This window comes from Diadema antillarum, unplaced genomic scaffold, assembly GCF_040938485.1.
Source record: "Diadema antillarum isolate AM-2024a unplaced genomic scaffold, OU_Dant_1.0 seq00001089_RagTag, whole genome shotgun sequence".
Lineage (NCBI taxonomy): Eukaryota > Metazoa > Echinodermata > Echinoidea > Diadematoida > Diadematidae > Diadema > Diadema antillarum.
This window is the reverse complement of record NW_027271908.1, coordinates 282,086-354,174: the sequence shown is the minus strand read 5'-3', so window position 1 is coordinate 354,174 and position 72,089 is coordinate 282,086. Positions and strand designations below refer to the sequence as shown.

Below are 72,089 nucleotides of genomic sequence, written 5' to 3'. Positions count from 1 at the left end.
ATGAATAGTAAACACTGTATAGAATACAAGTAGATACGATAAAATCAGTGCTGCCAGAGCTAGGGGTGCGAATTGTTTTTGCCTACGAATTTGTTGTCCCTGGTGCAAAATAAAAATAAATGAATAAATAAAAAAGTATAATTATTTAGCGTCCGGCGTTGAGGTCGCTCGCAGACTGTTTTTTTTTTTTTTTTTTTTAAGGGGCTGAAGGGGGGTGCGTTCGCACCCAACGCACCCCCCCTGGTGACGCCCATGATATGGCTAGTGTTTGAATAGAATTTACTATTTTAAGTTAATATAATAGACTGTCAGTATTGCAACTGATTGACAAATTGCCCTACATCGACGTAAATATTTTGTTCATAGATATGAATAAGACTCTCAGTAGTTCCATAATCGTTTGTGTGTCGATCGGCAGGTTAGGGTTTAATACGGAAAAAATAATCGCGGCCTGGCCTCTGCTCTGCCATGCCTCGTCTTCTGTATACACGTGTATGTACGCCTGTACTGTATGTACAACGCGGTACACATCACGCACGTGGTTTTGCAGCCGGCAGATTTCACGGTCGCGTCGACGGTCGGTCGATGCTACACTACAACAGTGAATGCGATTGAAGGATAGCGAGCTTCGCGATGCCGCGGGTTGTACATGTGATGATTTTAATCACAAATCGTGTTTGGTAGTGTGGTTTTTTGAGCAAATTTGTGCTCAAACCTTCTGAAAACACCTTTAGTCTGACATCAGATAGAAAAAGAAGACATACGAGAATGAAGTGAGTATCAGTATGTTATAATAAAACTGAATGAAAATTGTGTCATTTTCGCGTTTTCAGGAGCCGCTGAATTCGGCCGGCTCGCGATCGTGAGTTTGTTTTATTCTGTTACGGAGGGATACCATGCAAGAAGCCTCGCAAAATTACATGACGGTCCCATTAACGAACCTTTTGACACACTCTGGTTAAATGACCGACTATGACGCACATAATGGGTCAGTATTGTGACGGACATTTTGCTCCCGTGACGGTACCACGCGTCATCAAATTGGTGGTACTTGACGCGACCATGACGCACTTTTCCCGGGGGTCAAGAGGTGCGTCATACAAATGACAGCTGCATAACTGTTTTTATCATCCAGTACATCAGAAGCTTTTGCAGCGCAGAAGAACACATGTCTTTATGTTTTGCGCCTTATAAGTTGATATTATGATAATTATCCATATTTTTATTATTGTTATTATCATTATTATTATTATTAATATCATTATTATTATTATTTTCATTATTATTATGGTATTGGTTGAGGTTAGGATTCATCTTCAAGTTTTTTTTGCTGGATGTTATAAACCCCCAATGTTAAAGACCATGCAATTCTAAGAGGAATTCAAAGTTTATTTCATAGAAATCAGTTTGGAAATGGCCAAGATGCCCAAAAACAATGGCAAAAAAGCGATCCTCATAAAACGTGGTCCCCACCTTTTATTAGGATCGCTTTGTTTTGGATATCTCAGCAATTTCAATTTCAATCAAATAAACTTTAAAATCCCCTAATAATGAAGGACATACTCTTTAATGGTTCATAAGTGCTTTCGGATTATATCAAATAGTTTGTCAAAAAAAGTTTGAAACCTAAAGCCACATTTCTTCCAAAACTGAACATCCCTTTAAATGTACCAAGTCGTGTCCAATGATAGTTGAATCACCACCACAGAACAAACAGAGATCAAGATTGCGTTTTTATGCTACAGATATTTTTCTCATCTTTTTTAGAAAACTTGAACATCCTAAACCAAATTCCTTGTTATCCCAAAGATATTTATATTCAGATCGAGAAAGCAAAGCTTTTGTTGTGTAAATGTTCATTTGGTCGATAGGAAATCTTGCAAGATACACCAGAGTAACGGATGCTTACTGCGAGTGGGTTTGTATTTGTGGGTAATATTTATGCAGTGTCATTCGAAAACGCAGAAGAATCGGTATTTTCTGAGATATTGTTTGTTTGTTGTCGTTTTTTTATTGCTTGCTGCACGGAATTTTCAAAATAAGACGCGTCAAGGTTAGAGTGATAAGACTTCGTTTATTTGAATAAGAAACACAAAGCAGAGGGATATTGTAAGGGTGTTTTAGAAATATAATGATATAATGCTTGAATTTGATTGTCATTTTAACACAAGTCCGAGTCTGTGAAAAATCTCTGTTGGTGTTGAATAATGTTGTTCTTGTAAAGGGCGCTTATTCCTAATTACAGTCTTTATACAAGGAGTGGAAAGAACATTAAGTTGGCTGTGTATATAGTGCCCCTCTCAACTTTATAATCGGCAGTTATCTCACATACAATCACTTTGATCGATCGTGACATCTGAGGGGCTGTGTTGGTAAATGTGATCACCGCCATTTTGCTAGCTCAATTTTTCACGGAGTGCACGCTCAAGCAGGTCGGACGTATGGCAAGCCATATTACTTTTAAAAAAGATTTTCTGATATCACGAATTCCCTTTCGTGATATCAAAAATTCGAATTTCTGATATCACAAATTCAATTTTTGATATCACAAATACCCATTGGTTTATCACGTAAAACCAATTTTTGATATCACGAAATCGAATTAGTGATATCACAAATTCAATTCGTGATATCACGAATTCACATTCTTGATATCAAGAAATACATTTTGTGATATCACTAATTCCAATTTGTGATATCATTAATTTACATGGAATTTCAGCACATATCTTTTGCAAAGAAATAATCTGATTTCGAGCATTAGTTTTGCGCTGAAATTCAACCGTAAATTCTAGCGTTAGTTGAGGGCAGAAATTCACAGGGAATTCGAGCTTTAGTTCAGTGCAGAAAACCAACTTGAATTTGAGCGTTAGTTGAGCGCAGAAATACAAAGTGAATTCGAGCATTAGTTTTGCGCTGAAATTCAACTGTGAATTCGAGCGTTAGTTGAGCGCAGAAATACACAGGGAATTCGAGCATTAGTTTTGCGCTGAAATTCAGCTGTGAATTCGAGCGTTAGTTGAGCGCAGAAACACACAGCGAATTCGAGCATTAGTTTTGCGCTGAAATGCAACTGTGAATTCGAGCGTTAGTTGAGCGCAGAAATACACAGCGAATTCGAGCATTAGTTTTGCGCTGAAATCCAACTGTGAAGTCGAGCGTTAGTTGAGCGCAGAAATACACAAGGAATTCGAGCATTAGTTTTGCGCTGAAATTCAACTGTGAATTCGAGCGTTAGTTGAGCGCAGAAATACACTGTGAATTCGAGCATTAGTTTAGCGCAGATATTCCTATGGAATTTCAGGTGTTATCTTTACATAGTATATAACGATAGTTACAAAAAACCCTAAATGAAGAGTTTTGGCACCTCGTCTTCATCTAAAGTGATTAGGAATTGGTTTTAAAAGAATCGATGAAAATAAATCGTTTAGCAACATATCTAAAATGCCATTATTGATATGTTGTCAATTACTTCAAAGTCATTATTATATTCTTATTTTTCTCCATTTCTCGCAACTGATTTGGCAGAGACTGGTTGATTTACAACTTTTGTTTGCGTTTCTCTTTACTCTGTCATGTGAAAGATACTCTCTCCCGACCTCCCCCTGTTACTCCTCCGAGTTAATAAGAGAGATTTCTCATTGCGCAGATTTACAAAATTGAAGTCCTTCGTACCACTGCTTTTTTCTTACTACAAATTCTAACTGTTTGTTTGCCATGCATACTGCTGCATAAAATCCTCATAAGATTTGGATATCTTCACTCTTCTTGATCTGATCTGAAGACTTTTGGGCTTGTGCATTCCAGTTTTGTTCTCCCCGGTTTTGGTTCTTGAATAAACTTGCCTGTATAATTACACTTTAAATTATTTTACAAAATCATAAACATATTGGGGCAGGCAAACTGTACACCCAACACTATTGGTCTTAATGGATACACCCCTTTGTTCTGGAGGACTGATTTTGAGGAGTGAGAAAATGTCTTTAGGAGAAACACGTTGCTTTATGTGACCACCAGCCGACACCAGTGGTGGACATTTGACAAGTTTACGACTCCCTCTCGCACCCTGCATGACTCACCAGTCTCTCTATCTTATTCTCCGCTGCTGACATACACAGACCAGAGGGGTGATTGCCCTCGGTCGGTCCTCCGCAATACAAACACATGGTATGCTTTTATAACACACATAGGCCTACACATACAACCACACATAATTATCATCGATTTGGTGGAAGAGTCTTACTGTATATAAAGGGGATTACCACATGAAAAATGGGGGGGGGGGGATGTATAATGATTAACAATAATGTAGTAATAGATGACAATTTGAGGACCAAAACGATGAATTAAATGTAGGCCCTAAGTGAACATAGTATCATTGAATTCATGATAACATGTTGCAAAACAATAATTGATTTGTATCAATAATTCAGCGAATATACCTTGATGATCATTTAGGGAATGATGGATGTGTAAATCTCTCATATATAGTTTGTATTTTGAACATTGTTCTAAACAAAAAGTTAGCAGTATAATATACCTTCCGTCTGAATATCACCTCAAAAGTAATGTTCCAATTCCCTGTGTATTCTGCGCTAAAAAAGAAAAAAAAAACGCTCGAATTCACAGTTGAATTCCAGGGCAAAACTAACTATCGAATTCCCTTTGTATTTCTGCGCTAAACGAATGCTCGAATTCACAGCGATTTTCTGCACTGAACTGACGCTCGAACTCCCTGTGTATTTCAGCGCTCAACTAACGCTCGAATTAACAGGTGAATTTCAGCGCAAAACTAACGCTCGAATTCACTTTGTATTTCTGCGCTAAACTAATGCTCGAATTCACAGCGATTTTCTGCACTGAACTAACGCTCGAAATCCCTGTGTATTTCTGCGCTCAACGAACGCTCGAATTCACAGTTGAATTTCAGCGCAAAACTAACGCTCGAATTCACTTTGTATTTCTGCGCTCAACTAACGCTCGAATTCACAGGGATTTACTGCACTGAACTAACGCTCGAAATCCCTGTGTATTTCTGCGCTCAACTAACGCTCGAATTCACAGTTGAATTTCAACGCAAAACTGACGCTCGAATTCACTTTGTGTTTCTGCGCTCAACTAACGCTCGAATTCACAGTTGATTTTCAGCGCAAAACTAACGCTCGAATTCACTTTGTATTTCTGCGCTCAACTAACGCTCGAATTCACAGGGATTTACTGCACTGAACTAACGCTCGAATTCCCCGTGTATTTCTGCGCTCAACTAACGCTCGAATTCACAGTTGAATTTCAGCGCAAAACTAACGCTCGAATTCCCTGTGAATTACTGATATCACAAATTCGATTTTGTGATATCAATAATTCAATTCGTGATATCACAAAATAGAATTTGTGATATCAGAAATTCGCATTTGTGATATCACAAATAAGAATTGTTGATATCACAAATTCAAATTAGTAATATCACAAATTTATTTCGTGATATCACAAATTCGAATTTGTGATATCAAAAAATAATTTTGTGATATCACGAATCACCATTGGTTTTTCACGTGAAACCTATTTTTGATATCAAGAATTCGAATTTCTGATATCACAAATTCATTTAGTGATATCTCAAATTGAATTTTAGATATCACTAATTCGAATTTCTGATATCACAAATTGAATTTGTGATATCAAGAATGGATTTTGTGATATCACAAATTCGATTTCTTGATATCACAAATTAAGTTCATGTGCTACATTTACGGGAATTTGTGATATCACAAATTTGATTCTTGATATCACAAATTGAATTCTTGATATCAAAAATTTGATTTTATGATATCACAAAATGGAATTTGTGATATCAGAAATTAACTTTAAATGTAAAAAAGGCTTGCCATACGGACGCTGCGTTGCAAAATTTGTGGATCCAACTACTCTCTCATTTTTTTAGCAATTGACCCCAAATTTGGCATATGTGACCGCTATCAAAGATGGATATGCAAGATGGCTTTTTTTGTAATATCGCATAATGTGTTGCCATGGCAACGGCAATTTTCCGCAAAAACTTGTAGATCGACCTATACTTTCTATTTTTTTTTTGATTAATTAACTCCAAATATGGCATGTGTGACCGCTATCACAAGCACATTTATGACTTTTTAATTAAGTTTTGATTACCGCAATCATTCCAACGGATTGGACGATTGGTATGACACGCTCTATTTACAAAAAAAAAAAGGTTCTGTTAATGATAATGATGATTATCGTGGAATATCTTTATAAGGTTGCATTGGTAAATTATTTATTTAAATATTTTTTTTTTTACCCAGACAGGGTATTTATTGCCTCCATAATTCAAAATCTTACATCACATTACAAAGAGAGGAAAAAGAAAATACATTGAATTTCAAAAGACATTCTTGTGAAAAAAAAAACTCCAAACTATTAATTTTACACATTATACATCATTTGCTTTGGTAAATTACAATTTGTGTTTGTTTTTTTTTTACTATTCAAATCTTCCTCACTTCTTTTACAAATTTTCTTTCAAACAAATACTGCAAATTAGTTTTACGAAATTCTGTCCAAGTTTTATTTCTCAACATTATATATTGTAAATACACCATCTAATTTAGTCTCTTTATGGGCTTTTAACAAATGCATTTCTGTTTATCTCGAAATCAACATTATATATAAGTTTGACCATAAATGTCAGATATGAAAAGAAAACTTTATTTAATTTACACTCAATAAACGTATGAAGATTATCTTCTACACAGCCATGCTCACATTTTCCATCACTTTTGATATACCATCTATACATATTTATCTTTTTTGCGGGTAATAAGTGATACAAAACCTTAAAACTAAATTCTTTCAATTCGTTTTCTTTACAATAACATGTTTCTTTTGAATATATTCAGCCAATCAAATGATGAGTGGAATATCTTTTCCCAATATACATGATATATACAACACCCGTTACTATCAGGACAATGTGTACACAAAAATTATGAAAACTGTTTTGTTGAAACATCTTGCATACTTCTTTTCTCCTTTCTTATTCCTTTTCTTATCTTAGGAATTTCTAATGATCGTATATGAAACTTTATACATGATTCCGGTTAATTGTTTATCCATGACTTTGGGATGGTCTGGTGTAATCAAATAATATTAAAAAGTCAACGTTTGCTTACTTTTCTTTCGTATAAGTTGAGCCGAAATTTCTCCAGGAAATATCCAATTAGCATTCTTAAAAAAATATTGAAAAATACAATTCCACTTTGATACTTTGATAGTGCTAAGCCACACTTTTCAAGATGGCGACCACCATGGCAGCAGACAGAAGTGTGTCTGAAAAAGACCTAAAAAAGAACAGAGAGCAGACTTTTCCCTCTGGAAAAATGAGTGATTGTGATTCATAATGTAATCCGTACTCTTCTGGAAGTTATGAAAGTGGAGATGAGATAAACAATATTGAAGCATTAATGCGTAACTTTTGTTATCTTTTGTACTGTTGGGGTTAGCACTATTTTCATGCTGATTCTACTGATCGTGACATTTTTGCCAGCTTCTTCATTTTTGTTGAACTTAAGAGAAAAATACTACAATCATTGGTTTTAGGAGCATTGTAGCATTGTGAATTATGGCCAATAAGAAAATCAAACAACGTTCATAGTCTGCACGAGCACCTTAAATTTTTATTAGTGGGTTAGCACTTTATTCATGCTGACATTTCGCTTCAAAAGGAAATCTTCTTTAAAATTGATCGGTAGTTCAAAGATTGATGAATCATATTGAAATTATAGATCTTCATTTGTTATGTGTAATTTCATCGTCAAAATGGCTTATTGTAAGAAGAGTATTGTTTCTATATTACTTTTTTTTCCCCGAGCACTAAAGGTGTGATCTAAAAACGTTCATATGGGTAAAAAAAAAAAGATGTACGGATAGCTGAATATTTGGATATGTGCCATTTCTCTCAGTGAATCTTACACAGGGTGAGATAAGTAGTGGACAAAATTTGAAATTGCCATAAATCTATTTGCAACTGTGTCTTGTTAAATAAATGCAATTTTTCTATGCTTTCCCAACCATATTTTGGGTGATTAGCTATTAACAATAGAAAATCGATCCCCAAAAATACATTTCTAAAATCGCTTCATTCACCTCAAATTTCTAAAGCAATCCTAGCCACTGTTAATGCAGCAATGCTTCCGTGTAGTTTCTTATATGACAGAGACACAATACTTATATGTCAGACATCCTGGAAGGATATTACCTTTTCAACATAAATTCAAATGCGATTTTTGCAAATCTGAGTGAAATATAATGCTGTCGTATACATGTCATAGTTCCACAATGTGGATAACTCTGCGGGTTCCCAATGTAAAGCAATAAACGTTGAAAGCAGTCAAAGCACAATTTTAAGCATGAATTCTTAGAGTAATCAATTTTGCTTAAATTCGTAATTTCATTCTTAATCAAAAATTCCCTTTTTTCCGCTATTGAATTTGCCCATTAAACTCAGCTTTTAGAATGCATTTTTATGAAGAAATTTCCATTATGGAGAGAAAAAATGTCTTTGCTGTATTCTGTTTTCACAAATTTCTTAATTGTTCATCACATGCTTGTTTTCCATATTACTCATGCTTGTTTGCCATATTACTTACAAAAAGAAAGCTTCCTTGAAATCAATTTGGAATATTGTGATTAATGAAACTATTGAAAGCAGAGATTTTTTTTTTTAGTTTTTCACGTATGATTTTGTCATCGTAGCCACTTTGACATAAGAAGTTTATTGTTCTTAAACTATCCTTATGATCAAAATGCGTTCTATAATAGTGCATTTGGGTAAAATGTCATATACATACAAACTTACATTGTCAGTTACCATCTACTCTTTTTGTATAAGAAATTCATAAGTCTAATAATACTAATAAGACTAATAAAGAGATCTTTACCACTTTTTTTTTGTAATTAAGAGTTATTCATTCATTTTGTGATAAGAGCTTTTCCTGCATAGTTTCACACTGCTGCAGTCAACAATGAATGGAGGGGGGGGGGGTGGGAGAGAGTCATTAAGGCCTATACATCATCTGTCCTCATCCAACACTGTTTTTTTTTTTGTAAATTCGCGTCCTAATACAAAGGATTATACTGGTGATTTTGATACCCTAACAAGAAAACCAATCTACTCTATAACAAGCCAATTGTATGGTATTTTACTTTCTTCATCAAACGACATAATAATCTCTGGAATAATTTTAAGACCATTTCACTTTATTTCTTTTTTCTGATTTAGATACTATCAATGCTAAAATGCATTACATGCGTGATGCTGAAAGGGACCCTTTCCCTACTTCCGGATACGCGGAAGATACCGTCCTCAATGAGACGTAACCCCCCCCCCCCCCCCCCGACAAATGATATTTCTCCTATTACATATTCTAAGGTGTCTTTAAGCTTACATGATTCACCCTGTGCTGGTCTGAAATACATGCAAAGTATATCTTCATATAAGTTCACACAGATTATGGAATACAGACTGGTAGAAAAAAAAGTATATCTGGTCTTATTTTCGCGTCACAAAGGAGGGAAACTGAATATTCCATTTTTTCCCCATTTTGAGTGAAGAGGTACTGATGTTTTGTGAGTTTTCACCAAATAAAGAATATTTCTATACATGATGGATTTGGCTGCAATACGGTGCTAAGCCACATATTCGAAGTGTGATTTGAAATATCCTCTTTAATCCACCAAAATATTCATGTAATAAATTTCTTCAAGGAAATATTCAACCTTGAGTATGTAAAGGGTCATATAGCAAAAAGAAAATGGTCTTCTCGAGTCATCAACCTGGTTTATGGATTTTCTTTTTCAAACTTTCGAAAGCGATTATCTCAAAATGACTGTCGTGTGGGTTTATAGCACTATAATTATTGCACCGACCCCCTCAATCCAATCTTTTCAAAATTTTCTTTTTCTCCAATTGTCTAAAAGTCTTTGCAATTTCGTAAAATTCTTTTCCCAATTCAAAGGTCGTGCTTTATCCATATCATATGAAACATAAAATCCTACGTATCTTTTGTGGGTGTGTCTGTCCACATAAAATCAAGCTCATCGAGTGACCATTTTGACTTGGCAGTTCCCAGCCACATACAGATGTTTTGCTCTTCTTCAACTTTGGTCCTGCTACGTTACCAAATAATTCCAACTCTTCACTTACTCTTGCTAATGATCGTTTGTCTGAAACAAAAAACAATGTGTCATCTGCATATTGTAGTAATTTTACTTCAAAGTTTTTCTCCATTTTTAAAAGAAAAAAAGTTATACACTTATTATTTCTTATTCCGGTCGACATAGATTTTGCAACAAGTACAAAAAGTAAAGATGAGAGTGGGCAACCTTGTCTAATACCTCTAATACCTCTATCCAGCCATTTGCTAACACTGAACTGTAAATATCTGTATACATTCTTTTTTTATCCATGTCTGAAAAATATTACCAATTTTTTTTTTTTTAGCACAACAACACAAAATCAAACTCAATTACATCAAAAGCTTTTGAGAAATTAGTCATCATTATTGCACCATGATATATCTTTCCCTTTTCTTTTCATGTATTTAATATCAACTGTCATTCGTATAGTAAAAGCTGATAATCTGTTTTTGATATAAACAGTTTGATCTCCGTCTAAAATTTCACTAATCATTAATTGCAAGCGTGTGGCTAAAACTGCGGCAATTATCTTATAGTCGCAGTTCAACAGTGTAATTGGCCCCCAATGTTCTAAATATCACTACTTCATTTTTTTATAAATCAATGTTATGAGGCCATTACCTTTTTTATTTCAGACATTTCTTTGTTTATGTAACATTTATTAAGAAATTTAGCAATACAAATTGAATTTCATCCTAAAAAGTTTGATAACATTCTACAGTTATAACATCATGATTTCGTTTTATTCATGGAGAAAACCGCACGCTTGCATTCAACAATCGTTAGCAAACGAACGCATTTGTTTTTCCCCTCACGACTCAATGTTGGATTTTGAACTGATTCGACATACTGATTTTGCTTATTTTCATCAACATCAGATTTCCCATATAGAATTGAATAAAATTCATTATTTCTTGCAGTATTTATGTTTGCTCAGTTAAATATTTTTTTTTTCTGCTGACAGCAACTGGTTTATCTCTTTTCTTTCTGGTTTATATTTTTCTAAACCTAGAAAATGTGTCGTACACCTTTCCTTAAGAAGAAAGGGTTTCATGATCAGCTTTATAACATGGTCTTATGTCGTTTGACAAAAATTTTGCTTGCGTACTTTTACTGACTAAATAGTAGTCAAGTCTTGATGCTACCTATGACAAATTTCGCCAAGTGAATTGTTTGATATCGGCATGAGTATTTCTCCACACGTTCAGTTCAGTTCATTTCAAATGTATTTTATATTTCCATTTTCTCAATGATGAGATTACAAAATTATTGACAACAAAACAAATATACAAAATATATACAATCATGTCTTTTGAATATAGAAGAAAAATAAAAAATATACTTGACTCAAATGTACATGGTCATATCGTGTGAAAATGTCACTAGTATGTACAAGAAATATGATGGGGCCTACATAAAAGCTTTAAAGCTTGTAAAACAGTAGGTTCCCGAGTTCATAGGCATATAATTTTACACGGAGAACGGATATGTTTGTCTTGACCAACTAAAATTACACCAGTACAAAAAAATCGATAAGTAATAAACTAATGAACCACATAGATATCGCACAAACCAGACTGCATACAAATCTCGCAGTGTTTGAAAAAAAATGTTATATTATTAAAAGATGTATCGGTACCATGAAATAACTTGAATAACTTGGTGCTGCGGACAAGGACAAAAGACTGGGAGCATAAAAAAGTTGCTAAAAGCTTGGTAGTGTGTATCCACTAAGTAATAACTGTTTTAATTTGCGTTTGAAGGTGAATAAAGATATATATAAAGGAAAAAGTGATATCTAGAGGGAGATCATTCCAATATCTGGGTCCAATAAATGTGTGAGTACGGGGAAGGTGATAGGCGTCACTCTGGCGAGTGGGATACCAGTGGATAGAGCGATTCCTTTTGAACATGTGAATAAAAACAGATGGTAATTCATTAGTTGTTAGTTTAACACGTCAATAAGTTGGTTTTTTGTGCAAACTTTGTGGTGTCTTATAATATGAGCTTTGACTACCACGTACAGCTTTCTCAATATCTAGTACGCAATTCAAATAGCCACCTACAACAAGATGGGCTTCATATTCTGAAGTATAATAGCTCAACCTTTTATTCATTTTCATTTGTTTTCGTCTTTTAGCAGGTGAATAGACATTTACTAGGATAATTTCATAACCGTCTATCTTAGCATCTAAAAGAAGAGTTCTTCCATCATTTTGTGACTGTATCTTATTTATATCTATGTCAAATCTATTATCTATAAGAATTGCCACACCACAAGAGTGATTGGTACCATGCAAAAAGAAACTTTTGCTTCTCCATTCACTTTACTTCAATAATAGTATAATGATAGATTAACACATTTTCTTGATGATGTGAAAAGAAACTTTTGCTTCTCCATTCACTTTACTTCAATAATAGTATAATGATAGATTAACCTATTTTCTTGATAATCATTATGCTATCGGGGAAAAACAGGCAGGGTTTAGAGAGACTTATTTAACTGTTGATCACATATCTGTATTGACTTGTATTTATAACAGAACAAAAAAGTTTATTGTGCGTTTACAGATTATGAGAAAGCATATTTTGACTCCGCCGATAGAACATTGCTATACAATATATATAGTTGCCAGATGTAACAAACATGGAAAAGTTTTCGACGTAATCCCAAATATGTATCAAAATCTGAAGTCGTGTGTCCTCCACAATTCAGAGCGTTCTGAGTTTTTTATTGTAATATTGGAGTGAAACAAGGTGAGAATCGATCTCCTTTGCTATTTGCATTGTTCATAAATGATTTTCAAGATTATGTAAGTTCCGCATATAATGGTGTTGATTTTGGCCTTATAAATTGTCGGTTGTATCACACGATAAAGGAATAGATATACAGAGCGTATAAAAAAAAGGTAATTCAATTTTGGAGGGATGTCATTTCTTAATTGTCAGTTATGAAGAGCACAATGTTGGTTGTAAGAAAAGAAGAACTCTTCTTCTTTCCATTGATACCTTATTATGTTGACAATTGTCATACATTACTGAGAACATGGACTTTAAAGACAGCAATGACAAATTCCACTTTTTCCAAGTTTGCGTGCTATTGTGAAGGAACAATTATGCATACCTCACTGCATGGATGAGATCTGTCAGTTAAAGTTGCCAAATAGGCCAGCCTATAGGAATGCAGTTTCATGTTTAGGGTTTGTGTTTAGGTTTTCTCCTAACATTTTATGGTCCATAATCTTTAACATGGCCTTTTGTCCGAAAACTTGGTCGCTCCCACAGAGGGCAACCTGCACAATCCATTTTCTCCGTTCATATTCAGCACCTAGCTCCCAGTGGCAAACCATGTCTTGAATATGAAGAGAGTAAAATGGATAATGATGTCGCCTTGATTGGAAGGACCAAATATTGACAACGTGGCCATGTTGAAGGTTATGAACCATAAAACATTAGAAGAAACCCTAAAACACGAATCTGCAGTCGTGCAGGCTGGCCTGATGATTTGACCACTTTCATTGACAGATCTCATTCATGCAGTGAGACATGCATTGTTCCTTCGCAATAACACGCAAACTTGGAAAAAGAGCAATTTGTCATTTTTGTCTTTGAAGTCCATGTGCTCGGTCATGCATGACAATTGTCAACATAATTAGGTATCAATGAAAAGAAGAAGAGTTTCTCTTTCCTTACAACCAAGATTGTATTCTTCATAACTGACAATTAAGAAATGGCAGCCCTCCAAATTTGGATTACCTTTTTTATACGCTCTGTATTTCTAAGACGCTTCTCAATGATGTATGCTGATGATACTTTAATCCTAGCAACTAGTGAGAACGAATTACAATCTGCACTTAATGCTGTGAGTGATTACTGCAAATTGTGGTTACTACATGTACAAGTTAATGTCATAAAAACAAAAGTAATGACTCTTCAAAGAGGAAAAGTTATAGAATTTAAGCCATTTAAGTTTAATGAGAATATTTCAGAGGTTGTAGACAAGTATACTTACCCTGGAGTTGTGTTTAATAATAAACATGATTTTAGAAAGGCTGAAGTTAAAAAAAATTGATGAAGCGAAACAAGCAATGTATAGTGTAATGGTTAAGTCTCGAGAAATGCGGCTTCCAATAGATATCCAGCTGAATTTTTTTTTGACCGGCTTGTTGTACCCAATCTTATTTTTGGAAGTGAAGTTTGGGGATATGAAAATATAGTACCTATAGAAAGTGTGCATACTCAATACTCTAAACATTTACTGAGATTAGCAAACAATACTATGAATATCATTGCTCTGCGAGAATTGAGTAGGTTTGAAAAAGCCTGTACTGTTAAGGAAAGAATACTTAATTATTGGTTGAAGTCTATCACTGGAAAAGAGAGCAAATATTCAACAAGTGTATGTAAAAACTATATCAAATTTGCATAACTACAAGATGATATTCATCGTCATGGTTGTTGAAAGTTCATAATACACTTAATGCGTTAGGAATTTATTTGTTAAGAATAGCTTTTATAACGTAAATTCTTCGTGGTTTAAGCGTTTGATGAAATTTAGACAACGTGACGCATCTGTACAGAAATGGCACAATAAGAAACGGTACGTGTTTTACCAATTACAGGATCTTCAAAACGAATTTGTGCTTAGATTCATACTTGTTAAAATTCCTAGCGTGCTCTGACGAACTCTTGCAAAATTTCGTTGTGCCAACAACAGATTGCCAATTGTGACTGGTAGGTATGTGGAAATTGAACATTGTGATTGAGTTTGTAATTTATGTAATTCTTATAGACTGGGTGATGAATTCCACTATTCATTACAGTGCCATACATTGACTTATGCCAGAAATAAGTTCATTAAGTCATATTATAGAATAAGACCGCCCACCTTATAGAATGTCCGAATTATTCAATTCCAAAAATTGTAGTGAATTGATACATTTACCTAAATTATTTTTGTAATGAATGAAGATCAATAAGAAATAATTATTTCCTATATTATAATTTCTTTTATTTTTTTACAATACTTTGCTTTTCATTATTGTGATTGTTTTTATCTGTGTTATTGTTGCCCTGCTATTCTAACTTTGTTTTGTTTGTCCTGCTTCTCTCTCTCTCTCTCTCTTTCACTCTTTCTGTCTTGGAACCTGCACCATTCTGTATGTTTTGTAAATAACATGCAATTTTCTGATATATACATGTATATATGAAGGGCTTGTTTGCAAAAACCAATAAGTCCATTTTTGAAGATTTGGAAGTACGGTCTCTGTCATAAAGTATAAAATAATACCTTTTAAATGATATATTAATCACTATATTCAAAGGTACATTTTTGAAGTTATGGTCAAAAAGCAAAAATTTTCTTATCATTCTCTTTATTTTTCTTGACCTTTAATCGCAAATATCTCCATTTGGCAAATATGGACTTATCGGTTTTTGCGAACAAACTATTCATATATATATATATATATATATATATCGATTCAACTAATTTAATCCGTTCAGTACGATGTTGGTCCATACTTTCTCCAATACCCACAATTTGGGTGACATAAGAAAATAAGGAACATTGTCATTGTCTTTGTCATCAGCCGAATCATGAGCCGAAAGCTCTGTGATCGGACCACTCACCACAGAGGATCGATTTCTAAAGTCGGACTTATGGAAATTGGTTAAAGAGTAAGCGCTAAACAAGAGTCGATAGCATTTAGGTGTCTGTACGAAACTTGTGCCGTCTGCCGCGTACGCATTCGACTAATTCACCGGGTATAATGTGCCTTTAAATGTTCACAAGAACCGGAATCTGATAATAAAACAAAAAGACAGCCATAACACTATTACGAATCGGACTTCTATTTCTTTGGCATGCTGTGGTGGCTTAATTTGGAAGTAACACAACTAGGATTTGGAAAGAACACCATTTTAGCTGCTTATCTAACGATTCGTCAAAAAAAAAAAAAAAAAATGTTCACACCAACTTGAGATGGAAGGTTCTGTCACCCCAACAACCATATGTGACCGTGCACCACAAAACGAACAAAAAGTCGCACACACTGATTTTGTGTGGAGACTGAAAATAGGTGAAATGGGTCAACCTAACCCATCTTGACTTTTTCATATTTTCTGAAGGAGTAAGTCTTCTACTACAGTATGGTACAATATGGGATCATAAAATGGGCAGGAAAGTGTGTTTTTTAGCAGTTTATCTTGAACTTTTTTTTGGTAGAATAGTGTGATTAGGTGTGTAGAGTCCCCTTTTCATTTCTTAAAACCTCCAACACACTCTTCACTTTAAACTCAAATAACTTTTGAAAAGATGATGTTACTGCTTTGGAAGTTGGCATGAATTATGAACAGAATGTGTTGATACAGCTCTCTTAATTTCAGTTTAATCTGATAATCCCTTCATTGTTGTTACTCTGGTGATTTACATCCTGTTTTTTGTCCCATTCGTTGCACAGCCAGCACGGCTCGGTACAGATTTAGTGCTTGAGTAGACACTGCACTTCAGAGCCTCTTTTCTCAGTTCACACTTTTTCTGAGTATGTGTTTTCTTTCCAATATTAAGATAGGTTAGGAGAGTCCGTTTGATTTGAGTTATACATCATTTTAAAGCTTAAAGTCTGCTCTTTTAGAATACGGTCTTAACTAAAATTTCATGTCTGGCGACTTTCTGTGCGTTTTGTGATGCAGGGTCACATATGCTCTTTTGAAATGTAATCCATATCTCATCAAAGCAAATACTTTTGTGAAGAGAGAACTTCCTGATCACGCAAAGAGTGAATAATTGTTTCTATAGCATATCTCTTCGCTCGAGGTATTGGGTTACTGTATCACGTTATGGTACTCGGCTAGGACAAACGGAATTTCCTTGTTCTTCAAGGTATTATTTTACTATTGGGAGCATGTATGGTTTTATGCATAGTGTATGTGTACTTCAGTTGTATCACAAAACATCCTACATAAAAATTTCGCAGTACAACCCAAAACATAAGGAGATATGACTATTTTTCTCAATAAACCATAACTGTAGATGGTGTATTCTACAAACATTTTACCGTAATGATTGTTTACATTTTGTATATTTAACAATTTGGGACAAACTATTAGTTGTATCAGGGCCCCTTTTTTTCTCCTTTTTTTCCCTTTAAAACACATTGATTATAAGTATTAACGTTCCTACACTCGTTGTATCTATACCTAACTCAAATTATTCTGAAGCGCTAAAGCTTTTTTTTTTTCATCTGCAAATGGTAAAATGCCTTTATCAATATCTAGCATGTCTAGCGTGCATTTTAATAGGTAAGATATCTTCCTGTTTAGAATATCGTGGGGAAAGTCCTCAACGTACGCACACTGTAGATCACACGATTCTAAGCTAGGACAAACGAAATTTCCTTGTTCTTCAAGGTATTGTTTTACTTTAGGGAGCATGTATGATTTTATGCATATGTGTAGTTCAGTTGTTAGTCCATGGGCCAGGGCAGATATTGGTACCATCTGAGGTGGCAAAACCTTTTTGGTGTCATTTTGTTTGTCGGGCATAGATATGCTTATCAAGCTATGATAGCATTTCCAAATGAGTAGCTTAGTCATAGTAAATGAATTTTTAACCAATTTGGTCTCGTTGTTATATCCCTATACTTCTGAATCGAAACTAACCGCCATACAAAGAAGAGCACTGTCTTCTGTATGTTCCATATAGAGCTGTAAAATGCAGCTCTATGGTATGTTCACAGGTGTTCTGTTGTAAACGCGGTGCGCTTAGTCTTTATTTAAGGCAGCGAAGGGAATATCCAAAGGTTATGATGTCCACAGTGCTTAGTCTTTATTCTAGACGGGGAGGGGAATATCCAAAGCGTATGATACAGTGTATATCCTTTTATCTAAAAACAACAACAACAACAAAAGCAATTCCTAGTGAATTTTACCGTATTTTTCAATCATTTATCATTTTCCGGTGAAAACGCTGATACCACGCCAATGTCGCTTTATTTCCCTCCAACAATATAAGATATTAATGCAAAAACAATGTACCGGTACACTACGATACATTATAATGAATGATATTGTAAATGAACAGAGTGATTTTTGTTTAAAACTGATGTATTTGTTGATAGGGTAGTATAAAAACAGTATAGATAATCCCTTTTATGAGGAACTTTAGATATGATAACGGTACATTGGTCTAGATAAAGAACTAAGCGCACCGCGTGACAGCTGTGGACATCATAACCCTTTGGATATTCCCTTCGCTGCCTTGAATAAAGACTAAGCGCACCGCGTTTACAACAGAACACCTGTGGACATACAGTAGGCAGTGCTCTTCTTTGTATAGCGGTTTAGTTTCGATTCAGAAGTATAGGGATATAAATACGAGACCAAATTGGTTAAAAATTCATTTATTATGACTAAGCTACTCATTTGGAAATGCTATCATAGCTTGATAAGCATATCTATGCCCGACAAACAAACTGACAATCACAATACATCCTCCTACATAAAAATTTCGCAGTACAACCCAAAATATAAGGAGATATGACAATTTTCCCCAATAAACCAAAACTGTCAATGGTTTATTCTACAAACAATTTATCGTAATGATTGTTCACATGTTGTATATTTGATAATTCCGGGCACATTTTTTTTTTTTTTTTTATAGGGCCCCACTTTTTCTCTTTCTTTTTTTCTTTGAAACAAAACAACATATCTAACAATTCTTAACATTGATTATACGGATTAACGTTTTTGCACTGGCTATATTGCTTAATAGGCATGGATGAACTATGAAGACTGATGAGAGATAGGTAAAAGAGATAATTGTCATTATCAAGGTCTGCCCTACCAATTTTGTTCAGACGCTTACCCCCGACTGTGATGATTCTCCATAAAGCACATGCTCCTACATGCTATACAATATGATTTGTTAAAAAAAGATTTTCGCATCATTGTAGACGATATCGTCGTCTTATTCTCACTACAATGGTGTGACACTATTCATTCATTCATTCATTCATTCATTCATTCATTCATTCATTTATTTTTCATTTCCAACAAAAACATATAAATATATTACAAAAATTGAATACAGTGCATAAATTTCATCATATAAAGTAAAGGATAAATTTACAGAAAACTTGTAGAAATAGGAAATGAAATCTATATCTGATTGTGCTATATAAGGATTTTACCCGTGTATATTGCAATAATAATAATAATACCAAAAAAAAAAATAGAAATGCTGACCCTTGCAAAAAAAAAAAATGTATATAACCCTACAGCACAAAACCAACAAAAAGTCGTGAGATATTGATTTTCAGTTAAGAAGAGATTAGATCTGACAATGCAGGCTTTATTATAGTGAAGAGTGTGTGACGGCTTTTTAAAGAAATATTAAACAGACTGTAAGACACAACTATTCCCACTATAGACATTGATGAAATCGCAATTAATCTGGTAAATATACCACGCAAGAAACAAACGCACGCTGTAATGCCAACCAACTCGACAATGTACATTGTATGTGTAAATGCATCTTGTAGACGAAATGAGAGTAGCACTGGTAGAAATTAGACCAGATGAAATTTGGACTTAAAGGTAGTCAGCCTAAAAGGTGTTTATATATATATATATATATATATAAGATACGGAACGCTGATTAGACGAATTGGCTTGTCGTCTATTTAACTAGAAATAGACTAATCGAAATGACATGAAATGGGTATGCCAATTGCCTATTACACCTGGTGAAATGTAGACCGATCGGACCGTGAGCCAAGCAGTCATTAGGTAAAACTGTCATTAAGCATGATAGACAGACTAAACAGATTGTAAAAGAACTGATATAAGACCAAGCGATATTAGACGAAATGAGAAAAAAAAAAACCCACGAAATGACGAAAAGTGGACGAAATGACAAAGAGAACATCTGGTGATTTACAGGCAACATTACAAGCAGCTAAACTAGGCATTTGATCGAGTGAGTCTTAGACCGAACATGCATCAGACGAAATGGCTAATATAATAGACCATATGAGTTTAGACACGTTGATGTTACATGAACTGGGAAGTATAGACCAGCTGGTAATTGTACCAAGTGACAAATGATAACCCCATAAAACAATTGGAAATGGTGGTTTGCAGTTTGTTGAAGAATACTGTAGTTAGGTATGTCTCAGAGGCCCCTTACTGTCATCATTTTGTTAAAACAAGTATAGCATCGATTTAACCACTGATTACATACGACGTATTTATATTTTAAATCATCTATATCAAAGAGTCTCGTTCCTCGATTAGATTTTATCATATCATATCAATATTTAATTCAATATAACTACGATCTTACTCTTTATTACAATTTTTTCAAAATTTAAATAAAAAAATGAGGAAGAAGTCTGGACATCGATATAAGCCGAATATATTCTGTTTTAAAGCTTCAAACACACCAATCGTTGATATCTCCACAAGGCAGACAAACGAATTTGAAAAGGTTACGATAGATGCATGATTGCTGTATTAGCTGTTTAATCATTATTAATGTTTCGTTACATAATAGACCAATCAAACCGATGGACTTTACTTTTTTACTATGGTATCTATCTCTCAGTTTCACTGACCAACCTGAGCTGTTTGGGTTCTCTCTGAGGATCATGTTCTGTAACCAACATCGTTAATCACTTGAACATGTATACTTGTACATTCAAAGTCCGAATTTTCGGGCGCGCCCCCCTTCGTCAGGGATGACAGTCCTATTGATGCATTCCTCTATTGTGACATTATTATTCCTATTTCTAGTACTACCAATACGCGGAGCAATTTCAATATATATATATACATTTACATATATATATATATATATATATATATATATATATGTATATATATAAATATTGAAGAGGAAATCAGATATTCGTTAAACCTTGACACCACCACCAGCCCATTGGCCCTGACCCAGCAAAATGTCAGAAAAAAAGGATTCTTTCTATATGATACGAAGTGGCTTTCTGCAGTTTTCTGCGGTTTATATTGGCTTCATATGATTTTTTTTTCTTAAGATGAAAAGCCATGCTTTGAAGAGGCAATATCGTATGTTTATATAAATTCACTAAATACTTAATACTAAAAAATTGTATTGCTAGACATGTCTCTTGATCCCATGACGAAAAAAGCCCGAGAGAATCACTGTCAGGCAGTACATGCAGAGAATGTACTAAGATTCATGATGATACCTTGAGCCATCTCTGGGATATGGAGAAAAAGTGAAATTTCAGCAGTTTTACTTTATCTTTGATCCTTTACCTACAACATAATGACCCAAAAGTTTCCAAGAGAATCTTAACCTGGTAGTACATGTATACACTAAGTTTGAGGAAATATCTTCTGACATATTGCATAGATTGCATAGATATGGGGAAATAGTGAAATTTTGAGAATTTGATCTACACTATATTGACCCTTGAGCTTTGACCCACGATCTAAAAATTATGTATGCATAAAGTTCCATGAAAATACCTTGAGCCATTTTCGAGTTATCGAGAAAAAAAGTGAAATTTTAGCATTTTCACTTGTCCTTTGACCTTTGACCTCTGACCTTACTACACGTAAAGCAACTAGGGAATCTTTATTGGGTAATGAATTAATTTTATACGCTAAGTTTAAAGAAAATACCTTCAGGCATTGCCTAGATATAAATTATGAGAGACATAGTAACATTTTGAGAATTTGACTTTGACCTTTGTCCGCGGAACTATATCATGGGTGCTATGATAGGCATAACTTCCTCCACTCATACATACATACATACATAAGAATACCCCAAGCACTTTTTAAAGTTACCCTGTCCATAAAATTGATTACAGACGGACGGACGGACAACCCCGTAAAAAGTGTGTATTCTACTAATCCTAGTTATTATTTCCTTGAAATTTATGAGGAATCATGGCATTTATAGTGTTCAAGTAGATTTCCTATCTTTACTTCACTTGGGTTAATTTGATCCAAAGTTTGCTCGACTCCAGCTTTGCACAAATACATTTTCCTACTGATGGGGTAGGAACCAGCGCCATATCCTCACGAAAGCTATACTAAAGATGACCCACTCACCCTGTTCTGAGGTGAAGGCAACCACACTTTGACCCCTGGAACTCTCTGAATCCTGGTTCCGTGCCACCACATTGATGGTGTACTGTGAGGATGGTTCAAGGAAGGTGAGGGTGTGGTTGGGTGGAGACTCAAATGGTACGTCCTCGTACATCTCAGGCATATCTGCTGCCCGCTTCCGTACAGACGAAAACCCTCCAGTCAGGTTGCCAGTGATGGCATAGTAGATTCTTATTCCAGTGAATCCACTTCGACAGTTGGCTCCATTTGTTGGATTCTAGACCACAGCCGAGTTTTCAGAAGAAGATTCCAAGTTGATGTTATCTAAAAAATGTATTACTTTTGGAGTGATAAACAAGTTTTGCATTTACAAAATACAGTATGTATGGCCTTGGTCTGCACTTACTTTTGGCTTTACACGTTCAAAAGATGACGGGTATTTAACTTAACATGCTAATGACAGGTATTACATGATAAACTGAATGACATTACATTTGTATTTTCTGTTCTTTGATGATACTTAACACTAAACAAAAAGTAAGTTCCCCCTAAAACAAACCTCTGTAATTTATGAATCGGGAACTTTTGAGGAAATCTGAATACAGGATCATGTAGCTGTATTTCTTGGCTATCTGTCATGTGAAATTCAGTGGATATCAATTGGTCACGCTTGAGTGAGCATGACTTAATCAAAATGTGACCGTGCATCACAAAACGAACAAAAAGTCGCACCCCTTGATTTTACATGAGGACTCAATAAAGGTGAAACGGGTCAACTAAGTCAATATTGAGTTTTTCATATTTTCTGAAAGAACTACCCTTCTTCTACATTATTCTTAAGTTTGTTATCATAAAATGAATGGAAAAGTGCATTTTCAGCACTTTTTCTACAACTCTTTTTTTGTAGAGTAGTGAGATCAGGCGTGTCTTAGAGTCCCCTTTTCATTTCTTGATAACCCTTTGCACACTCTACACTTTCAAGTCTGATAACTTTTGAAGGGATAAGGCTACTGCTTTGAAAGTTGGCATTAATCATTGTTAGAATGTGTTAATATAGCATGTTTGATTTCAGCTTAATTTGATAATCCCTTCATTGTTGTTGCCCCAGTTGTTTACATCCTATTTTTTGTCTCATTCTTCTCACAGCTAGCACGGTTTGTTAAAGATTGAACGCTTGAATAGACAGATAGACCCAACACTTTAGAGCCTCTTTTCTCGGTTCACACTTTTCCAGAGTGGCCTGCTTTCTTTCCAAAATTTAGATAGGTTAGGAGAGTCCATTTCAATTGAGCTATACATCATTTTAAAGCTTAGAGTCTGGTCTTTCAGAATCTGCCCTTAACTAAAAATCCACGTCTGGCGACGTTTTGTTTGTTTTGTGATGCAGGGTCACAAATGGTCACTTTTTGGAGTTCACAAGCCCCATTTTGCAACTTTGATTTGGTGATATCTGAACAAATTTCAATTTTCCGGGATAAAAAGGCATGCAACGTGTAATATATGTGCTTCTTATTGTACAATGTGACTTGTGCACCAAATTTGAGTGACCACGGAGTGAAAATTGCCAAAATGGCCGATTTAACATGTTTCTCGTGGTAATTTCTATCAATTGAGATTGAATTCGTGTGTTGAACAGTAATTTCACGGTTGAATGAGCACATTAAAAGCAAACAAAAATAACAATTTAGATTGGGCAGTAAGAATCGTGATAATTTTGCGCATTGAAATAAATTGTTTAATGCTTTTTGTATTGTGTTTAATACCACTGTGCATACAGTGATTACCTGACATTTCAGTCACACTTCAATGAGCATGTGGGGCTGGAAAACCCCTTTTTTACCCTGTGTAATGAAAAAAAAAAATTCATTTTTTAATGTATTTTATAGTTGAAATGTTGGGAAATTACTCTGATTTCAATGAAAAAAATAAAATTTCAATAAAAAATGACATTGTGACATGCTTCAGTGAGAACATGAGAAGAGCAAAGTGTGCAGGTCCAAATCATTATTCGTGGCTGAAATTCCCATAAGATTTACATTTGTTTTGTATATGAAGACGTGTTAGTGGATAGAGCCTAAAAAGTGAGTGCAGCTGCTACCTAATCTGTGTTATATTGAACTAACGATCGCATAATAGTCAACCAACATTTTAAGCACCTATCATCACCATCAAAATCATCAACACCACATGAACAACAAAGGCCACTATCTCACCACAATCAATATCTGTCTCAAGACTCTCGGTGCATATTTGCAGCACGGGAGGATATTGATGTTTAACAAAAGTGAAATTTGGTACCATGTCAATGATTAATTGCATTTATTTTCCCTTGAGTTAATGCATGACTTCATGGCGTCACTAAGGCATCAAGAACTTAATGCCAAAATTAGTATTCAGTAGCGAGAACAAATGCCCAGAGATTTAATTTGCATAATTTCTCATCTCTGCTCCAACAAGGGGATTTCATCAAACTAAAGGCAGATCAATTTCCCACGAATACTTCCATGTTTAATCAAAAGTAGCCATGAATTCTAAGAGGGGTTTCCGGCCCGATGTACCCTTTGACGTGTACAATTTTGAAGGAATGCCAAGGATCACTGAGACATTTATATCGGTCCTAAAACGCAATAATGAAATGTTTTTCCGTTGACTTTAAACGCAGAATATCAATGCCACACCTGCTGGATGATTTCAATAAGATAAATCATTGTTTCATAATGTGGTCACTCAACCGTAAAATAAACCACCTTGCATGCAAAGGCCATTGTTAGCTTTCAAAAACATAAATTCCTCCTCTTCACACGAACTTAGCATGGGGATTACGGCCAACCTGCCAATTTTTCATTATATATGGTAAAAAAAGAAAAAAAAAAAGGTTTCGAGCCTCACGTGCTTATTGAAGCGTGACTGAAATGTCAGGTGGTCACTGATATGCGTGTGGGTATTAGCACGATATAAAAAAGGCATCATACAGTTGATTTCAATGCGCAAAGTTATCGCAATTCTTACTGCACCATTTAAATTGTTAGTTTTCTTTGTTTTAAATGTGCTCATTCAACCGTGAAATTACGTGAATTGTGTGTAAAAACTGTTCAACACACGAATTCAATCTCGATTGATAGAAATTACCACAAGAAACATGTCAAATCGGCCATTTTGGTAATTTTCACCCAGTGCTCACTCAACCGTGAAATTTTGTGTACAAGTCACATGGTACGATAAGAAGCACATAAATTAACACGTTGCATGCCTTTTTATCCTGAAAAATGGAAATTTGTTCAGATATCACCAAATCAAAGTTGCAAGATTGGACTGAACTTCAAAAATGACCATTTGGATTTTAAGTCATGCTCACTCAAGCGTGACCAAGTGATATCTACTGAATTTCACATGAAAGGTAGCTGAGAAATACAGCTACATGATCCTGTATTCAGATTTCCTCAAAAGTTCCAGATTCAAATTACAGAGGTTTGTTTTGGGGGCACTTACTTTTTGTTTAGTGTTTATATGCTTGATCACAATTTGAGAAATGCCACTGAATGGAATATTGCACAAAGTTGGAAGAGGTAAATGTGTTCATATCTGAAAAGGAGCAAAGAAAACTCTTGCGTCCCTCATTACATTTTTTCCTTTTTTTATGGGGGGGGGGGGTAGGCAAACACAAACTTGGCAGCTTTCTAAGTTTTTACACTCTATTAAATTTCGCTAGAATAACATGGCAGTGCACCATACTATGGGACTGTGCATCACAAAACCAACAAGAAGACCCACGACCAGATTTTATGTGAGTACTCAAAGTGGATGAAAATTAAACTTTTTGCATTTTCTGAAATATTCTACTTCTAAACTTTTAATATTTGGAATCATAAAACGAATGGAACATCGTCTTTCTATTGAAGTATTTCATAAATACTCTCTAGTCTGACGTAAGCTTTCCCAGATTAACGGACACTGAGTACATAAAACTCTGTACATACTCATCGCTTTCAACCCTGGTGATTTTAGAAAGGATGTATGTTGCGGCACGAATTGTCGCCCCGGCACAGGACGACAATTTGTGCAGGGAGTGACGGCATCTGCACAATTCGTCGCCTGGCGACAAATTTTGCTGCTCTTGCAGTTCCCAATTTTTGACCTTAATGGCGACAACTTGTGCATTTAAAAATGAAACGTAGCTGCACAAATTATCGCCGGTCGTTGTCTTCAAGGTGCAAAAGATAATGCTGAGATGCCCTACGAATTATATGGTTGGGGAGGGTGTACTTGTGTTATGCTTTGGTTGGGCCTGTATGACTGGTAAATGTTAAGTTTATATGTGTGTGTGTGGGGGGGGGGGGTGCATGGTATGTGCTGTGTATGGTGTGTACGTGCGTATAATCGTATGTGACGTGCTTATGCGTGTGCGCATAGTTGTGTGTGTGTGTGTTTGGAGTTTCATATGTGGAATCTGTGTGTGTATATGTGATGGTTGTATAGTGGCAGTGGTTTATTTGTCTGTGTGCATACGTGTGCGTGTGTGCGTACATGTGTGTGTGCTTGTGTTTGGATATTTGTGTGTTTGTATGTGTTTAGTGCGTATGTGTTTACTGTGTGTGTTTGTGTGTGTGTTCGTGTTATGAGTATCGTGGTCTTTTTTGTACGGGTTTATGAGTGGTGTGTAAGTGTAGGGGTACACATAGCCTGTGGTTAGTGTGTGCGTGTTACTGTTTGGTGGAGTCTCTGTGTTGGTGGTGGTGGTTCTCTCTCTCTCTCTCTGCATGCGCGTGTATATACGTATGTATGGATGTGTATGTAAGTGTGTATGTATGTATGCATGTATTTGCGTATGTATGCGTGTATGTGTGTGTGTATACATGTGTGTGCGGGTTTTTTTTTTTTGTCTGTCCGTATTTAGCGTAACGTTACAAAAAAAACTTGAATAACTCTGTACCCAGGGCTTCAATTTCAATCAAACTTGGAGGCAAGGGCGGTTATACAAAGTTCACAATATACCAAACAGGAAGGTCGCCTCAAGGTCAAAGGTCACAGGCAGGGGTCAATGATAATTTTTCATGGCGCGTTTTTATCATGATTCATAACACCATACACACACGGACTCACACACAAACAGACATCCCTCACGCGCACACACACACACACACACACACACGCGAGCCCACACACACACACACATTTCCCTTACACTCTCCCACCATCCACCCACCAACCCACATCCACCCACTCCAGACAAACGGACACTCAAATTACACACTTCCTCGAATTACTTTTTACATGACTTCTTTGCATGGAAGTAGCCATGTAATTTATGTCTTGGTATTCCAATGCCTATAGATGTCAAGAATGATATTACCCCCTAAATATGCCTTGAGGACAGGCGACAATTTCTGCTGTCAGCTCTCTACATAATTTGTCGCCGGTTTCAGGGGGCGACAATTTGTGCAGGGCGACAATTTGTGCCGCAACAGGATGTACTACTGTATGGCATTGAAAGTGTGCTAACCTAACCTGTTCCATGGTGAATTCTGAAACCATCATAGACGGATTGATATACAGGCTATTAGAACCAAACATCCTGTTCTTTGTTCCATTCGTTGCGCAGAGCAATGCTGAGTGAAATCATAAAGCACTTGAATAACCCAAAACTTCAAAGACTACATACTTCCGAAAGAAATTTCGTCAGAGAGTGTACTTTCTGTCCATAGTTAAGATGGGTTAGAATAGTCTATCTGTATTGAGTTATGTCTTTTCAAGGCTTTTAATCTCCTTTTTTAGTATCAATTCTTAACTACATATTCATAGAAAGATGTCGACTTTTCTGAACGTTTTGCCATATATGGACAAACAATAACCTTACCTGCCACGTGACAGTTATCTGCCCAGCCGTACATTTATTCACGGCTTCTACTGAAGAAGGGCCTTCTGGAGCTGAAGGAAGTTAAAAAAATATGAGATACAATGTGTATTTCTTTTTCATAAATGCAGTGCATACAGATAATGAGCTTATTTCCGTGTAATTTCATCTAAACTGAAATCTTTGAAGGGTTCCCGGATTACTTACTTACTCACTTACTCCAGAAAGAATACGTGGTGCACCGTGAAGCCTTCTACTACCCAACGTTCATCTAAACTGTTTTCACAAATCTTTCCTGGCAGATCTCTTTTAACCTGGCCAGGAAAAAAATAATTAACTTCTCTTTGTGTAAGACAGAAGGTCGATCTCGTTGTCGGGATTTAGAAAAACCTGTTCAGTGAATTTTTCTTTGTATTTGGTCCTGATAGGTATAAGTATACTGATTAAATCTTCAAGAGGCAAAATTCTTCTGGCTAAAATATTATGTTCAGCTTTAACTTTATCTAACCATAAGTCCTCCTCAGATGTTCCTTATTGTTCCGTATATACGAACGTGTCTATTCTCTCCTTCTTCTGCGTTCTTACTGGTATTATTATTTATGATTCTTTTTTTTTTGGCATCATATTCAGTCCAGATTGTATTTCATCATTACTCTTACACCATGGAATCCAGTTTGCTTGCGTCCACGATGGAAGTCCTGCAGTTTCTTTTTTTCCTTTTGTTCTTTTTATTTTCTTTTTTTCCTTCCCAATTTGATTTCATGTCAGTTGACATAAAAAGTGGTCCATGTTATTTTGTTTTATATCGGTTTGTAGCTTAATGCAGTAAGAATGGTGCAAGGGGTGGTCTTTGTCCCAGGCATAAATGATAATCAAAATCGGGAATCTTTAAAGGCCAACTACCTTTATTGTCTAGTTCTTCACTACCAGTGGACATACTCGCCTGAACTCTTGGCTGAAAAAAAAAAAGACAATTTACCGAAAGTATAGAGTGATCTTTGAACTTGGCAAATATTTTACCCAATTAAATCAGTGCATCGCCATATTTCCTGCATTCGACTCACGGGAGCAGAGTGTCCTGCCTTCTACCTCCATTTTATTCCCGATTCCACCAACACCTGGTCTCTCAGCTGAAACAGCAAAAAGGTAGTCTGTGTCTGGTGTCAAATTAGTGACAGTTTCTGAGGGTGCCAGCCTTTCTGTTCTCAGCTCAAACCGAATGAAGTCACCAGGGTTGCTCTTCTCTTTGTAGTACACCTGGTATCCAGACAGTGGAGGATCACCAACATCTGTCTCTTCATTCCAGGCATCCCAGGCGAGGGTTACCGAGTTGTCGGTGGCCGTATCCACCACGGGGTAACTTGGCAGTTGTGGTAACACTAGCATAGTGTTATCAGAAATGTAAAAACATGACAGTAAGTTTCCAGCTTATTGTTCAATTCCTTCAAATTTCTATAGAGGCAAATTACATCAAAAACAGCACGTACACAGAATGGAACAATACAAACAATGGAAGAATTAAGATATACGTTTAAGACATATTAAGTAAAGGTATAAGTATCAAATATTAAGATGCAAACATGAAACCGAATGTTCAGTTCCTCCTTGTAGTTGTGAAATGTGACACATGAAAACTGAAAGTGGAACTTTTTTTTCTACAGAACTTAACAGCAACTGCATTTATATATGTCTGTTTATTTGTAATATACAGACATTCTTTGAGATCATGTGTCGTCTCCCAACTCAGGAGCATATTTTAGATCATAAATTCATGATTAACTTATCGTAAACATTTATACATTGAGAATACTGACCATAAAATCCGTCAGCTGTGATTTCTTGGCTAGTGAAAGTAATGACGTCTGACATCATACATCGAAATTTTTCCCCATCTTGGACATCCGCTACGATAAAGCCAGCAGTGTATCCATTTGCGGTACTTGCAGAACTCTGTGTAATGCCTGTCTCATGAAACTGCTCATTACTGTGCTTTCTCTGAAGCTTCACAATGGGATCAGCAGTCGACAAAAAACTGCTTCCAGTCGAGGAGCAGATCACTGTTACTGGGTGCCCTTGGTTTGCTTTCCCGTAGTTGACTGTTACAGTCCCTAAATTAAACGGGTGGGTGGTAGGGGGCAAGAAACGTATTTTTCTTGTACATAAATAACAAAATCAAAACAAAACAAAACTGGATTTATCACATGGGAATATTTCTATTCAAGAAGTGTACGGTAGCAACTGGTGAAAATGAATCGCTTTGCCATTCATTTGTGTCTTTTTAACTCCATCACAACAACATTACACAATGATGTAGCAAACGTGAAGCTACTTAGTATCTAATTCTGTTGTGGATAATGATTCAACCGAAGGGAGAATGTCAAATCATGATTACATGTCATCATGCATGTACCTTAATTGGTTCTGCTTGGATAGGTGCTCCTGAACAAATACAGGTTAATCTCTCTCCTCGATACAATAAACTGGCAGTAATTGTCGGGAGGTGGCAGCTCACTGGTAAATATAGTCAATTATGAGAATCTCTCTAAAGGGTTCATATTATTAAATGAACATGCACAGTCCAAAGCATTGGTGAGGTATACACCCAATATTCTTGTTGCGTTTTGCCACATCTAGTCCTGTTCATTTTAGCAGTAAAGTAAGGGCATAAAGGGAGGCATCCGACTTGTTTAAACGGTCATTATTCCAGTAAAAATAAAACAAAGGGTAATGACAAATTAACGAACTAAAACTATGAACCGAAACCACGTAGCTGAAAATTTACAAATGATTTGAAAGATACCCAAATATGCTACTCTACCGGTACAATGTGTTCCATAGAGTCCCACGATGCATTCTTCATTTTGGTGACAAAAGAGAAAAAGATGACACAAGTTAAACGATGTATTCAAAGATTAAAACAATACAAAGGTAGTTGAGATAGAGATATACTATCGTAAAGTACTATTCCGTTTAATGCATTGTCGGATACTGGAGAATAATACGTTTACGGGTCGGATATAGGCCTACTTTAAACGAATCAATTCGTAGGATGAGAGCATATTCTAAACTAATATGAGTATATCTTCGTGAAAATAAATACTGAATAGGTCCAACTCTTGACAGTAACATTTTCCCGTCATCTTCGGAGACTTGTAAAAAAATACCGAGGGAAAGTTTTTTTTTTTCTTAATGTAAGCCTTTAACCTCAACCTGGTAAACCTCAGTAGTCGAATTCCTCAGATTCAAGATCTTAATACTCCCATTGTATCCCACTCATGTTGGACGTGAAAGTCTTCTTACAAGAGGAATAACAATCATCAAGCTATACAAAGCGTAAGCGCGGCATCCCGTTTTAGGAAATAGACTTCTACATGATAAAACAGCAATCCTTACCCTGACAGTTTGGGCCTGTCCATCCCGGCTGACACTCAGTTGAACTCCCTGTGCAAGCTCCAGTATATGAATCACATTCGCCCGACACACAGTGACAGGTTTGGGTACAGCTGGCTCCAAACTCATTGATACCACACTCTAATTTAACGACACGGGTACATCACTGAATTTCTTGATCTATATTGGCATAATTGAATCACTTCTTCAATGACACTTCCGAAAGTATCAGAGATTATAATTATAATTTTCAATTTTGAATATGTCATATTCAATATTTTGCATACCTTTTACACTCCTTTCCTCTGGTTTGCTTTCATGAACCCACAATTAATGATTGAAATGTTGCAGAAAGACGTCTCATTCTTTGGAAAGTTCACAAATATCGTTGTGGTAATATACTGATCAATCAGTAGATGTAATATTTAACAGATATTTCCATATAAAGATTATTTTTGAATATATATATATATATATATATATATATATATATGATATATATATAGATATATATATATATATATATAATATAATTATGAATGTTTACACATAGAATATACCACATGCATACATAACATTATACACATACAATAATGTTTGTGCATATATATATATATATATATATGTGTGTGTGTGTTTGTATTTGTCTAGGACCACACCCTTTAGAGTATTATGATTACGACTGTTTCGATTTCCAAGACACTTATACAAACGTGTTATACTTGTGCTATTCCCAAAGTACCTCTCTCTTCTCAGATTAAAAGGACGCGGCTAACCATTTGTCTCGGCTTTGTAAGATGTAATAAATCATTTTAACACGCTTGTGATTAACTGCAAATGGTTAAGACCATCTGTCTATTGTTGCACAAAAAACTAAAACTAGACTTGAACTCGTCACTGGGACGAGTTAGGTGATACGCCGCAAAAAGCACAGATCAAAGGGACTCGGACTAACGATACTACAGAATTGTTATTAAGACGTCATCTTGTAAAATAATCAACTTATCTGGTCTAAATGTGTGCAAATATTTTGAGCAACAGGGTATGTATTTACGGTTATACAGTATTAAGTATTCTTCATTTTGACCCTAATTTGCATATTGAAAATGGCGTCTGATCAAGACGTCGCTATCTTATGACATGATCAGGGTACTATACTTCACATTATTGTGTTCAAAATATGGGGGAGGTCATGTATTTCCTAAGACACACACTAATACACATTGTGTATTCTACAATACAGAAATGAGTATTGTTGACCTTTAACCCCAATTTGCATGGCCAAAATTCCATTTGACTAAGAAGTCTTTTTGTTATAGAATGATCCAAATAGCGTTGTCTATACCTGTGCAAAGTATGGGAACAATAGACCATATACTAGTACTTTCCCTGATACTGATTAAAGAGATTTAAGAAATTTAGATTAGACCCTAATTTACATATTCAAGATGGCGTCTGATGAAGACATCGCCATTTATGAAGTGATCCAGGTAACATGGTCTACATGTGTCCAAAATATGGCGGGCATAGAGCATGTACTTCCACAGTGGGATGCTAATTATTCTCCAATACAGAAATAAGCATGGTTGACCTTTGACCCCAGTTTACCCAGCCAAGATTACAGCTGACCAAGAAGTCGTTATTTCATAAAATGATTCGAGTATCATGGTTTGTATGTGTGCAAAATATGGTGGCGATAGAGCATATGCTTTTTAAAATATATATACAGACTAAAGTATTTTTGACTTTAACCCTAATCTACATATCGCAAGTTGGCGTCTGATCAAAAAGTTGTTATTTTATAAAATAATGCAAGTGACGTAGTCTACCAGTGCAGAAAAATTGGGGGTGACAGCGCCTCTCATTCTCAAGCTATACCAGCTACACGATACAAATCGATCAACAGCTCATTCAATCGAAGCCGAAGCATCAATTTTAACCATATTTTTAGACATGATTTTGTCATCCAGTCAAAACACGTAAAGCACATTTTCCGATAGCCTATTGTGTCAGCTATAACATACTAAAAGCTGGGAGAAAACCGTACAAAGATTAATGACCTACTGCTCATTGAATGAAGTCATGTCAATTTTCATTTCGAAAAAAAAAATGGACTCCCTTAGAGATAACACGTGAAATGGTCAAATCTAGCATGATTAAATGTAATCGATTTTTTTCTCAGTGATGACGTCATTTTTCAAAAACTGTACTCATAACTTTGATAGACAATACTGTAAGTGACAGCATACTGAAATCTGGGTGAAAATTAGTAAAGGATAAATGAAATATATTTGAATATATGCAAATATATTTGATGACGTCATTTAAATTTTTCATGTTTTTATTACATACTAGAATTTCGTAACTTTAAAGCATTTTGTCAGTCTCAACGACCCATCAGATGACATCTACAACTCATCAGCTTTCAGAATATGTAAAGACGAGTTAAGTCAGATTTAAAATGGTCCCATTGACGCGCACAGAATAATAACTTTGACGCGTCCTTATGACGTCTTGTTGATTCGGATTGACCTCGAACCTGGCAAATAAGTGCTCAAGGATATTACAAAGCGATTCCAAGCAAAAAAAAAAAAAAGAAAGATATATGTATATATGAGTTTTGCCTTACGTATGCGCCTATATGCAAGCGTATGACGAGCGCGCGAACGTGCGCGCGCGCAGGATTTTGAAATGCTCAAAATGGCTTGAAACGTATGCAAAATGATTTAGAAGTCATTTGGAGCACTTTTTTAAATTTTGACGCGCCCGTAATGATAGCCTATCGACTATAATGCAATACTATTGCACGTGACTTTAAGATACAACTTACGAAATTTGGTACAGAAATGACTATCAATTACGGAGATATGACTGATCATCTGACTTGACTCCAAAAAGACAAAATGGCGCGTGTGACTTCATGCATGACTGAGCTGACTGACCAGGCACTAGGACTTAGACTTCACTCTGTGACATGATTGTATGAAATTGCACGGACATTAACTAAAAGATTGTTGAGATACAGCGCCTATAATATGGCAGAAAGAAAGGAGAATGGAAAAAAAGAAAGAAAGAAAGAAAGAATTCGTACAATCACAATAGGTGATACGCCAGACTGGCGTATCAGCTAAAAATCTGAATTAGCCTCACCTTCCGTACAATGTATGCCTTTGTATCCAGGCGTACAAGAGCACCCATAGGGGTCCGGAACACACACCTGAAGACCACTGCACGCTGTCTGGTCATCAACGTTGTAGTTGCAGCGATACTCACATCCACGTCCAAAACGATTACCCCCACACACTGCATGTTTACACCGAACAAGGCCAGAATTGCCAAACCTGTACACTCCTCTTAATAAGAGATCACCCACTATATCCTCATGTAGGCTTCCATAAACACAGAACCAACATACAGAGCAATGAGTGTTCTATATGGTTACACAAAAGACATTAAAAAAGTAGAATCTTAAAACTCTGTTTCTTTTTTATAGCGCAATATCAGATACTATAATGATGCGTATACCCGAGGACAAATACAGTGCGTGCGGGAGTAACATAACATAATGGTCTGACTGTATCCCCCGCTAAAAACTGGCTAGTGGTAAGGTTAGACTTAAGATTATGGTTAGGGTTAGGTTTAGGGTTAGAGTTTGAGTTAGGGTTATCGTTAGGTTCAGGACTGGGATTAGGGTTAGGGTTAAGGGGAATGGTACGGGGAATTTGCCCAGGTGGTAATTGCCCTAGACCCACTAGGATGCCTTTGCCTTACAAGTTTCCTATTGACCTGACGTTGACCTGATTACAGCTGTCATTCATGATTATTTGAGGGGCAAAATATGTCCTACACATCACATAGCTCCGAAGGTGTGACTAAGCAATAATGTTAGTTTATAAGGACATTAAAATTGTATGTACTATCAGAACTTATTTTCAAATTGTCTTCAAAATGATGGCGGAGAAAGTTGGTTATGTGACTATGCGTAATGCCAATGTGTTGTAAAATCAATACTCTCTAACTCCTATTTGTCTTATTTTGATGAGAAACACTGTTCAACTGATTTTTACTCTATTGAGCTTTAAAGTCAGTGTCAAATCATTATTACCTACGCAGCTATAGGTCAACCATCTTAATACTCAATTAATTATCAACACGATCAAAACCAAGAGAGGAACTTAACAAAGGAGAGGGTTGAGCACAAGAGTGGAAACTTAGCCAACTTTGTTTCTTTCTTGCTAAAGCCACCATCATCTGCTTATGCAGGTGGCATTCCGTACTGTTGTCCAGTTTATTATGTGCATGCATATGGCATAGCGTACAGTTTGTTTTCCTGTAATTATCATGTTGCTTTAATTGTAAACTTGTCCGTGAAAGCTGAGATATTGTGATTAACCGTACGCTTGACACATCTATCTCCTTTAGCAATGGGGTACCATGCACAGAGTAACAAAATACCCAACTTTATTTTGTCACATGTATTGCTAGTACTTCAAGTAGAATATAAGAACAAACGAAATCAATCAAATCAAACAATCAGCAAAAAAAAAAAAAAGTCAGTAACACACAAACACAAACCTTCTAGATTCTAGATGCATATAGATTGCAGAAATCATATTATTGCAATGTTCCTATTGGATCGAAATGTGTAGTGAATACAACCAGAACAAGTCGAATGAAATTAAGCTGACTCATCTATCTTCTATAGAAGAAAAGATGACAGGACCCAACAATTTCAGTAAACATTTTAGCGTTTTACTTACTCTGCTCACACTGATCTCCCATGAAACCAGGGGGACAAACACACTCTCCTGTCTCACTGTGACAGATGCCTCCATTGGAGCATGACTGACAGGCCTGGAGGCATCCACCGAGTACATCGTGGCGACCAGCTGGACACTCTATAGAAGATAGAGCACATTCATGTCAACCCTTTCATATCGTATCATTCCCATATGGGAAGATTTCTTGTTTTCGTTTTGGCACAAGGAAAATCTTATTGGGATTATGACTTGTGTAATCTTCTCTTTTTTTTTCAACTTTTATTTCAATGATTGCCTCATCGTAACATCATGTATACAGAGTAGGCCTATATCATGCTTATGTTGCCCCCCCCCCCCCCCCGTTTCCTCTTAGGCCTACATACTGTACTGTGCGATGATGAATGCGAGTGCCTTACATAAATTGATTGAAAAACTTCAGTAATCAATTGGGTTAGTCGGCCAACACTCATATAAATCTGCAAAAGCAGTCATGATCAGCCTACCTCTCACAATGAGTCGCAACAAGCCAGCTCTACCCAACCCTCTCTCGCCTTTCAAGTGTAGTTCATACACCCCACCATCTGCTGGTGTGACTTCTCCCGCAATGGTGTAACTTGTTGCTGCTCCAGTATACTTAATCACGATGTCATTTTCATCGATCGTTCCATTGTGTCTCCAAAGTCTCTGTGAATTATCACTGATAGATCCCACTGGTGAGAAGTCAACTGTCACATTTACATCTCCAGCATTCACAGTCTTTGAGAATCTGCCTTCTGCTGGAACAAACCTAGCTGCAATAATTCAATCATGCATTCGACAAATGAATAAAAAAACTAGCGATTCCACTGATATAGGAATGCATCCATTTTCACACACATTCACTTTTCCATTACAAGTACAAGGCCCGTCATTAACAGTTTGATTATAAGTTTATTAACACATGACCATTGGCCTCGTGGATTGACCTTTAAACCTAAACACCCACAGGAAAATCCAGCTCTAAATGTTATCCATTATAACTAATAACACTAATTGGATTTTGCTAGAATATTTTTTTTTATTGCTGAAAATGACATTTAGGAGTAATATACTGCTTGATTTGGGTGACGTCTAATCTTCAATTTATATATATATATATATATATATATATATATATACATATATATATATATATATACTTGTAATTTTAAGGTCATTAATTCATTTCTATCCCTACTCAATAGTCATTGGACATTTTTAGCTTATGTGTTGGCATAAAATCACATTTGTAACCAAAGCACACAGACCTTTGACGTTGACCTTTACACATCGCCTTAACATGTTCAAAATAGTTTCCTGTTTCCCATTTCACTGACTTTTCATGCTTAGGACATGTAGGATGCTTTAGCAACACATTTGATGTGCAGAAAACCTGAAATGGTTTCAGACAGATTCCCGCCATAAAATATTTGTGCTTCGAGAGGTTTCAGCAAGAGTTAAGCCTCTTTTTCTTTACAAAAGGTGAGCATGTCCAATACCACTTGGTTGGGTGATAACCACCCTTGCATTGCTACGTATGTTGCTCCATAAAACCAATGCAAACATGCACTAGATAAAAAGTGCTTTGTATCCTTTATTCAGAGGCCCATATATTACTCCAAAACACTTCTTTTGCTTCAACTGTACACATGCCATTCTGCCTCTCTGTTTGTGGGCTTTCCGATCAAAGGTATAATCTTGTATTCATTTTCTATTTGTTTACAATATTTTGACGTATAATTCAAGATTGCTCTCTCTCTCTCTTCTTGAATTGTTTTGGGTTTTTTTCTGGATATTCACTATAATGAAAACAGAAAATCGTACCCCTCTATAGAGCGTGTAAACAGCAAGGCCTGTCTGTAAAACATAAATGAGTGAATACACTTGAATAGGGTGTGATTTGCTAGTATAATGATATATAAACATGACATCATTTGTCAATATTAGAGAACATGACGGTTTATAGTGACCTCGTCTACAGCCACTATGTCTATTTTCCAATTGGTCTACTGGCATATCGTCTATTACCGATTCGTCTAATACCCATATTTTGGTCTACAACTCGTTTTGTCCAGTACCCATATTGTCTAATAGTCACTTTGCCCACTACCCGTATTGTCTAATACCCAACTCGTCTAAGGAGCATTTCGTCTACAAAACAATTGATCTAATAGCCAAATCGTCTACACTCACAATGTCTATTTGCCATGTCGTCTAATATCTATTTTGTCTACTACTAGTTAATCTACTCCCACCTCGTCTACAAGTCATTTAGTCTACATTCACTTTGTCTAGTTATCATATCGTCCAACCCTTAGTTTGTCCATACCCAATATGGTCTGTACCCATCTTGTCTACTCCCAACTCGTCTACTCCCAATTGGTCTACTCCCAACTGGTCTACTACCAACTGGTCTACTCCCAACTGGTCTATACTCCCAATTGGTCTACTCCCAATTGGTCTACTCCCAACTTGTCTACTCCCAATTGGTCTATACTCGTCTATACCCAATTAGTGTACTCCTGATATAGTTTTACTCTCAACAATTTACCCAAACTGATCATTTCCATCTGGTCATGCTAATAATGAATATACCACTTTGTCTAGTGTCCAGTCCGTCTCACTGTCATGAACTATTCATATTAAACCCTGCCCTTGATTAGCACAAAAATCAACATTAGACTATTCTAGTTGTTAATTATTCCGCACATGGTGAATATAAAGACATACTAATCAATGGTGAGACATGACTATCCAGTCTATATTCTGGCCGTAAAATAACTAAATAATGATAAACTAGCTCAGTTACAATCCTCCATCACAAACGAATTGTCAGTCATACGAAACAGAATTACATTTCGACCGACCACCCCAGTCCACCCGTACCTACGTGCACATGCATGCAGCGATCTTGGCGGGATCCCGAACGAGGAATTATCGAGTACGAGTGTAATTTGATTTTCATTGCGTTTGTACACTAGTGAAGGTACTAACGATCCGCGCGATGTGGCCGTGTAGTTGGATGGATTGACACCGGATGCTCGCGTATACTAGTACTGTGTTCCGTTTGTGTGTGTGTGTGTGTGTGTGTGTGTGTGTGTGTTTACGTTTACATGTACAATGTATGTAGTGCTGGGATGTGGTTACAGTAACTGTGAGAGAGATGCAGTAGGTTGTTGTCCAGTGGCCGGGGTGACCTCTTTGTTTCGGTAACCTTCGAGAGAGTGTGGCCCAACAGACGCAATGTTCAGATCATTCTACTGATTCACAAAATTAGCAATTTACCAATATCCTTTAGCGAAAGACTGTTATCACACGATGGCAAGGTGCGGTATTTGAATGCTGAGTTGTAATTGCTTGCATAGGCGCCGGAAGTGGGGGGGCAGGGGGGGGGGGGGGGGCGGCCGCCCCCCCCCCCCCCCCATCCAAAAAGTGGGGGGGCAAAACGCATTTTTGCCCCCCCCCCCAAAAGCCCCCCCCCCCCCCCAGAAAAAAAAATGTTAATGATAAAAATAAATGAATAAACAAAGAAAATAAAATAAATAAGTATATATATGAATAAAAGGGAAAAAATATGGCTACAAACGGCAGCTTTTTGACTATAAAATGTCAAAATTTTCAAGCTCGCTCGCTTCGCTCGCTCGCATCCAGCAGTTGAGCCCGGTGCGCCTCCCCCTTAATTTCCAAAGCGAAAAACATAGCTACGACGGCAGTTGTTGGACACTAGAATGTCAAAATTTTCAAGCTCGCTCGCTTCGCTCGCTCGCATTGAATCGTTATGCCATTCTCCTAATGTTGCTGACAGTAATTGCCAGTAGTTGCGCCCGATGCCCCCACCCCTTAATTTCCAAAGCGAAAGATAAATATAGCTACAAACGGGAGTTTGGGGACTGTAAAATGTCAAAATTCTCAAGCTCGCTCGCTTTGCTCGCTCGCATTGAATCGTTATGCCATTCTCCTAATGTTGCTGCCAATAACTGCCAGCAGTTGCGCCCGATGCGCCCCCATTTATTTCAAAAGCGAAATATATACCTACAATTAAAACTCCAGTTTTGGAACTGTAGAATATCAAAATTTTCAAGCTCTCTCGCTTCGCTAGCTCGCATTTTATTGTTATGCCATTCACCTTATGTTGCTGACAGTATATAATTTGTCGATCGTTTCACACCGTCATTCCATAATCCATGCATGTAAGGAAAACTTACAATGTTCCTCAATGACTGCGTTGTTGAATGTATCACATTCCGTAATGTATATTGTAGTCCCATTATTGCTCACGCACACACGCACAAGCATACAGACCGTCAAAATTACTTTTATGGTTCCCCCCCATGTTTCGACCCACCGTACGCCACTTTACATATATATATATATATGGGTGAAAACGTTGAACGATGTACAATTGGCCATTTTCGGGCTTTGCGATATTCAAACCCTTGTAAAATTGTCACATGGGGGTGTTTTTCATAGTTTTAGGTATCATTTGGTAGGGGAGGGTTGTGCCTTTCAGAAAATATATACTTTGTATTGTTGTTACTGCATTTCCTTAAAAAATAATGCCTTAAAGCTGAAAAAATTGACAAAAATGCATATTTTATGAAAAAAATCCCAGAATCACACGTCGCAATCTTTGTTCTAATCCAATTCTACAGCTTTGTTTTTCCTTGTGAGTAAGCCCACATACTTCAACTATTTAATCAAGTACTTCTGCCATGAACTTGTGTATTATTTATCTTATCAGGAACTTTTGAGTTCACTCATGTCTGAAAAAGTACGTCTCTGAATGAATTATCTTTTCCTTGACGCAAAAAATTCAGGATGAATATGAAAACATGTAAGGCTATATTTATTTAGCGTCTTATTCATACTACCATTCCATGAAAATTTGTGAGTGAGCCATATAAAATAATCGCGTGGTGGCTCATTAAAGAAAATCATACTGAATAACCATCAGAGACGTTCGATTGGTTAATGGTGTCATTAATGAAAGTGGATTATGCTTGAGATAAAAACTGGCGATCAGTATGTCAGTGTGAGCCAGGCAACTATGATGATTGGCAACTTCAGTAGCATACTGTCCACAAAAAAGTGTTCTGGTTGAAAACCCACATTGGCGAATGTCTCTGATCAAAACGAATGTCCCTGATTGGAAATCTCTGAAGGGATATTCCTTCATCTGACACTTACGCACTGCATGATACTTTATTTGCGTGCTTATTTTACGCACTGACGCGCCATCCTGGAATCGAGTCGGAACAATTCAACAACGGAAATGCCGACAAATTCTGAAAATGTGAGTAATAACAAAAACTTAGCTGGTGTTTGTGCCGATTTATAAGAGTTATTATTCTGTAGATTTGCCAATTAGTATCATTTGTGAAATTATGTATTGTAATCTTTGGATTAGAAATGAATGAAAGAAGGATAGACAGTAAAATAGTAAGAATCTGCGTGAAGATCAAAGACCGCACGTCTCTGAGCAAAATGAAAAACGTCTCTGATAATTACTGTCTCATGAAATAAAGACATCCACTGTACAAATTATGAGAACATTAAAGTAAAATTAGCTCTGGATGGGTGCGGTTAGTGTAATAGGAACAAGTAGAATACACTTTACACGGGTGTGTTATGATATTAAGAAAAATGAAGCTTCCTGAAAGATGTTGAAAATATGTAGAAGAGTTTCAAATTTAAGGTTTTCTGTTGATTGAGCAAGTTTAAACACATTGCCTGGACAGAAACTATGTTTTATGACTAGTAATAGGTCAACAGTCTATAATTATAATGTAGTAGCCACTTTAAATTACGTATGTTTTGTGAGAGAAGCAGAAATGTAAGAAAAACAGGTTTGAGTCAGGGACGTTCTCTGAACAAGTAGGATCTGTTCTCAAACCAATATTAATGACCCATCATGGCGAATTGCTGCCTACGTTTGTAGCACATAGGTTCCTCAATCCAAATATAGTGCCAATATCTTATAAAAATAAAACCCATTAAGTACTGATAAGCAAAGATGTTTACGTCAGAGACGTTATACGGGACGTTTTACGTAATTTCAATTACTACAATTAGGAGTAGATCTTTAATTATTCCACAGTAGATGACCCTCGTATACATACATTATTGTAGGTAATTTGCGCAATCTACAAACAATGTTGATTTTATAATTTTGATCAGAGACGTTCATTTGTGCATGCATTGTTCTTCCAGTGTATGGCAAGTTAACTTTAATATCATTTTAATTCATTTTTTTTTCTTACAGCAAGATGGGAAGACCAGATGGATTTTAAACACTCCGAATATTAGAATTTCTTCCTGTTAGGATCTTTAGTTTCAGTCATGTTCATGCGACCTACAAGTTCAAGGCCACGGCCGTGGTACTGGCAAGACCGGACGGATATCTTGGAAGTGCCTTCCGTTTAAAAAATAATGACTATCCCAACTCCGGTTTCAGGTAGCAAGCGACACAGTCGGTACTATGCACTGATTGAGGACATTGAGATACCAAATGGAGGAGAAATTCAGTTCAATGTTATAATGCGGACTCTGTTTTTAATGCACATCACTGCGTTTCCTTCTGAGCCTGTGAAATTTGAGGCTTACACGCTAGAAGTAAAGGTTCAATTTGCACCCAATTTGAAACAATGGCAGCACATCTGCGGGGCACACTTGCACCTTTAATTATGCTTAATTGCACCCTTACTTAACTGCCTTTTTGAATTTTTGCTCATTTCTGCACACAAGTTCTTGTATAGTGGATAAAAATATGCACATGAGTGAGCTAACCATGTCATAACTTCACAATTTTCCATTGATTGTGTACAAAAAATAACGAAAATTAAATGTTTCTGGCATTGAAATCTGAAACATGATGCTATTCCTGGTTGATTACCTTCGGAATAGTGATCACTTAGATATACCCGGATTTAAGCCTAGGGCATAATTATGTTTGAATGAAAAACTGGAAATTTCAAAATGTCATGTACAAATGTTAAGGCAAGTTGTGAGGGGATGACATGCTCACTTTGTCATTTGCAGATTCATAATGACCATTCAAAAACTGTTTACTGAAAAACTAGGGAAACTTCAAAATGTCATAACTTCTTCATATTTGTTGAGCCCATAAGATTTTCTTTCTTATACATTTGGGCTGAATTTCCCCTTTAATGAAGCTTTTTCCTTTAGAAGTAAGGTGAAATAGTCTAGTAATATTTTTGAGGTTTGTAAGCCAAATATATGAGTAAAGGAAAAATACCAACGTCTGTGATGAAACAGGAAAACGTCTACACTGCAAAAAGTCCGGTGTTAAATATGAAACACCGAACTGGTGTTAAATTTCCGGTGCTCATTCATGGTGTTAGATTAACACCTCCGGGTGTCATTTCAAAATACAAAATTGTTTTTTTTTTAATACTAGTAGTTTCTTAGGGACTGAATTTCTTGTTAATTCTGAACAAGACGATGAAGAATTTTCCGATAAAGTACTTGATTTTTGAAAAAAAAGTGTAAACACATTTACACAGTAACACCAGTTGGTGTGGTCTCCTGTTGAAGCTGGACGGGTGTTATACCATTGAAATTAACACCACCAATATCAAATCAACACCATGCGGTGTCATTAATGAATTAACTCTAGCGCAGTGTCAAAAATATCACCAGCCACAGTGTCAAATTAACACCACGAAGTGCTAAGTGAACACTTTTTAACACCGTCACAATACATATTCTACACCTGTGGATGTGGTCCTTTATTGAAGCTTGATCGGTGTTAGATTTAACACCCATGGTGTTAAATCTAGCACCGATGTTTTTACAGTGTATTAAGAATTTCCCTTACCTAGTTTCCTCTAAAACACTATGTATCGCCTTTGAGTTGAAGGAAGAAGGATTAATAATCCCCTAACGATGTGACAGATAAAATGTGATATTGTTATGCTATCATTGTCAACCTCTTGAAAGAGCTTTTCAGTTCACTTTTGGTCAACAAACAGTTGGTATACCACACCGTTGATATACTTTTGAGTTTGGGTTGTGGCAAGTGCATTACATTGTTAACAATTTATATCTGCCATAGTGTACAAAAAATGTGCAGCGAAATTTGATGCTTCTAGGATGAGCAAAGGTTAATCACAGCTTTCTGAGACAACATCATAACAGTGGCCAAGGTACGGTCCCTAATAAAAATCTGAATTGGCCTGACATACTCATACAATCATATTTTAGGCTTATAAGGGGTCAAACCAAATAAGTATCAATAAATTCGTGTTACCTTTGTTATAGATTTGGACTACATTTGAAAGCAAACATACAAAATTGATAGCGTGTGGGCACACCTGCATATTGTACACCTGAAGGTAAAATGCAAAGTAGTGGTCATCATTAACAAAAACAATTCTTGACATCTAGGCCAAAGAAAATGATTTCTCTATGAATGTGGAATGTCGAGTTACGAGCATCTTCTAAAATAGGGAGTTTGATGTTTAAGTTTAGTGATAACTAACAGCCGAAACGTCCCTGATGGAAAAGCAAATGTCTCTTATATAAACAAGTTATTAGGTAAAGTAGTTGAAATTGAAAGTTTTTCATGTAATTTTGTTGTGTGTCATTCAAAAGTGTTGTAAAGATCTAAATAGTATATCAAGAACAGGCTTGTTGTTGATTTTTGGTGCAGAAAATCTCTTACAATTTCGAGATTTGTAGTTACAATCAGTTAGTATGAAAAATAATTAGGTGATCCGAGTATCCTCTCGGATCACCTTCTGTTTCTGTACGGATTCTTTCTTCTTTCTTTATTTCTCCCCAAAAGTTGTGCAGAGGTTAGCTCAGAAAGTGCTATGTCTATCAAGTTCAAACTTATACCATGTATGTATCGTGTCGCAAAGATGACAGATCTAGTAAAATCATAGTGATCAGTCGACCGTGACGTCACTATGACGTCATTATATGAAACACATTCTCAATCATATCTCATTAATTGAATGAAAATTTTCAATGAAATTTACGTCACATCAAGTCAAGCGCATTGTACTCATTATTCTCAAAATTAATCTATATCTTAAAATGTGCGCTACGCGCGCGTTAAAATATTTGTATGCTCCAATCGAGCTCAAAATTTTTTTGCACACGTTTCAGACCATTTGGAGCATTTTCTGAAAAATTGAAAAAATCGGACGGACGCGTACGCGCGCGCGCATATACGCACGCACAGCTCATATGCATTAGAAATTTCCCATTTTTTCACTTTGATCGGATGTCTGAAATGTCAAGGAATATTTCTACCAAGTTTCAAGTAAATCCGACTCAATATGACGTCATACGGGCACGTCAAAGTTGAAATTCCTCGCGCGCGTCAATGGCGTTATACAGTGCAACTATGCCAAAAAACCGCCAATTTTAAATCCGATTTTACTCGTCAGGATGGACGGTGACCCCCCATTTTCTTTACATATTCTGAAAGCTGATGAGTTGTACATGTCATGTCATGGGTTAGCGATGCTGGCAAAATGATGAAAAGATATCAAATTTCTTAATAAAATAAAACAAGTAAATTTTCAAAATGACGTCATCAAATGTCAATTTTACTCGAGAGTATCTCACTAATCCTTTGCCAATTTTCACCCAGATTTCAGTATGATGTAGTTTATTTAATGTTCTTTCAAACGTAAATTTACAAAATTTTGATTGGATGACGGTATCACCTCATAAAATGGATTGAAAGTAATCTTGACAAATTTGACCAGCTTACGTGTTATCTCTATGGGAGTGCAGTTTTTCTGGAAATGAAAATTGACATGACTATCTTTATCGAGCACTTGCTCACTTACCCTTCAGTGAATTTCTCCCAGATTTTAATATGTTGTAGCTGAGACTTTGCGCTATCGTTAAAGCGTCCTCCGTATTTTCATACGACGTCAAAATTACGTCCAAAAACCTGGCTAAAATTAAAGCTTAGCTTCGATGTATTTTCATATTTCTTTCTTTTTGCAACTTTCTTTGCAATAATTCAAGAAAAACAGCTCCTATCATCCCCATATACTGCACATGTTTAGTTCATGTCTCGCACATCATTTCCTAAGATAACAACTACTTGATAGGACACCATCTTGGGTATGTAAATTAGGGTCAAAGGTCATAAATGTTTCATCCTGTATCTTGGTGAATACCTGCCCTATCTTTCCCATATTTTTCACACGTAAAGATGATGTCGCAAGAATCGTTTCACAAAATAACCACTTTTTCCTCGGATGCCATCTTGGGAGTGCAAAGGTGGGTCAAAGGTCATATGTACTTGTTGCTGTATCTTCGTTATAGTGTATACAAAATTTGGTACCAAAGATGGCAGATATGACTCCCTTTTCTAGATGAGAATCCAAACATCACACGGCCATTGTCTCGAAACACAGATGAAACTTGTATAGTCATGCCTATTGCGATCGGGACTCGAATCATTGATTTAAAAAAAATCGGATCACCTTAATTTGTCGGTGATGACAAATTACAATCTCTAGTTCAAGTGGAAATTACCATTCTGAATTGTTGACAAAAGGTTAGCATGTGTTTAATAAAGGAATAATGTTGTTTGCTCACAAAACTCTTATATGGATCAAAGGACATCATTTGTATTGTCTATGTCTGAGGAACGTCTATGAGTGAAACCAGAACGTCTCTGATCAAAACATGGCTTACTTCCAGCATCTGTATAGGGCTTTTATGGTGATTTGATCAAACGAAATGCACTAAATTCATTATTAGTATCTACTGAACATTAACATTTAAACAAATGAGACCCCTGCTATATGTTTTGTTCAAATGAGATGAAAGTGAAGATAAGAATACGAAAATCTCTGCTTAAATGACAAAAACACCACTTTTTCTTTAACTACCGTGTGTATTAGCTTTTGTAAACTTCACAGGAGGTAAACAATATTTTATGAACAAATTAACTCAGTCTTTGAAAGTATGAACAAGATTAAATTATCTTCATTTGAATGCTCTTTCACCCTTCATTTGAATTTTCACTAAAACAATGTTTATTCTAGTCAGAGACGTTCGCCAATATGTCACAGTTCTATTTAACCTCGAATAAAAACAACACCCTTGGAGATATCCCAGTATAATTGGGTTTGCAATAAAGCTGACATCAATGACATTTCAGTGAGTCACATGTTTTAATTTTGACCCCTGATTTTGCCCAATTGTACATCGTTCAACGTTTTCACCCATATATATATATATATATATATATGTATATATATGTATATATACATAATAGATGTGTGTGTGCGTGTGTGTGTGTGTGTGTGTGTGTGTATGTATGTATATATTGTGTAACATATGCATGGTCTAATCTTGAGCCCCCTCCAATGTTTGCCCCCCCCCCCCCCAATCCAAAACTGCTTCCGGCGCGCTTGCTTGATTGTAATTACTAGCAGACATACTCGTAGACGTATGGTGGTATAGTTGTGCATATAATAACCGATATTATACTTTTAGAATTTGACATGAATAAATGAATGTCATGGAAATTTCGTATTGTTTTTAGTTGTTGTTCTCGTGAATGTTGACTATAATTTGAAATAACAGGTCTTGTGTGTGTGTGTGTGTGTGTGTGTGTGTGTGTGTTTGTGCTGAGTTATACATGAAGTATGAAGTGTGTATGGTTTGAATGGAGTTTTGGAAATCTGCTTTGTAAGGAAGAGGATTGACACAAAATGGAGAGAAACTGAACTGTTGTGTGATGTAACATTTGATTTATTTTTGAATAAATAACAACTGTAAACGTAAACATGAAAAGTCCCAATTATTGGGTAAATGGATGCAAAGTTATGGGTCATAATAGAAACGTGCTCAAAAAACTTAACGTTGACCTTAAAAAGGATATTGACCCCTGCCGGTGACCTTGGACCTTGTGTTGACCATTGCATACCTCAAAATTTTTAAGTCTGTATTACCAATCTTCCATCCAAGTTTGATTGAAATTGGAGCACTTAATGGCACCTAGAAATTCAAGATTTTAACGCGTAACAGACAGACAGACAGGCGGACAGAGTCTCGGACAGAACGACCCCAAAGTGATCCCTTATACCTCAGTCACACTTGGGTCAAACCCACTATCTCGGCGCAATTGCGTGAAATATGTGTCGCCCGTGTTTTTGCTTTATGGACATTGAATGATCACGCTAGGATGTTTTATTTATTATACAAGGTTCACTCTTGAAGATAAAATCCATATCAATGAACTTCTTCTGCCAAAAAATGAGAAATCAGGAAAGGCATCCGATGTAGTAATGAAATACCACGTGTCGCCGGTCAAATATTTTCTAAATTTCCGTATCTTGCCAAAATTTAGAGAAGAGCCACTGCCCCAAAACTTAATTAATGTAAACATACATGATCCGTTCATTATATAATAGTCAAAGTTTTTTTATATAAATGTTTTGTTTTCAAGAAGGGATGAAATGAAATGTGTCACCAATTGTATATAGTGAAACTTACGTTACCATATTTTAGATCAAGATTTAATTTCTTTCCATCATCGCAAATCATATTTTTGTGTATATGTTTCGACCTTTTTTGTGCATTTAACCGTTCACATACATCAGTACGTGGCAGACAGAATAAAGAATACTGATAATGTACTTCTAATGTGTTCCTTTTCATTTTTATCATACATATGATTGTGTATCAAAGTTGAATGGATGGAGTGTTGAAGTTTTGACATATAAATGCTGCATGATTGCTTCTGATATAAATTACACATCCACCACAAAAATAACACAGCAAGTTTTTCACACTGTGACATTATCTTTTTTTCCTAAAAAATTGTCATAATTAGAACATAAAAATTTAAACCAAATGGGGCACCAAGAGTGTTCAACCTATTTCACTGGGAAAAAAGAAACTGGATGAAGTAGACTTAAATAACAAAAAAAAAAACTATAACTAGTAGTAGACCAGTTGGGAGTAGACTAGTTGGCAGTAGACGAGTTGGCAGTAGACGAGTTGGCAGTAGATGAGTTGGCAGTAGACGAGTTGGGTGTAGACGAGTTGGGTGTAGACTAGTTGGGAGTAGACGAGTTGGGAGTAGACCACTTGGGTGTAGACGAGTTGGGAGTAGACCAACTGGGAGTAGACGAGTTGGGAGTAGACCAATTGGGTGTAGACCAGTTGGGATTAGACCAATTGGGAGTAGACCAGTTGGCAGTAGACCAGTCGGGAGTAGACTGACTGGTTATTAGACTAATTGACTATTAGACAATGAGTTGTAGACCAATTGGCTATTAGACAAAATGAGCTGTAGACTATTTTATTCATAGACCTTATGATTAATAGACGAAATGGTCAATAGACATAATGGGTGTTAGACGAAATGTGACTTAGACAAATTGGACATTAGATAAAATGGCTAGTAGACGAAATGACAATTAGACTAATTGGCATATAGACAAAATGGTTGGTAGACGAGTTGGTAGTCGACGAAGTGAGTTTAGACGAGATGGCATTAGACTAGGTGGACAGTGGACAGGGTGGTTGTAGACGAGGTGCCAATTTACCAACATGACGACTTCTTCACACTTACCATCAGACCTCAGAAATATTGTCGGCACCACCGTGGACTGTCCACCCTCGGTGGCTGAACAATAAAAGGCACCAAATGCACCGTTATTAGTGGTATCTGAGAGAAATGTTAGATGAAATTGTATTGGAGGATCACTAAGAAGAGAACGGAGCTGTGGTGCAGGTGGGTCGGGGTTGTTCTGTCGACCATTCATCGTGTAGACATAGCGACCAGTGGCAACGGTGGCATCAAGGTCTGGTGCACTTCGAGAACAGGCAAAGAACGAGTCTCCACTCTCTGCACTCGCGAAGTATCGGCTGGTTGTTGATATGAAAGGTGACTGACCTGTACGGGGAGAGTCGTATTTAAATCAGCATTGGCTGTCGGTTGTCTCCTTTTGTGACGTTTATTTCTGACCGGCATAAGTTGGAACTTCTAAGTTAATCTTTCAGTGATAATATACATCGCAATGCAGAATAACGACTTAAATAACGCCAATGAATTGAGGGTATTTTCTCTCCGCAAAGAGTCAATTACACAACAATACACTTTCAAAGAAAGACACTACAACCAGAAAAGAAGCTTTTAATCGTTTGTCAAATACAATATTCCTCCCTACATTTTACCAAATAAATGGTACGGCATTGAGAAGGAATAGAAATCACTTTAAAAAAACAAGGGTTATAGGAAGAAAACTCGTATGACAGCAGATTTGCAAAAACGACATGCATCATAATCTGTTCGTAAGAAACCGAAATTAAAGTGCAAACTGCAAACGAAATGTGCTTTGTAGAGTAAGGGGAGGGAAAGAACTGGACATGCATACCATCAAAAATCGAGAGAAAAGTTTCTATATAACTACTAGAGTATAAACTCTCCTGTATGGATAGCGATCCGGTTGGTCGGTATAAATCATCATTGCTGGTGTTCATGGAGAAGAAACAGAAATTGATATCCCTTATACCCCTGTTTGACTGCAGGCTTCTTAACAGACAGAAACAGCTGCTAATGCATCCATTTCATTTTATAGGAGCATAACAAATACAAACAAAAAATCGCGAAATTTGGCACTATAATGCTTTAAGTGTAATTGAAGAGCTGAATATAAGAACGACCCAAGTCCAATTTTGGCCAAATTCAGTTTGATGGGAAATTGTAGCTTATGCACGAACTCATCTTGTGTATAAATGATAAATCCTAATTACCCCCGGAAGTGCTTGAAATGAATGAGTTAAATCTTATATGAATGTAAGAATGAAGGACTTGGGTCATTCTTACATTCATATTATAGCGCCCTCTCTCATCCTTCTCTCATCTCTATAGCAGAATATCATGTATATGATTCAAAGAACGACCAATGTCCATATGATTCAAAGAACTACCCAAGTCCATCACACAAAATGGCCTCTCCACAATTAATGTAAATGTTTATTGTCATAATAATATAACAATGTTTTAATTTGTAAATACAATGATGCCTTCCCATCACAGTTAAATAGGATATTATTGGACAAATAAAAAAGATATGAATTTTTTTTTAAAGTTTACTCGAAATGGTCTTCCATGGACTTGGGTCATTCTTATATTCAGATACTCAATTGTATGTTACTGGCTCATTTTGCCGGCGTAGACATCAACACTCTAGATAATTGAATCACAACTCCATATGACAGTCTTCAAGTTTAATTCTTAGTTATTAAAAAAAATCCTTTAGCTTACATACGATAAATTAGTAAAAAGGTGAAATTTTTCATTTTGTCGACTTAATATGCGATGTTGACTTCAATGAGGTGAATAGCAATTATTGGGCAGAAAAAAATATTACAGATGAAAAAGAGAGGGAAGCAAACACATCAAAGTAATTTTCACTCCAAGTGCTCACATACATTATGGAAAATGTGGATAAAAAGACGAAATAAACACGAAAAAGGGGTGCGTTTATCAACTCTTTTTCTCGGCAGAAACAGGTTTTCCAAACAGCTTTCAGGAATTTTTACGAGTTGATAAACGCAAAGCTGTTTTGAAAGCCCTTTCGGAAGCCTTTTCGAAAGCCGCAAATTTGTGGCTTTCCAAACAGGTTTCCTAAAAAGGTTTTCAGAAACCTGTTTGTAAAAGCCTTTTTGAAGTTGATAAACGCAAAGCTGTTTTGAAACGGCCTGGTAGTATTGTACTGCAGTTACGAACAATGCACGCCTTATATGACCTCTTCTCCTCGGGTCGAACTGCGCAATGCAGCTGTGCAGTGCAGGCCAGTTATCGTGTTCGCGAAGAGTTGATAAACGCAACTATTTTGGAAGCCGTTTCTAAAGGGCTTTGGAAACGGCTTTCGAAAGGGAGACGGCTTTCAATCGTATCAAATTCGGGGAAGAATCACACACAAAAAAAAAAAAACTTTGACCAAGCTCTTCTGTACTCTATGCCTGACAACTCGTCAACTAAGCAGCAGTAATCCTCTAGTCCATTTTACACAGTGTACTCTGCCAGAGATATTGGTTGGATATTAGAGAATTCACTTCAGATTGTATAAACTAGCACCATTGTAATAGTCACTTTATTTAAGAAATTCAAATCAGCAAACATATTCCGTCCTGTTCAGAGAAAAACGTCCTTTGCATACAATGAGTTTGTTAATGTTATTTGTGTGCCAGTATAGTTTCAGTTCTTTCATCATATCAATCCCATTCAATAGCAATAATCTTGTCTATGTGTGTGTGTGTGTGTGTGTGTGAGTGTGTGTGTGAGGGGGTGATCATCATTTTGTGTGTACATGTGTCACACAAACTAATACTGCATCAGCTCGCACCGCTTCTCTACCCTCCTATTGCATGTATTGGTGACTTCAATTGCAGTGTGCACTCTAATATTTCAGATCTGTAGTTGAACCACTAAGATTTTGTGTTAGCGTATGGAGACTTTCGTAGTATTCATATGCTTCAGGATGAATCATTTGCTTCAATAGAACATGGAGTCTTTATACATTCATAGTGACATTCCAAGTCTCAATGACAATTATGTGGTAAATCAGTATCAATAATCTATCAATACGTTAATCACCAAGATATAACTAAGAAAATGAGGAGGTAACAAGGAATGTTTTGTTGAAGTTTATTACACCTGCACTTAAAATCTCCATTCAAAATGATGTACTATAAACGAGATGAAACAGATTAAGATCCGATGAAATTATGATATAGGTATACTCATAATAATAAGGAGAAGGAATAGACTTGTACATTTCCTATAGATTCTTTCCACTGCATTTCTTTTTCGGGCCACCCAAATTTCAAAATTAAAGATTTTACTGGCAAACAGTGAAAGACGTGAGCGTGGAGCCATGCTATAGACATACTTCAGGGTTTATGTTTCGATTTTGACACTGATGGGCTTTGTCTCCAAATACATGTATTAGAAAATTGCATGTCGTATACATAAGCCTTACTTATTGTACTATAGTTGAATGAACACATCTGTGTAAGATAGAGTAGGATTTCATTGTTACCGTAAACCAATATATTTTTAACAACATAATTTATTTTTGCATTCATTCATTATGCAATATTCAAAATACCACGAGCATTCATCATAAGTACTAATCACAAGCATTGATTACGAAGAGAATCATTATTCTTTTATTATTGATAAAATTATCAACAATCGGTTTTTGTTTGTCATGACCACCTTTACCTGTAATTATACATTTTACTTTGTTAATCATCGCCTAAAGATCACTAATTATTATAATTCGCATTATATTCCACATACTAAGAATGTTGCAATAGGATTGGTCCAGAGCTGATCACGTGATGAAGCGTAGTTTTGCCCATCACATCACCTGAGAAGAAAAGTTCGTTACACTCTATGTTGATAGTCCCTTTTGTTTCGCTGATCTCCACACAGTCCACACAGTCCTAACGCAAGATGAGTACGCGCGAAATAAAAGTGCGTTGCACTGTGGACTATCATGTGACCTAGGTCACTTGATAGTACACAGTGCAACGCACTTTCACTTCGGTGCCGCGCGGTGCGTGCAGCAACTTCATTGTTTTGTCATCTACGCGCACACGTAGCATAACCCCTATCCATAAAGGATACCTAAAGGCACCTAAAACGGTTTCAGATGTGGAATAAAATGGGAATTTCTAGGACCCTAGATGTGGAATATAAAGCAAATAATCAACTTTCACTTTCAGGCAATGAGACAAACTGTCACTTCCTCGGCGATCTGAATGTATACGCTATCTTTTCTCAGCTGCGCTTCGGAAAGATAGCTACATCCAGATCGCCTCGGAAGTGATAGTTTGTCCCATCACCTTCACCAACGTTGATTATTATTGCTTAATATCACTACTATCATCATCACTAATCTTTCATTATCAACATCACCATTACGTCACCCTTCAACACCCCACTGATATACCATCATTTGTTAATAATTGTCATTAGCGTCACTCTCCTGTCGCCAGTTATTAATGATATACACTAATTTCAAGTTCAAGTTTCAAGTTTCAAGTTTATTTCATATTTCCATTTCTCAGTGATGGGATTACAAAATGATTGACAATAAAACAAAAGTACAAAACATATACAACCATATCTTATGTTTGAAGAAAAAAAGACAAACAAACATTACACACAAATATAAATGGTCATTTTCATCTGAGGATATCACAAATAAATGTCAGAAATATGCTGGGGCCTACATAAAAGCAATGACGCTTGTAAAAACTGTAGGTTCCCGAATTTATAGGCGTGAAATTATACGGAGAACGGACATGTTTATCTCGACCAACTTAAATTGTACCAGTGCAAAATCAGTATTAAAAACGAACTATCGAACCACATGAATACTTTAGTATCGCTTAAACGAGGCTGTACATATTTCGCCGTGTTTACACACACACACACACACACACACACACAAACACACACACACACACACACACACACACACAAAGTGCTATAACGGTATCGTCAAATAACTTGGAGCTGCAGACAAAGACAAAAGACTGGGGGTATTAAAAAAAGAATGTTGCTAAGAGCCGGGTAGTGTGTATCCACTAAGTAATAGCCGTTTTAGTTTGCGTTTGAAGGTGAATAAGGATAAGGAAGAAGTAATATCTTGAGGGAGGTCATTCCAGTATCTGGGTCCAGTAAACATAATTGTTTTCTTTGCAAAAATAGTGCGAGTACGGGGAAGGTGATAAGCGTCACTCTGACAAGTGGGGTAGCAATGAATAGAGCGATTTCTTTTGAACATGTGAATAAAAACGGATGGTAATTCATTAGTTGTTAGTTTATACATGAAAATTCCAAGATTATAATAAAATAGGTCTGGAATTTTCAGAATTCTGTTTTGATGAAAAAAAACAGTTGGTATGAGCAAAATATCCGGCGTGGTTTATAATTCTTATTGCACGCTTTTGAATGCGAAGAAGGGAATCTAATAGTAAATTGATTGCGTTTCCCCACGCCAAAATTCCATAATTAAAGTGTGGAGATATTAAAGAAGAATATATACTCTGCAAAATATAAACAGGGAACAAATGTTTAACCTTGTTTAAAATTCCAATATTTCTGGACAAAATTTTACTTACAAAATTAATATGAGTTTTCCAGGATAATTCTCGGTCAATCCAAAGCCCTAAAAACTTTGCGTTATTGACCTGCGCTAAACATATATCATTTATTTTGATTTCATGTGGGACAACATTCAAAGAATTACTGAATACCATATAATAAGTTTTTTTCTATATTCAGGGATAATTTGTTGGCATAAATCCAGGATTGCACAGACCTAAGCTCAATATTCATCATATCAATTAATGTATTAGGGTCTCGATGAGAACAAAACAAACTTGTGTCATCAGCAAAACAAATAAATGATAAAATTGGCGATGATTTTTGAAGGTCATTTATGTATAAAATAAATAAAAGTGGGCCCAAGAGGGAGCCCTGTGGGACTCCACATGAGATAAGTTTTAACTGCGAATCATAGCCGTTTCATTTAGGTCTAATTTCAATTAGACCTACCTTTATTATAGGTTTTCACGGTCAGTTTCATACTTGTCATTGTCATTCAAATTCATGAATGTGCTTTCAAATTCACATTTTCACGGTCAGTTTCATACTTGTCATTGTCATTCAAATTCATGAATGTGCTTTCAAATTCACAATTCAAATTCATGTGTGTGTGTGGGGGGGGGGGGGTGGGGGGGGGGCTGCGGGACGGGGGGGATGTCAAGGTCAAGCCCCCCCCCCCCCCCCCCTCCCCCCCGCTTAGACGCACCGGTGTAACCAAGATATTGGGGGCGGTTACTATGCGAGGGAGCGAAGCGAGCGAGGCGAGAGGGGGAGGATTTGGGAGGGGGGTGTCCCCCCTCCAACGGTGATAACTTGTAAATGGTGCAATTTGATGCATGTTTTATCGACTTGAAACGACCCCACTTGTTTAAGGATATTTTGATGTGGATTATTATTGACCAATTTGCCTATAGAGTGGTAGCCTTTTTATAAACGTCTCATATCAATTCTTGCAATGAATTTCATGAACGCTGTCTGTTAAAAGAAACCTGTACTGACATTTTCTACTTGTCTGATAATTCTAATCTACATTTTTTGATGCCTATGACTGGAAAGAGAGGATTCTAAAACCCAGGATAAGCCTGTAATGATTTTTTGAAAAAAATGAAAACGAGCAAGCCAAGGAACGATCCACACAATTTGGCATACGTCACACTCACAGGTGCCAACCTCCGACTTTAGCAAAACGAAGTATAAAGGTTCTACACATGTCAATGTACTGATGAAATCTCACACGAAGTAATGCAAAAACTGTTATTTAGTAGTAAAATTGCAATATGGAGCTGAAATAAACATGTTAAACAATATTTATTAATTTTTAAAAGGAATCTCTTCAAAAGCTTGTTATTTAGATCAAATTTGTGGGGAATATTCCAGATATGCAAAATGAAATTTGCATCATTGTCCGAACGTGCTGCCCATAGAAAACTGTCTGTAAGTAACGTTGCACTAACTATGCATTGATGATGAGCAATAATGGTTCGACATCACAGTTCAAACTATCTAACGAAGATGAGGACTGAGTGATTCTTAAAATCTAAATCCAAAAAATAGTCAACGGCAATCACGGTTTACGCCTAGTTAGAAGAAAACGGCACTCAGTACATATAGACTCTAGACTAGAACTAGGACTAGGACTAGTGAGCAGTCAAGGACCGAGAAGATTCTACTCGCCGCTCCGTCGACAGCTGTACGTGCACAGCCTACAGCGCTCAATAGGCACAGCGTACAAAACGTTTAGTATGCAATACATACCCCTGCTGCCAGAACTTGAAGAAAGTCCAGACGAAAGTCCAGACTCCAAGGTCTAGCGTTGCCGCTAGAGGCCCTTGTGCTGCAGGCCCTGTTGTTTCTGTGCTGAATTTTGCAGGTAAGGTATCTGCTTTATGGATTTTCAATGTTTTTGTGGTCGAGATAAATCTCATGGTGGTCGTATTAACACCAAGGACTAACTTAGATCTAGTTTTAGTAGGACCCATACCTCGAAAGAGTAGGCCGACCACGTAGATACAAACAGTGCCACCGCTTCACGATCCAAGCGCTGGTGTAGGCATAGTGCTAGAGTACTTTCGTATCCATGTAGATATCTCAAAATTCACCCAACCAAATTGCACCAAAATCACAAGAAGTATTTTATGACTCATGTCCACTTGCTCACGCTAATTGGAACCAAATCGCAAGTTGAGAAGCGTAAGTGAAGTTGTCGACTTTCCTGTCGTCGCTAAAAACAATCTGCTCTGTACGACTAAACAAGAGTGATCGCGGCGGTAACAGTAGCCCTAAATGTGGTACTTGCCTGCGCCCGCACAGACTGAAGTTAGCCATCTAATATCATGAGACAAATCTTTCAAGTAATCGGGAGCAAAAAATCAATTTATAAATTATTTGATCTAAGTTGAATGAAAAATAAAGTTCGTAAATCACACAAATCGCTAAAATCATGACATTTTTAAATTTAGTTCCCGCGTAAATTCCCCGTTCGCACAGCACTAGTCGGCTAACTTCAGTTCTAGATTGTGCATATCGCGTTTACCAAGATCTCTCGCGAAGAGTGAGTTTTTTTTTTTGTTTTTTTTTGGTGACAAAACTTGAAATTCGGCGTCAATATTGATACTTCTCAATTACCGATTTCGTTCAAATATAATACGGTATTTTGAAATATGCTTAGAAGTATATCCTGTAATTTTGGTGCGATTTGGTTCAGCGAAATTTGAGACAGCTGCATGGATAGGACAGTACACAAGTGCTGCCTGCTAGCTGAATTGGGCCTATTTGAAAGCGTCGTCTGCTACTCGGCACGATTTAACGCACGCGTATGCGAGCGCTTGTAATCAGTGAAACATTTGGCACCTGTGACATCACAACATCCGGGCTCGTCAGCTCATTAGCATAATTCTCGCCCCAAAATTTCCATTTTCAACATGAAATTACGGACTAAATCGTTATGAAATTTTGATTCTATTTGCACCGCTGGGTCTTTTAGAATTAAAAGAACAATATATAAAAAAAACACCGGTACAATGCCCTTTTAAAGCAGTCAAACAGAAAAGGCATGCACACGAGGATGTACATAAGGGATATTTCTCCTCCAACACGAAGGTGATTTTACATTTTCAGACCTGAAATTCAGCGATCTGGTGCAAACTTTTGATGCAATACTTGGAATTTTTCTAGCTACCCCCTCCCCCCCCCCCCCCCAAAAAAAAAAATGATGGAAACAATAAGGTCTTTTTCAGGGAAGTGTTTAATAGCAAACCTACGACATTTAGCTCTTTTTCCGCGTGTGCATCATCTGTGTGTATGTACAAAGGCCGTGTTTATGCTTCCCTTTTTCGGGCCAGAATCAGCGTTTTGAAACGTGATTAGTGCAAAACGCCGTTGCGCTCATGCTCACTTCGATAGAAACGCTGATTCAAAACGCCAATCCAAATTTGGTGCGTTTACGATCGGCGTTTCTGACTATTGTAAATCACGTTTGACGGGGAAGCATAAACGCAACAGCGTTTCTAAACGCGTTTAGAGTGACGTCATCTAAACGCCTTTCCGGTTCACGTGAAAAAGCGCGCGCCGCCCGGCCAGCCAGCTACCCTGGCCTGTGCAGTTTTCCCATGTACTGTGCATACGCATGTCTTTCCCAGCTGCTCTCCCAGGCCAGGCCACCGATCGCAGCGCGCGCGCCAATTTGACCTGCCTCTGCTGAGGTCAGCGAACGCTGATTCTGCCTTCGCAAATTGAGCATAAACACACCCAAAGTCTAATGAGGTAGGGAGGGTGTGGGAGCAGGGGATGCCCCTTCCCGCTCGACGGAGCTTTTGCGTTTTTTAAATTGATATAAAGCGATCTGAAGCACACTTTTTGTGGGAAATTCGGAAATTGTCATTCCCAAAGTGTACTAAGTCTAGAGAGGGGACAAATCAGTGGGAGGGTGGCAAGACACCCCTCCCATACTCAGTATTCGAGGGAGCTTTTTGTGTTGTTGTTGTTCTCATTTTTTGAACTGAAATTCAACAATCTGGCGCACACTGCTGTGGGAATATCTGGAAATTTGCCAATCAAAGAAGTGCGAGTCTGTGGAAGGAGACAAAGCAGGATGATGTGGGAGGGGATTCTCTCCTATACATGAGGGAGATTCTGTATTTCCTGATCGCAGTTAAACGTTTTGATGCACACATTTCGTGGCATATATTTGGAAAACTCAAAGTGTAGCTGTAGTCTACTTGTATGCACAGGGCAGGGGCAAACAGGGAGAAAGCGTGGGAGAGAGCTATCCCCATCCTTCCCGTACGAGGGAGCTTTTGCCTTTTTAAAGTTGAAATTGAGATATCTCGTATACGCATATTTATGGAATATTTGGGAAATTAACAAAAAAAGAATGACTGGGGAACTGAGAGAGGAAAGGGTTGATTAAAAGGGGATATTCCCCTTGTACACGAGGGAACTATTGATTTTTCGGAATGTAAGAGATAGGTCTTGTGCACTCAGAATTATTCAAAATCTTAATAGGGGGGACCACCCCATCGGCCCCCCCCCCCCCCTTGCTACGCCGGTGCTCAGACGGGAACTTTATGTAAGGGCGGAATCTTTAAAAATTGAAATTCATGAGTGTTGTAATTTTTCCCCCGATTGTTCCCCTTTTTTCCTTTCTTTCTTTCTTTCTTTTTTCATGAACCAAAAGTGTGTGTGTGTGTGGGGGGGGGGGGGCTGCCCCCCCCCCAGCCTCCCGGTTCCGCGGCCCCTGTTCAAATTCAGAATCCGAGCGATCAATTTCATGTAAGGGAGTTCTATTTCGTTTTCGTCAAATCAAATTCGCGCGCTAGTCGTGTGATTGTCCCGATGAGCTTGTTTGGAGTTCCTACTTCGGGTAATCAATTTAACGAGAAAAATGGAGAAGACTTTTTAACCCTTTAGCAATTCAGGATCCTGTATATAATGAACTATTTTTCACTGGAAGGTTCAACAAATTACTCTCACTTCGGCAACTCTCTAGATTACGCAATGTAGACCACTGCATGTCTATTAAGCAAATAATCAATGTTGGTGAAGGGGATGGGACAAATTATCACTTGTAGCTATGTAGCTATCTTTCCGAAGCGCAGTTGAGGAAAGATAGCGTACACATTCAGATCGCCGAGGAAGTGATAGTTTGTCTCATTGCCTGAAACTAAAAGTTGATTATTTGCTTTATATTCCACATCTAGGGTCCTTGAAATTCCCATTTTATTCCACATCCGAAACCGTTATAGCTGTCTTTAGGTATCCCTAGGACTTAGGCTACGTATGCGCATAGATGACAAAACAATGAATTTGCTGCGCGCACCGCGCGGCACCGAAGTGAAGGTGCGTTGCACTGTGTACTATCAAGTGACCTAGGTCACATGATAGTCCACAGTGCAACGCACTTTTATTTCGCGCGTACTCATCTTGCGTTAGGACTGTGTGGACTGGGTGGAGATCAGCGAAACAAAAGGGACTATCAACATAGAGTGTAACGAACCTTTTCTTCTCAGGTGATGTGATGGGCAAAACTACGCTTCATCACGTGATCAGCTCTGGACCAATCCTATTACAACAATCTTAGTATGTGAAATATAATTTTGTCTATTATAAGTTGTGTTTATTAGAAACCCCATCAGACTATACCGAGAGACGTGTGTGCCACAGAAATAATTCTGACATACTTTTGTTGACCTTTGACCTCTTTCAAATTACGTAATTATATATCCTATATGAAAACAATAAGAATAGTATAGCATAAAGTTTCCCCTAAAAAAAAAAAAAAACAAAATCCAAAAATAAACCGGCGGCTTCTACCTGCTTAATCGGGGTTCCCATTATCACGATTGGCGCCACGATTGAAATCGTGGTCTTAATCGTGCAGCAAGCGTGATGGTCTTATCAGATTGTATCAGATCTTAAGGTCAATCGTGGCAATCGCGTTAATCGTAGGGAAATTTGAACAGTTCAAAAATTTTCTACGATTAACACGATTAGGTTTTGATCGTGATCATCGCATTAGATCGTCTAGGATCGTATCCAAACGCAGCAAATCTCTTCTAATCGTGCTTCTTAATCGTGTTGATCGGGATCGACCTTTTTAATTCACTTCCGCTTATCATTATTATTATTTTGTGCCCATTTGCCCGTATTTTACTCATAAATTGATTTATTTTATATTCTGATAGGTGGTAGCCTGCATATTTAGATTATTATTTCCAAACGGTAAATTGTATGACGGTGTGGGGTTTAATTGTCGTAATCTTTAAGGTGCATTATCAAAATCATTTTTTTTAATAATTTCAAAAAATGAAAGTTGTATTTGTAGATGTTATCATACATTATGTTAATGATGTTTTAATGAATGAGTTGCTATCATCATTATACAGACACACAAAACAGAATATGGGATAACTTTTGTAACGAAAACAAAAAATGAGCAAAAATAAAATGGCAATTGTATGTCTGCACGTATTGACTAACGTCAATACAAAGATGAGAATGATTTAATGAATCGTGCTTGAATGGGTACATATCAAAGGCAAATGGTTAATATGTAAAAGTATATTACAGAGTATTTTTTGGGGGTGCAGTATCCTGCTGTTTGTGTATTGTACATAGTAATTAAGAGTTGTTGTTTCATCAGCCATCGCTTGACCCCTTTAAATCTATTTTGACACTTTTCAATGTCTTTTTTGTATGTTGGGTAGAGCATAAGTTTGGAGGAAAATGGTTATTTTCAACTCTCATTATTACTGCAAATGTAAGAGTGACCATTGTCGTGGATGGAAGATCACTCGTATGATTATGACAATGAAGGTCACTCTTATTATTTTTCACAGTTAGTTATTCAATAGGTATAGCAATATACCCCTGCTAAATAATTTTGCGTAAAACCTCCTTTTTTGTTAAAAAGTGACATCATTTTGATTAGGGAGTCACTTTTCTGTTATGTGTGTTAAACATTGTTAAGTAAAACACTAAATCAAGCCGAATAAACCAAACTTGTAATAACCCATCAGCTAACGACATTTTGAAATGAAAAGGCATATGATACATACACTTTACGAAAATGAAATCGAACACATAAGCAATACTATCCATTCGGCAAACTTTCTTATATCGAGCGTGTATAACACATAGGTCCTAATACTATGTTACATAACATTCAAAATGATCCCATCCTCTTTCTTAGCTTCCATTTTAATTATATAATTATTTTCTTCATGTATTGGAGAGAAAGGTCATTTTGTCTTGTTGTTGTTTTTTTTTCTGGGGAAGAGGGGCAATCATCTGATCTTATGTACTTGGGTTCGTTATTTCATTTTTTTTTTTGTGAGGGGGAAGGTGAGCATGTCGATTTAAAGCGGGGTTCCCACTATCACGATTGGCGCCACGATTGAAATCGTGGTCTTAATCGTGCAGCAAGCGTGATGGTCTTATCAGATTGTATCAGATCTCAAGGTCAATCGTGGCAATCGCGTTAATCGTAGGAAAATTTTGGACGGTTCAAAAATTTTCTACGATTAACACGATTAGTTTTTGATCGTGATCATCGCATCAGATCGTCTAGGATCGTATCCAGACGCAGCGAATCTCTTCTAATCGTGCTTCTAAATCGTGTTGATCGGGATCGACTTTGTCACTTCACTTCCGCTTATTATTATTATTATTTTTTGTCCATTTGCCCTTATTTTACACATAAATTGATTTATTTTGTATTCTGATAGGTGGTAGCCTGCATCTTTAGATTATTATTTCCAAACGGTAAATTGTATGACGGTGTGGGGTTTAATTGTCGTAATTTTTAAGGTACATTATCAAAATCATTTTTTTAATGGTTTCATAAAATGGAAGATGTATTACAGATTTTTAGATGTTTTCATACATTATGTTAATGATGTTTTCATTAATGAGTTGCTATTACCATTATACAGACACACAAAACAGGATATGGGATAACTTTTGTAACGAAAACAAAAAATGAGCAAAAATAAAATGGCAATTGTATGTCTGCACGTATTGACTAACGTCAGTACAAAGATGAGAATACTTTAATGAATCGTGCTTGAATGGGTACATATCAAAGGCAAATGGTTAATTGTTAAAAATATATTACAGAGTATTTCTTTTTGGGGGTGCAGTATCCTGCTGTTTGTGTATTGTACATAGTAATTAAGAGTTGTTGTTTCATCAGCCATCGTTTGACCCCTTTACATCTATTTTGACACTTTTCAATGTCTTTTTTTTGTATGTTTTGTAGAGCATAATTTTAGAGGAAAATTGTTATTTTCAACTCTCATTATTACTGCAAATGTAAAAGTGACCATTGTCGTGGATGTGAGATCACTCGTATGATTATGACAATGAAGATCACTCTTATTATTTTTCACAGTTAGTTATTCAATAAGTGTAGCAATATACCCCTACGAAATAAATTTTGCGTAAACCTCCTTTTTTGTTTAAAAGCGACATCATTTTGTTTAGGGAGTCACTTTACTGTTGTGTGTGTGTATCAGTTATGTTAAACATTGTGAAGTAAAACACTATTAAAATCAAGCCGAATAAACCAAACTTTTAATAACCAATGAGATAACGACATTTTGAAATAAAAAGGCATATGATACATACACTTTGCGAATATGAAATCGAACACAAGGAATACTATCCATTCGGCAAACTTTCTTATATCGAGCGTATATAACACATAATACTATGTTACATAACATTTAAAATGATCCCATCCTCTTTCCTAGCTTCCATTTCATCATATAATTATTTTCTTCATGTATTGGAGAGAAAGGTCATTTTGTCTTGCCGTGGTTTTTTTTTTTTTTTTTTTTTGCCTGGGGAAGAGGGGCAATCATCTGATCTTATACATTTGGGTTCGTTATTTCATTTCTTTTTTTTTTGTGAAGGGGGAGGGTGACCATGTCGATTTAATAATCTATTTATTTCTTTACGTTTACTATTAGACGAGGGAATATCTGAGGTTATGGCTGGCCTGGGTGCTGCTTTCTCCCTGATAACATAATCGTCATTAGCAATACTGCAAAGGTTACGTTGTCATCATCGTCAACTTGTCAAGCCTTGCCATCATCAATGGCTGTGGATAAAATTAATAGGCCTAATCACTCTTCATAATCTAAGGGAAACAATGACATCCATCGTCAGCCGGACTATAATATTCCCATTCGGGTCCAATCGCGCCTTAAATGGGGGTCGCTTCTGATCCCGATCGTAAAAGATATCGTATCTTATCTCAGCAGCCCGTATTGGTTCGCGGTATTCGTATTAGAACGTATCAGTACGTTGCTGCACGTACCAGATCGGGGATCCTGATCGTAATGGTCATGTTAGATCGGTACCAATCGTGAACTCAATCAGGGCAATCCTGTCGGATCGTATTTGAACGGCAGACCAGATCGTGACAGATCGTATCGCTTGAAATAGACCAATCGTGACCATATCGCAGCTAAGCGTACCAACACGTATTGACTCGCATAACCTCGTATCCAAACGTGAAATTTCAGACGAGTTCAACAAATTTTCCACGATCAGTTACGAATGTCCAATCGTGGCGTTCGCAATGGATCGCACGATAGTGGGAACCCCGCTTTATGATCTACTAATTTCTTTACGTTTAATATTAGACCAGGGAATATCTGAGGTTATGGCTGGCCTGGGTGCTGCTTTCTCTCTGATAACATAATCGTCATTAGCAATACTGCAAAGGTTACATTGTCATCATCGTCAACCTGTCAAGCCTTGCTATCATCAATGGTTGTGGATAAAATAGATAGGCCTAATCACTCTGCATAATTTAAGGGAAACAATGACATCCATCGTCAGAAGGACTGTAATATTCCCATTCGGTTCCAATCGCGCCTTAAATGGGGGTCACTTCTGATCCCGATCGTAAAAGATATCGTATCTTATCTCAGCAGCCCGTATTGGTTCGCGGTATTCGTATATTGGAACGTATCAGTACGTTGCTGCACGTACAAGATCGGGGATCCTGATCGTAATGGTCATGTTAGATCGGTACCAATCGTGAACTCAATCAGGACAATCCTGTCGGATCGTATTTGAACGGCAGACCAGATCGTGACAGATCGTATCGCTTGAAATAGACCAATCGTGACCATATCGCATCCAAGCGTATCAACACGCATTGACTCGCATAACCTCGTATCCAAACGTCAAATTTCAGACGAGTTCAACAAATTTTCCACGATCAGTTACGAATGTCCAATCGTGGCGTTCGCAATGGATCGCACGATAGTGGGAACCCCGCTTTAAGCCCCAGTCACATAATGCTCTGCGTCCGGCGTTACGTCCAAAAAAGTCTCTTTTTTTTCTGCGGACTCCCGCGGATCCTTTGCCGTCACCAGAAAATTTGTACAAAACATACGGGGGAAAAATGCGGGCGATACGAACAGATACGACCAGATGCGAATACTTGCGGATATTCTTACTGATTGGCACATAATAGTTTTGAACACTTTCGGAGAGTTGCGGATATTTTCGGTTACGGATAGTTACAGATTGTCATATATAATTATGGACAATATGGTTTTCTCTGACGATCCCTTCTAAGTCAGTGTATTATGACAGCAAGGTTATCACATATTGGACTGTCTTGCATTGTACACTGAGGAAAAGTTAAATTGAATGACGTATAATACAAGTTGTGCAAAAAGTCGTAATCCTATTATTTGCTTTACATTAATAAAAGATGTATGAAATTTTGAACTTGAAGTTGCAATTTTATTTGTGCAACTCAAATAATATATGATTAAGCGTCATAAATGTAAAGAATACATAGCATAATTATACCACAAATAAAATACAATATAGATCGATAAGTTAAACATTAGAGAAGCAGTCATAGAATAGACAAACTGTGGTTAGGCTGTCATTGTGCAGGGATATTCATGACTTTTATACTGGGTTGTGTTAAGGAGAGTTTTATAATAAATCAATGCTTATCAAATTTCCAGAAAAATACCATTAGGACTTTCAAACACCCCTCTGACACACAAGTACAATATATATATATATATATATATATATATATATGTGTGTGTGTGTGTGTGTGTGTGTGTGTGTGTATGGAGCCTAAAGTGGGTAAGACTACAGAGAAATATAGGTTTTCCCGGCCAATTTCGCACTTTTGTCAGTCCATTTGATAAAAGGTTCATTCAATTTAGCGAAAATCCTCGTCACTGCACATTCTGTCATTCAAAATTGCAAGTTGGTCGTTCAATTTAGCATTTCGATCAATGAAATTTGCACATGTGCCTTTCGAATTCGTAAAACGGGCATTCAAATTGGCACGTGCTCTTCAGTCATTCAAATTCGCCAGCACTGGCCGAAAGGGGTATTTCAGTCATTCAATTTCGCGTATGGGCAGTCAAATTCCAAACATGTTCATTCAAATTAAGGTCATGTTATTTCTTTTTTGAAAAGGTGATAACATTTAAACGCGTATTTCTATGTGACTTTTTTGTTTCATCCACGCACTTTTAAGCAGTAAAAGTATCATATTTTTGACCCTATATAACTTGAGTTTGTTGTTCTGTAACGCCCCCTTTCTTTCATACATGTCATTTTAGACCTACATGTACCAATACTACAGATTAACTTCATCTTCTTACAGTCATGACAGCACAAATTAGATACAGACGTATTTCTCAAGAAGAAAGAAAAAGAATTATAGGAACATTTGATGATCATAACCTTGACTTCCTAGAACTGGCCGACACACTCAGAATAAAGCGCTCAACGGCCAGATAAGTTGTGGCCACATGATGCACTATCTTCGGACTAAAAGACTCACTAAACACATTGAAGAAAAAAAAAACTGTTGCCGAAATCTCTGAAATGAGTACGAAAATATGAAATGTAATGACGCTTGCAAAACAATAACTTTGTTAAAAAAAAAAAACTAAAGAAAGAACCAAAGCATAAACATGCGTGCTAAATTGACTGCAAAAGATGTTAAATTGGATGCCCAAAAATTAATTTGAATGAACGAGTGAAGCATGTCCGTGATCACGTGACTATATCATTCTAAATTGAATGAAAGAATAACGAAATGTTGCTTGTTTTACGAATTTCAATTGAAAAAGTGTTAATTAGAATGAGGAGAAAGGTAATTTGAATGCTCCAAAATGAATTTGAATGAAGAGATCATAAAATTGAACTACCGAACATGTCATCTACGCTAAATTTGGCTAAATTGAATGCAGCAATTAGGAATTGGACTGACAAAAGTGCGAAATTGGCCGGGAAAACCTATATCAGATTCGTTCTCATTTTACATAGTTATCGTTGTCCCACACCTTCCCCGGCGAGTAAAATGCTGTCACCCCATCCCCTACCCAAAATATTGCCTTTTTCGAAAAAATACATATTCAAAGAGTGCAAGAAAAAAAGTTCAGCACAAGGGACAACCGATGTCGTGAGTAGGCCTATATGGGTGCCATCTGAAATGATCATTTCATAATTTGACCATGCGGTTCTGCCTCTCCACCGCTCCGACTGTGTTGTAGCATTCCTTCAGGTAAATGCGCTGCAGCTTGGCAACATGAGTTGTGTGGCTTCCCACGAGTGTCTGTGTACCCATGTGAGTGGAAAACGGAAAACGTCGAAGGACGTAATCGTCCGTAGCATCCGTAACTGTCCGCAAATATCCGTAAGCGGACGAAAGTGTTGTGATACGTTAACTTGCGGTTATTTTCGGATACTTACGGTGGACGTAAACGAACGCAAACGGACGGGAGGTAAAACTTTTTGCGGATGGTCTGCGTCCAAGCTACGGGTAGTTACGTTCAGTTACGGATAGTTACGTTTAGTTACGGTTACTTGCGTAAGTTTGCATCCGTCGAGTCCCTCTGCGAAATTTTGAACATTTCAAAATTTCGCAGGCTTGCCGCCGTCATTTTGCGTTTCTTTACGGATGAGTTACGGACAGTTACGTCTACATACGTCCCTGCGGATGCCTGTGTCCACGCTGCGTCCCCCTGCGTCCACTCATTCGTATCTATCCGCGGCGGACGTAACCCATCGTAAAGCACTGTGTGACTGGGGCATTAGGAAGTAATCTGACGGGCGGTTTCTGGCTGTTCGGGTACTAATGGGTTGAGAAAGGAGAGAGGGCATACAAAACCCATGAAGGTTTGCATAATATTGTGTAATTATGATAGTTTAAAGATTCTAAGTTGTTCAGTGTTCATGTATTGTTTGTTTTTCATCTCAATAAACTCTAAATTGTGAGGCCCAATCTGCAGTTCATCCAAACAACACAACGACAATCTAATCATATACCTTGATGATACTGCATGCTGACAACGCCCCAACACCCACCAAACAATGACATTGCTTCAATTTAAAGACAAACTGGCCCACAATGATTTCATGTATCAATAGTCCCGCGAAAGTACACTTATAGGATAGCAGTAAACAACAAACATGACGTATACAATGTTCATGGTGTCAGTTTCAATGTAGTCGAAAATGTTTGTTTGTTTTTTCCGAAGGAGTCAAACGACCTTCCCTATTATAGGTTTTCCCGGCCAATTTCGCACTTGTGTCAGTCCAATTCCTAATTGCTGCATTCAATTTAGCAAAATTTAGCGTAGATGACATGTTCGGTAGTTCAATTTCATGATCTCTTCGTTCAAATTCATTTTGGAGCATTCAAATTACCTTTAGCGTCATTCTAATTAACACTTTTTCAATTGAAATTCGTAAAACTAGCACCATTTCGTTATTCGTTCATTCAATTTAGAATGATATAGTCACGTGATCACGGACATGCCGCACTCGTTCATTCAAATTCATTTTTGGGCATCCAATTTAACATCTTTTGCAGTCAATTTAGCACGCATGTTTATGCTTTGGTTCTTTCTTTCTTCTTTTTTTTTTTGTCAACACAGTTACTGTTTTGCAAGCGTCATTACATTTCATATTTTCGTACTTATTTGAAAGATTTTGGCAACAGGTTTTTTTTTTTCTTCAATGTGCTTAGTGATTCTTCCAGTCCGAAGATTTAGTGCATCATGTGGCCACAACTTATCTGGCCGTTGAGTGCTTTATTCCGAGTGTGTCGGCCAGTTCTAGGAAGTCAAGGTTATGATCATCAAATGTTTCTATAATTCTTTTTCTGTCTTCTTGAGAAATACGTCTGTATCTAATTTGTGCTGTCATGACTGTAAGAAGATGAAGTTAGTATTGGTACATGTAGGCCTAAAATGACATGTATGAAAGAAAAGGGGCGTTACAGAACAACAAACCCGAGTTATGTATGGTAAAAAGTATGATACTTTTACTGCTTAACAGTGCGTGGATGAAACAAAAAGTCACATAGAAATACGCGTTTAAATGTTATCACCTTTTCAAAAGAGAAATAACATGACGTTAATTTGAATGAACATGTTAGGAATTTGACTGCCCATACGCGAAATTGAATGACTGAAATACCCCTTTCGGCCAGTGTTGGCGAATTTGAATGACTGAAGAGCACGTGCCAATTTGAATGCTCGTTTTACGAATTCGAATGGCACATGTGCAAATTTCATTGATCGAAATGCTAAATTGAACGACCAACTTGCAATTTTGAATGACAGAATGTGCAGTGACGAGGATTTTCGCTAAATTGAATGAACCTTTTATCAAATGGACTGACAAAAGTGCGAAATTGGCCGGGAAAACCTATATTATGCTCGTCTGTAGGCCTACACAGTTCCTAATTCAAACCCTAATGTGCCTGGTTCCTTCTCGTGAAGCACGAGTTCAAATTTTAGAATGAAGAGGTGGACCTATACTGCAGAATAAATGATCTCCATCATAAATCCCAAAATATTCAAAACTAAATGAAAAAGACACACATACACGGCCCCAAACTAACTAAATTCAGAACATGGTTGCTTATTCACGCATTTAAATGACCGAAGGGATTCCGCCGCCAGCTTGAGGTGAATTTGAACGCTCATTGCTGAAATGCGTGTTCCTCTCTTAAAGGGAAGCAGTCCTGAGATTTTCACTGTACTGATAATTAAGAAGAGTAAAAAATATAAACTTTCACCAATTTATACGCTTGGACATCAAAAATTGTCTCCGTACGCGATTTTTGAAAAATAATTCCTGCAAGCGATCGTGAAAGAGCCGGCAAAAAGATGCTACGTAGTGCATGCCCTACTCACCAAGTTGACAGCCGTGCCTCTAAAACCAATTTAAGTGTTCAAATGATTAGTTGCAATTTCATCATATAATGTGAAAGTTTGTGGTTTTATAATTTCAAACAAAATATTTCAAGCGTAGATATATATAATTTACGAAAAATTGATATTGTAAACATAAATTTATATGTATTTTTAAACCAAATATACCATGAACTTGACATCAAATAGGCACGGTCGTTTTCTAGCTTCCGTCCGTGTTGCATACTTCTTAGCGTAGAAACCACTCTCGCGCGCAAATCCTTACCATACCAATACACAGTACACTCGATCGACTCCGTCCAGTCGATTTTGGCATTCAAACCGAAGATAACCTGTGCATGAGAGAGTCGAATTCTTCAAAGAAAATATTGTTTGTATCTCAATATTTCTGTAAGTAGTCAGATAATCGCCTTTCCTCGAAAAAAAAAAAAAATATGACGTGAGCCGGGAAGGGTAAACACAGGGGGTCGTAGGGATATGATTTCGCTCCACTTTGCCGTGCATGTCCAGTCGGCACTGGCAGCAGCTAGCTCAGTGGCACTGTACTGCAGTCCAACCCCGGCTGCAGGCCCACGGTAACTTAAACATAGCTAGCCACTTTCCTTACCTCTCTACGCTTTTTTCCCTCGGTTTTCTTCGAAGTCGATGCTCGAGGTATTTCTGTTTTATAACTCATGTGAGCAAATGGTCAGGATTGCATCTAGTTTCAGGAGTTTTCTCGGTTTATAACCGGGGCCACAGCCTGCCGGTCCACGTAAAAACATCGCTTCACAAATTGTCCACGCACAGGTAGGTCACAACACGATTTCGAGATTTTGTAGGCCCTAAGTTTCTTATGTTCGGCATCGTTGTACCGATATTTCCCAGCCACACAGCTCACCTTTCACGATACTTTTGTTGGTCTGGGACGGAAAAAAGGATTTTCCTGGGAAATTTTCTGCACGATTCGAGCAAAACTACTGATGTAAGATAGCCTGACCAGACGACGCTGAATGCGGTCGCCCCTGTAGTGTACTAGCAGGCTGTGTAGAATCGTTTCTACCTACAAATATGTACACTCTGTACGTACTATATATAGAACATGCATGAGCGGCGACAGGTAGGGCTGCAGCTGCGCTTGAGACTGGAAAAGTCCGAAGGGCAAACCGCGTACGGGGTGCGTACGCGTATCTACCGTAGATCTATCATCTAGTTGTACCGTCCACACGTGCGAATATAATACACAATACATACACACACACACAAACACACACACACACACACACACACACACACACAACGTAGAAACAATGTCAAATACGAGTCAGAGTAGCCACCGACGTCTTCATGCATCCGGGTAAACTATGGAGCGTACGGATAACGAGCAGAACACGGCTGGGAAGAGTTGTGCATCGACGACG

General features: G+C 37.0%; 1 protein-coding gene across 1 annotated transcript; it reads right to left on the bottom strand.

The window, feature by feature from the left end:
• Positions 1-22,249: 22,249 nt before the first annotated feature.
• On the bottom strand, positions 22,250-53,224 carry LOC139743499 (uncharacterized). The gene is made up of 10 exons (XM_071653981.1): positions 53,191-53,224; positions 49,910-50,233; positions 36,816-37,103; positions 36,313-36,450; positions 34,703-34,855; positions 31,556-31,693; positions 30,981-31,016; positions 29,227-29,541; positions 28,166-28,236; positions 22,250-22,588 (listed from the first exon to the last, which is right to left on the bottom strand). Exons 1-10 carry the CDS (start codon positions 53,222-53,224, stop codon positions 22,250-22,252), a joined length of 1,836 nt encoding a protein of 611 aa, XP_071510082.1.
• Between the last annotated feature and the right edge of the window lie 18,865 nt (positions 53,225-72,089).

Bases quoted from the DNA above. Each gene is read 5' to 3' on its own strand.
- LOC139743499 (XM_071653981.1), bottom strand. From the start codon at position 53,224: ATGGCTCCACGCTCACGTCTTTCACTGTTTGCCA. The intron at 31,694-34,702 runs GTGAGGCTAATT...TCGTTAAATTAG, and splicing joins AGGCATACATTGTACGGAAG to AGTGTGGTATCAATGAGTTT. The intron at 29,542-30,980 runs GTAGAGTAGCAT...ACACTATGCTAG, and splicing joins CTATGGAACACATTGTACCG to TGTTACCACAACTGCCAAGT.